Below are 72,089 nucleotides of genomic sequence, written 5' to 3'. Positions count from 1 at the left end.
TCATGGCCTCCCCAAGTAGGTGCTCTAATCTCTACCACTGACAGCTGGGGGAGGCTTGTGTTGCCAGGGGTGGCATTTTGCATGCAAAATGCCCCCCAACCCTCTGGGGCCCTTCTCCCACCCCTCCTCCCACCCCCCACCAAGGCTCAGCCTGCTCCCACTTGGGGGGGGCATTTCATGGCCTCCCCAAGTAGGTGCTCTGCTCTCATCTCTACCACTGACAGCTGGGGGAGGCTTGTGTTGCCAGGGGTGGCATTTTGCATGCAAAATGCCCCCCAGCCCTCTGGGGCCCTTCTCCCACCCTTCCTCCCACCCCCCACCAAGGCTCAGACTGCTCCCACTTGGGGGGGCCATTTCATGGCCTCCCCAAGTAGGTCCTCTCAGCCCCTAAAGTCCACCCCTTACAGCCCCACACAAACCCAATTCCCCCCCAGCTGCCACACACAGACCCAAATCCCCACATTAGCCCCTCACAGACCCAAATCCACCCCCACCTGCCCCACACCCATAACCCCAGGAACAGGCTGGCAAAGGCCAGCCCTATCCCTTTGTTCCCTATGCTGGGAACTTCTAAACTCTCTTTCCCTGGGCAATTCTGCACAGCCCAGGGGTGCCACAATGGTGGGCACACTTCTGAGTGCCAGCTGGTCCCTGTGAAAGAGCACCTGAACCACAGACACCCTCCCTCAAATTCCCCCACCACCTACAGAGATGGTTGGCCAGCCAGCCCCATTGTTCCCTATGATGGGAACCAACTGCACAACAAAGAATAAAACAAGAACAACACAAAATAAAGTTTAAAAAAAAATTATATTCTCCCTTCCAAAGTACAAGTAGGCAAAGCATTATGACACATTACACCAGCAGTCCCCCACACAGAAAAATTAAAACAAAACTCACTTAACATCAGAGAATCACAAAGCATGATTCCTGTCAAAAACACTTTATTTCTTGAACAGCTTTAGGTTACACAGCAGGGGGGAACACCAAAGGGCATGGCAGCACTATCTGACACAAAAATAACACAACTCACTTAACATCAGAGAATCACAAAGCACAATTCCTGTCAAAAACACTTTATTTCTTGAACAGCTTTAGGTTACACAGCAGGGGGGAACATAAAAGGGCATGGCAGCACTATCTTACACAAAAATAACACAACTCACTTAACATCAGAGAATCACAAAAACACAATTCCTGGCAAAAACACTTTATTTCTTGAACAGCTTTAGGTTACACAGTAGGAGGGCACAACAGGGCATGATAGCAATGTACTACAAAAAATAATACAACCCACTTCACCGTTTTTGACAGCAATTGTGTTTGTGTGATTCTCTGATGTGAAGTGAGTTGTGTTATTTTTGTGTAGTACACTGCTTTCCTTCTCTGTGGTGCCTTCCTACTGTGTAACCTAAAGCAGTTACAGAAATAAAGTGCTTTTGACAGCAATTTTTTGGGGTGATTCTTTAATGTGAAGTGAGTTGTGTTATTTTTGTGTAAGATAGTGCTGCCATGCCCTTTGGTGTTCCCCCCTGCTGTGTAACCTAAAGCTGTTCAAGAAATAAAGTGTTTTTGACAGGAATCATGCTTTGTGATTCTCTGATGTTAAGTGAGTTTTGTTTTAATTTTTCTGTGTGGGGGACTGCTGGTGTAATGTGTCATAATGCTTTGCCTACTTGTACTTTGGAAGGGAGAATATAATTTTTTTAAAACTTTATTTTGTGTTGTTCTTGTTTTATTCTTTGTTGTGCAGTTGGTTCCCATCATAGGGAACAATGGGGCTGGCTGGCCAGCCATCTCTGTAGGTGGTGGGGGAATTTGAGGGAGGGTGTCTGTGGTTCAGGTGCTCTTTCACAGGGACCAGCTGGCACTCAGAAGTGTGCCCACCATTGTGGCACCCCTGGGCTGTGCAGAATTGCCCAGGGAAAGAGAGTTTAGAAGTTCCCAGCATAGGGAACAAAGGGAGAGGGCTGGCCTTTGCCAGCCTGTTCCTGGGGTTATGGGTGTGGGGCAGGTGGGGGAGGATTTGGGTCTGTGAGGGGCTAATGTGGGGATTTGGGTCTGTGTGTGGCAGCTTGGGGGGAATTGGGTTTGTGTGGGGCTGTAAGGGGTGGACTTTAGGGGCTGAGAGGACCTACTTGGGGAGGCCATGAAATGGCCCCCCCAAGTGGGAGCAGTCTGAGCCTTGGTGGGGGGTGGGAGGAAGGGTGGGAGAAGGGCCCCAGAGGGCTGGGGGGCATTTTGCATGCAAAATGCCACCCCTGGCAACACAAGCCTCCCCCAGCTGTCAGTGGTAGAGATGAGAGCAGAGCACCTACTTGGGGAGGCCATGAAATGCCCCCCCCAAGAGGGAGCAGGCTGAGCCTTGGTGGGGGGTGGGAGGAGGGGTGGGAGAAGGGCCCCAGAGGGTTGGGGGGCATTTTGCATGCAAAATGCCACCCCTGGCAACACAAGCCTCCCCCAGCTGTCAGTGGTAGAGATTAGAGCACCTACTTGGGGAGGCCATGAAATGGCCCCCCCAAGTGGGAGCAGGCTGAGCCTTGGTGGGGGGTGGGAGGAGGGGTGGGAGAAGGGCCCCTGAGGGCTGGGGGGCATTTTGCATGCAAAATGCCACCCCTGGCAAAGGAAGCCTGCCTCTTCATTTTTTCCCCATAGGAAATAATGAAGAAAGATGAGCAGCAGCATGCTAACAATATGCTGCTCCTTCGCTTTCTTATGGGAGGATGGGGGGACCTGCTTTGGGGGGCCATAACATGGCCCCCCAAAGTCCAATCTGTCTGAAACTTGGGTGGTTGTTAGAGAAGGGTTAGAGGAAGGTCCCCACCAATTTTGGGCTTATTCGGTGGGAAAATGCCTCCTCCAGGCGTCCTGGAAGACGGAGGCATTTCCCATAGAAAAAAGCCGAAAGAATGCCGAAATAATGCCGAAAGAATCCCGAAAGCCGAAAGCCGAAAGAGATTCTTGTTTCGGCTTTCGGCTTTAACGATAGAGAATCTTCTTTCGGCTTTCTACTTTCGGCTATAGCCGAAAATTTTTGGCTTGCACACCCCTAGTTGCAAGTTTCAACTGACTACTCATTGGCTGTATATAATCTACAGATGACCGCAGATCCACCTCTCCTTTCCCCATTTCCCACTGCTCCCTCTTCTTTGAACCCTAAATACATAATGCTTTAAAAGGAAAGAATGATTTGATTTTGTGAGAAAGTCCAGAGAAAAGGCAAAAGGTATAGTCAGAAACACAATACCATGCATCTTTATTAACTTTGTGACAATGAGAAAATGCTCCACTTTATTGCATGAACAGATCCTCATAAAGAAAAAAAAACTAAAATATCTAAAGAATAATACTTGCAAATTTCTTCATGCAGGATAAAAACAAATATTTCTTCCCTTTGGTCATCTTTTAAAATTTGCTTTTAACTCTTTTGATGTAGCTTAATCCTTTTCTTAGAAGTATCGCATTTAACAACAGTGCTGGAGATTCCATTCGTTTTAATGAGAAAGGTGAACTAGAAACTGGATTTGACATTATCAACTGGGTAACTTTCCCAAACCAAAGCTTGCTAAGAGTAAAAGTAGGAAGGATGGATCCCCAGGCCTCATTGGCGCAAGAGTTTACCATTAATGAGGAATTCATCACATGGCACATGGCATTTAATCAGGTGGGACCTGGCTGTAGGAAGAATAATTTTGAGTTCATTTGAGTAAAAACCCTTGATAATTGTGCCCATGATACTGAGTAAAATTCCGTTTCAGAAAGCTTTGACCTGAGATCATTCAAGTGTTTCTCTACTTGCCCACAAATCCTAGTTCTCCTTTTTTCTGTGGAGTACTGCAAGACAAATGAGCTATCTGGACTTCTGCTATCTGTACAAAAATATTTATCTTTAAAATTTTATTTTCTGTGTATCTCCTTTTCTTATAGTGATTCAAGTACACTGAAGTAACATTAACGTGGTAGCATAGACCAGCTGCATTACAAAAAATGGAGGCAGGAGAGAAATGCCATCTTATTTTTCTATTATAATATTGTGATCAATTACATTTACATATATGATTTCTGCCTCATTCAATTACAGTCAATGAATTATTCATTTAATTTTTTCCTGTTACTTTCATTATTAACTTATGGCAACCCATTTCACAATATCATATTACATTCTTTTCCCAATTCTCACCCACCACAAGGTACTATTATAATATCACCTTGCTGTCTGCTTCAATCAGTTCCTTGAGCCATTTATGGTTGATAGCCTATAGTTCAAGATTCTAATCTCCTACCAACAGTCTAATGCACTGATCATTCCTGATAGTTATACTATTGAAGTAGTAGCAGTTGCAATAAAATGTGTTGCATATGGCCAAAGACCATTACCATCTTATGTTAAATTAAAAATACATAAAATGCAAGAGCTAATAAGAGAAAAACAGTAGAATAGTTTGGATGAAAATTAATAAGGAGCAAAAAGATAGATTTGCATGAAAATATAAATCAGACTGCAACAAATTAGACCTCAGGCAAGGTTTAGCCCAGATTGTCATAGTAGCCAATGAAGCAACAAAGTCATGCATGTGGCATGCAGGTCTTTCTATCAGCTAAAGATGTCTTCAAGGAATTTAGATCTAGGATCCCAGTAGAGAAGGCAGGACAAAACATAGTGAGGAATGTTCTCTACTTCTGTGACTCTACAGAGACTCAGGTATTAAACAAAAGGGTTGGGGGTGTAATGGGCCATTAACATAACTGATGGCATAGTTTGGAAGTGAATGGCTGTGAAAGCTATTCTAAGTTAATGAAAGATGGTATTAAAAAGGTAAGTCTCTGTAGTAGAGATGGGCACAAACCAAAATACAAACCCAAATTAAGCACGAACCAGGCCAGTTCGTGGTTCGCATACCAGTGGTTCGTCAGATCCCATTTCTGACGAACCGCCACAAACTTTAGGCTGGTTCATTTGGTTCATTTTTTGGTTCATCACTGCAGACAGCCTGGTGCCGATCAATCAGTTTCCTAGGCAACTTGGGATGGACTTCCCACAGACCTTCTGCTGTCCTGGAAGTGACCGTCTGCTGGCCCAGAAGTGACGGTTTTCTGATCTGGATGTGACATTTTCACGAACCAAACAAACCAGGGGTAGGCTCGTGAAAGTTCGTGGTTCATGAAATTTGATGAACCATGAACCACATGGTTCAGTGTTTTTTCCGGTTCATGCCCATCTCTACTCTGTAGGTATCTGTTTTGATCAAATTATGGAGAAATTTTTGAGCTGGAGATGGCATGCCTGTTGAATGTGACATCAAGACTGAAACCCCAGCCACAAAGTTTGGAATAATCTGAGGTAACACCCTGGGAATATTAGCAGGTAAAGAACAATGATGGAGAATGTGGTTGTAGCCAGGAACACAGAGTAAGGCATTGTCTTGAAAAATAGCCAGTTGGAATATTCCTCTGCTTAATTAATCAAGGTAACATGTACATAGGCCCCAACTGAGGGGAAACCAAGTTCAGCTGTAATACAGCAGCTGGTGTACCTTGAGGCAGATCAATAATCTTCCTTTAAAAAAAATTGGGACACAGTCACACTATAATTGCTAGCATCAAATCTCTGAGTCACTTCCCTTGAACAGAAATCAGATATGGACATTGGGTCAAATTGTGATTGTCAGGAATTTCTGTCAGTGGAAGGAGAATGCTTCCTGATGCACTGCAGCCCTAAATGTCCTTAAAACACTGCTCTTAGAGACAGCGGAGCACCAAAAAGCATGAAGGGCAAGTTGAAAGTGTGCAGTGAAAAGGAGAAAACGAAAACACACACACCCATCTAACAATGGAATGAATCCCATATTTGGATTCAAAATCATCAGCCATCAATGAGTTCCAGAACTTTTCTTCTTCCAGACTATCCTTTACATAGGTTTAAGTTGTATGAGGCTGCTGATACAGCAACTAAGGAAGCAATCCTAAGAACATCGAGTTGGGAGCAAGTCTCATTTTATTCAATGGGACTTACTCTCAAGAAAGAGTTACCAGGATTGGACCCTAAGTCCTCTTTCTCCATTATGATTCTATCATTTCCATTTAACAGGCTTTGGGTTATGCATGGAGAAGCCAATGCAAATAACAAAATCCCTTATTTTCTCTTCAAACAATAGGTGTGGCCTCTCTCTGTGTGTAATGGCCACTGCTATCCAGGTTACAACAGAAAGAAGATAGAAGGGAAGCCATTTTGTTGCTATGTTTGTGATCCATGCCCAGAAGGGAAGATTTCAGACAAAATGGGTAGGAGAAATAAAGGGTCATGCTATGGATCCTTTTAATAACGTATCATATCACTTTGGTTTTGCCTATTTCACCATTTTTGATACTTTCAAATATTCGTAAACAGATAATGAGAGAAAAAGGTTATTTGAGAAAACTGCAAACAAAGCCATTTCTTGGGGTGTGATCATTTTCCTGTTCATCTAGCAGTGACTTTTCAGAAGGTACAGGGAGGAAAGGGATTTTTTGTGCAGGGATGGTGGTGGTTGAATGCAAGTTTCAGCAAGATCAAAAGGTCCCTTCTTGAATCAACTTTAATGTCACACTGGGAAAACTGCAAGTAAAATTATTTTATTTGTGCCCTTGGAAGACCAAATTTGTTTATTACTATAGCTGGCTCACAGACACAGCGAAGGACGTCCACTGACGTTACACAACTGCGGTTCCGAACTCCCGATCTCAAGTGATCCGCTGGCCTCAGCCTCCCGTGTTCAGGCTGGGATTACAGGCGCGCGCCTGTAAAACTATAATAGTTTTTTGCCCTAAGTGGAGTAAGGAAAGACAGAGATTTATTATTCCTATTATGTTAAAAGAAAAGCTTCCCTTCCTTCCTTGGGCAATCTCAGTGTTATTGTCTGATAACTTTATTTTATTTTATTTATTTTATTTATTCAATTTATATACCGCCTATCCCAGGGGCTCTGGGCGGTGAACAGTTAAAATTGATAAAAACAAAAACTAAAATCAATATACAAATAATAAAACAAATTAACAAGGTGCAGTGGTGGGGAGAACCTTCCCCACCCCAAAGGTGGGAGGCCGACATGGCACCGCCCCCTTCAATCACCAAACGCCTGGCGGAACAGCTCTGTCTTACAGGCCCGGCGGAACGATAATATGTCCCGCTGGACCCGGGTTTCCATTGACAGAGCGTTCCACCAGGCTGGGGCCAGGACTGAAAAAGCCCTGGCCCTGGTTGAAGCGAGGCGGGCTTCCTTAGGGCCGGGGACCACTAGTAAATATTTATTCGCTGATCGGAGCGATCTCCGGGGAACGTACAGGGAGAGGCGGTCCCAAAGATATGCCGGTCCCAACCCACTCAGGGCTTTAAAGGTAAGAACCAACACTTTGAACCTGATTCGGAATTCAACTGGAAGCCAGTGCAGCTGGCGCAGGACAGGTGTGATGTGTGACTGGTAAGGTATACCAGTCAGGACCCGTGCCGCCACATTCTGGACCAGTTGTAGTTTCCGGATCAGGCCCAGGGGTAGCCCAGCGTAGAGTGAGTTACAGTAATCTAGCCTGGAGGTGACCGTTGCATGGATCACTGTAGCCAGGTCCTGGGGCGTCAGGTAGGGGGCAAGTTGCCTGATCTGACGAAGATGGAAAAATGCAGACTTGGCAACTGCCGTGACCTGGGCCTCCATCGATAGGGAGGCATCCAGGAACACACCCAGACTCTTTACCACTGGCAAAGTTGCCAGTGGTGTCCCATCCAGGGCAGGGAGCTAGATCCCAACATCTGGCAGCCCCCGTCCCAGCTGCAGGACCTCCGTCTTCACTGGGTTCAATTTCAGCCTGCTCTGTTTCAACTTTCCTGACAATCAAACCTCTGCTATAGTGGCTTCCTTTTTAGCCACGGTGATAAAGAAACAAAATCTTCATGAGTTTAGATAGTTTAAAGTGATAATGACGAGTTATGTCTGTGTGAATTGGGTATGTTCAAGTGTACAGTTCATATTTTGTTGGTGTTTGTATGTCTTATGGCTTCGGCCGGAAAAACAATAAACATATTATATTATATTATATTATATTATATTATATTATATTATATTATATTATATTATATTATATTATATTATATTATATTATATTATATATTACTATAGCTAAAATCAGTGCTCTAATCAGAGAGTTCTATGCCTCTGAAGAACATTCATGATGTGGTCAGATACATGAAGTCATGACATTCTAATAGCCCATTAGACATTTATTCTTCACTTTCATATATCATCATTCCTCCAAGGAGTTCCGGATGAGATGATACCAGTTTTCTCCAGGATAGCACAAAAAGAGTGGTTCAAGATATCCACAGTAATTTCCTAATCCTAAACATAGTTATACCATTTTAAGTCCATTGACTTCAATGGATAGAGAAGGCTGAAACTCTGCTTAGTATTCTACAACTTCTGACTTTCATGGCTCAAGATGAGGTCTCTTCAGGTCCAAGATACTCTAGCCAATTCAGCACACAGGTTCTTTAAGCAGTATGACAGAGCTATTAAGAAGAATCACCATTAATAATAAGGTATTGTATGGAAATGGAGTCACAAGCCCCATTCCCTCAGACTCAGGCACAATATCAATAAAGTGAGCAACCTAAGCAGGTTTACTCAGAAGTGGATCCCATTTGATTCAATGGGGTTAACCCCCAAGAAGTGTTCTTAGGATTGCAGCCATAGATTCTCAGCCATCAGAATTCTAATTTCTTAGGAATTAACATTTATTTCTCATTAACTCAGATAGAGGGCTGCTAAGATTATAACAGGAATATATTGGGAGCAGCCAACAGGGTTCTTTTGGTTTGCCTGCACTAAAAAGGGAAGGGGAAAAAAAGAATACTCCACAGATTTTTGGTCCCATATTTTATGCTTATGTTTATGTTCTATGCTTCTAAGTTCTATCTTTATAAATAGGCATTGGTGAAATGTTTGAGGTGTTGAAATTAAATATTTTTTTTCAGACATGGATGACTGTTTCAAATGTCCAGAGGATGGGTACCCAAACAAGTACCAAGATCAATGTCTTCTTAAGGTTCTAAACTTCCTGTCTTACGATGAGCCTTTGGGGATCTCTTTAGCTTTCCTTGCGGTCTCTTTCTCTGTCATCACAGCTTTGGTTCTTGGAATCTTCATTAAACACCGGAACACTCCAATTGTAAAAGCCAATAATCGGGATCTTACCTACTCTCTACTAATCTCCCTGGTCTTCTGCTTCCTCTGTCCATTGTTGTTCATTGGCCAGCCTCAATCTCTGACATGCCTTCTACGTCAAACATCTTTTGGCATTATCTTCTCAGTGGCTGTTTCTTCCTTATTGGCAAAAACCATTACTGTGATTCTGGCTTTCGTGGCCACCAAGCCAGGAACAAAGATAAGGAAATGGGTGGGGAAAAAAATAGCCAACTCACTCATTGTTCTCTGTTCCACTATTCAAGCAGTAATATGTAGTCTCTGGCTTTACATAGAACCACCATTTCCAAATCTGGATACTCTCTCTGTGCTTAAAGAAAGTGTGGTGGAATGTAATGAAGGATCAGTCGTTATGTTTTACTGTGTTCTAGGCTACATGGGATTCTTGGCTAGTGTCACCTTTATTGCAGCTTTTTTTGCTCGCAAGCTGCCCAATGCATTTAACGAAGCCAAGTTCATCACTTTCAGCATGTTGGTGTTTTGCAGTGTTTGGGTATCCTTTGTGCCAACTTACCTGAGTATGAAGGGGAAACATATGGTAGCTGTGGAGATCTTCTCCATCTTGTCCTCTGGTGCTGGTTTATTGGGTTTTATATTTCCCCCAAAATGTTATATTATTATTCTGAGGCCTGAGTTGAACAGCAAGGACCACCTTTTAATAAGAAATGAGTAGGTTTATATGAATTTGGAAAGACTATAAATTGCATACTTCTGTAGCAGATCTGGAACAAAACATAAAACAGCAAATAACATTCAAATTTGCAACCGAAATTTGCAATCTAAAATGGTTTTCACGTACTTTATAGTGTCATCTTGTTATGAAAGTAGGAAGAGATACAAGATATACTGATATGGAAGTTCTTAACTTTCCAATACATTACCAAAAACCAGAATCAAATATGATGATGGTTTTAACAGATGAATATAAGCAATATCATCTATTGTCCTAAAACAACTGAATTATATCATTATGCTATTAAAGCAACTCGAGCCTTGCACATTTGCACTGCTATTCCCCTCTTGGTGGGGTTGCTACTTCTGGTTATGGAATTAATGGAGGTTAGGGAATGATGTCAGGTGAGGGTGGTTGTGTAGGAGGGGAAAGAGCTCAGCACAGATGTGATGCCATAAAGTCTGCCCTTGGAACCTGATGTTTTCCTTCAGAGGGACTAATATCTATATTCAGGGGATCTGTTGTAATCCCAGTAAAACTCCAGACCACCCTACCTCTTATGTGACTCTGGCTGGGATTCTTGCAAGGCCTAACAAGAAGAAGGAATGAGGTCTATATATCATTCAGTAATTTATTTACGTCCTGCCTTTCTCTCTAGTGGGAACCGAAAGCAGTTCACATCATTCTCCTCTCTTTCATTTTTCTTCATAACAACCCTGCAAGGTATGTTAGGATGAGAGGGTATAACTGGTCCAAGGTCACCCAGCAAGTTTCCATGGCAGATTGAGGATTCAAACCTGGAGCTCCCAGATCCTAGCCCAACACTCCAAGCATGGGACCACACCAGCTCGCTCCTACTTGGGGCCAGAAGCAGCGCATGGAATCATGGAGCACTCTAGCATATGGCTGGATGCTCTTTATGAGAACAAGAAGAGATTTTATGTCAGTTCTATGATATAATTTAGACCTAATTTGAGGGCAGACTTTAACTACAACATTTTACTTGGTTATCTTTGGTTCAGTTCATTTGTTTTTTCTTCAGAACTTCAGAGAATGCGGCACTTACCCATACGGCAGCAAGGCTGCTCGGATGGGGGCCGGGTTTGCCGCTCCGGAAGGAGCAAAGACAGCCCGCGCTTAAACCCATCCGGGCATTGGCCTGGGGGCGGAGCAAACGGCTAGTTAGCCGGTTCCGCCCCACAGGCCTCCTCAGTCGCCGCGTGTCTGCTCGTGGGAGAGGTGCATGTAGCAACTCTCCGAGGGCAGGGCCGGCGGCTGCGAGGCTGTGCAGTGCGGAAGACGGTCGGCAGCCTCGGCGGCCTTGGTCGGATTGGGCAAGCGGCCGGGCAGAGAGCCTGCTGCCGCTCGCCGGCCGCGCGCGCCCGCGCCTGCCGGGTGCTGCCCGTCCGGCGTCGCTTCTTAGAGGCAGCCCAAGTCCCGGCGATCAGTCCGCGGCGCGGGAGCAAGCGCCTGGGCCTGCGGCTGCGGTCGGAGTCGGGTGACTCGGCGCCTGCCTTCCCGGCTCGGCCGGCTTCAGCCCGCGCGCCTCGCCGCCGTTGCGGCTCGCGCGGCCGCGCCTTAATTGTTGAGGGGTTGTGAGTCCCCTCTGGGCAGCAGTTCGGTTGAGGCCCTGTTAGGCCGCCGGGACGCGGGGGTCTTTATCGGAGGGGGGGTTATATTAGGGGCTGTCGAGCTTCCCCTGTTCCCCCCCCCGCCCCGGTGGGTGGCTGGCGCTGAGGGATATCTCCTCCATTTTCCACCCCCCCCCACCCTAGGGAGGCAGCGGGGAAGGTGTTGGTTTGTTTGCCCCCCCCTCCAGTAGGTGGTTGTATCTCACGCCCCCCCCCCCGGTTAGGGTGGGTTGTTATAGGGATTGACGAGCTGCAGGTTGCACTTGGTACCTGCTTTCCTGGGGGGTATTGTGCATTGTTCTGGGCAGGGCATTTGAGTTGCCTTCCTCCTTTCCTGAGGGGTTGTACTGGCCCAGTGTACATTATGCCGGGAAAGGGAAAAGGGCCGTCTAAGGGCAAACAGCCAGCGAAGCGTCCACTATCAAAGAGGCCAGCCCCGGTTTCTTCCTCATCGGAGGATGAGGGTGATTTGCAGGGCCGGCAAGACATCTTGGCTCGCTTGACTGCCTTAGAACAAGCCAGGGGAGCTGGTGGCTCAGCAACCGGCAGAGCAAAGAGGGCTCGCTCAACCCTTTTGGCTTCGTCAGCCACCTTCCAGCGCGATGTTCTTAATAGGCTTTCTGCTCTTGAAAGTACAGGTACGCCAGCAGCAGGGGAGCGAGCCTGCGAGGTGACGGTGACTGAAGCCACAGCCGTTGAACTGAGTGGCGTAGCTGAGCAAAGCGTGCAGGAGGAATCTGGGCAGGTGGCAGATTCCCTAAACGCGAGGAAGCGCACTTTTTGTTGGAAGGTTTTCGTTATGGCTTTAGGATTCCTTTCCAGGGTCCTAGGGCTCCCTTCATGTCCTCTAATTTACGTTCGGTTGTGGGCATGGAGGAGGTTGTTAGGTGTAAAATAGGTAAAGAATGTTTGGAGGGGCGTGTTCTGGGCCCCTTTCCAGCCCCCCCGGTTCCGTGTCTGAGAGTGTCGCCCCTGGGTGTGGTCCCAAAGAAAGCCGTGGGGGAATTCAGGCTCATTCATCACTTGTCCTACCCTAGAGGGGGGTCGGTGAATGATGCCATCCCTGAGCACATGTGCTCTGTTCGATACACTTCCTTTGATCAGGCTGTCAAGGTTGTTAGGCAATGCGGGGTGGGGGCCGAGATGGCAAAATGCGACATAAAGTCTGCATTTCGTCTTCTGCCGGTTCACCCGGACGACTTTGAGTTGCTTGGCTTCTCGTTTGATGGCCAGTTTTATATGGATAGGGCATTGCCAATGGGTTGCTCGATTTCGTGTGCAGCCTTTGAGCGTTTCAGCTCGTTTCTGGAATGGGCCCTCAGGTCACGGCTTCGGTGCCGCGCCACGGCCCATTATTTAGATGATTTCCTTTTCGTTGGGCCCCCCGGGGGGGCCAGTGTCACCGCCTTTTGACGGGCTTTATTGCCTTGGCGGCTGAGTTGGGCGTGCCTCTCGCCCATGAGAAAACGGAAGGTCCGGCTACTACCCTCACCTTTTTGGGGATTGAGCTGGACACAATTAGGCAGGCCTCCCGGTTGCCTGCCCAGAAGCTCTTCGACCTTAGAACTCGGCTGGCCCTTTTTAGAGGGAAGAAGAAAGCCACGTTGCGTGAGCTCCAGCAGCTGGTGGGGCATTTAAATTTCGCCTGCCGGGTCGTAGCCCCCGGCAGAGCCTTCCTCAGGCGCTTGTGCGATGCCATGGGGGGACTTCGTCTCCCCCATCATCGCCTTTCCATCAATAGGGGGATGAGGGAGGACCTGGAAGTTTGGGAGGCATTCCTCAGGGACTTTAACGGGGTCTCATTTTGGAGGGAGCCTCTTAGGTTAGCGGCGGATATGCAGGTTGCATCCGATGCTTCGGGGTCCCTGGGGTTCGGTGTCTATTTTCAAGGTCACTGGTGTGCCGAACGGTGGCCGGTACAATGGGTCAGAAGGGGATGGTGTAAGGACCTCACCTTTCTGGAACTGTTTCCGATCCTAGTAGCAGTGCATCTTTGGGGGGACACCTTGGCAAACCACTCTGTCCACTTTTGGTGCGACAATCAGGCAGTGGTTCATGTCCTCCGGTCCCTTACATCTAGGTCATCAAGGGTCATGAGGCTGGTTCGTGCCTTCACCCTCCGGTGTTTAAAGCTTAATATTTTGTTTCTAGCTCGGCATGTCCCTGGGTTGGACAATAGCGTGGCAGATGCTCTGTCTCGCTTTCAGGTTCCCCGGTTTCGGCAGCTTGCCCCCGAGGCGGACGCCGCACCGACCACGATGCCGTGGGAACTGTGGAACCTTGGAGGCTAGAGGCTGAAAGGGCTATTCATCTGGCACTGGCCCCCAGCTCGCGGCGGTCGTACGATCGAGCAGTGCGTCAATTTGCGGGTTTTAGGGGGAATGCGGGTTTGCAACAGGTATGGCCTATACCAGTGCAGCACCTCATGCAGTTCTGCGTGGCTCAGAGAGGTTCTGGGTTGTCGGTTAAGTCTATCAGGGGTCAGCTAGCGGCTTTAGCCTTCGCTAGTAAGGCCAAGGGTCTTGCAGATCTGACGGGCGATTTCCGTTTGCGGAAAATGCTTGAAGGGTGGTCCCGTGAAACTGGGACTCGCAGGGACGATAGGCAGCCAATTTCCCCTGCTATTCTTAGGGGTTTAGGCGAGCTTTGGGATAAGTTGTGTCGCTCTCCGTTTGAGGCGGCGTTGTTTCATGCGGCTTCCCTTACCGCGTTTTTTGGGGCGCTTAGGGTCAGCGAATTGGTGGCCCTGGCTCGGGCTGATCACTCGGGCCGTGCCTTGAGGGCGCAGGATCTCAAATTCGAGGGTGACGAGGTCACCCTTAGGGTACGGAGATCCAAGACTGACCAGGCGGGTAAGGGATTCGTGTTACGTTTAGGCAGCTGTGCTGAACCTGGCCTATGCCCGGTTAGCGCGTTGAGGTGCTACGTGGCTCTTCGGGGAGAGGGTGACGGGCTGCTTTTCCGGCACGAGGATGGCTCCCCATTGACCAAATATCAGTTTTGGTCGGTGACTGGGAAGGCTTTGTCGGAACTGGGTCTTGACGGCTTGAAATTTGGGACTCATTCCTTCAGGATTGGGGCGGCTTCGACGGCCGCGGCTATGGGGTACCCGGGCCCAGTTATACAGCGTCTGGGACGCTGGCGGTCGGCGGCCTTCCGGTCTTATGTCCGCCCTTTGGGCGGAGAGGTGAACGCTTCTTGACTTTGGTCTCTTTGCAGGTGCGGCGGCTTGCTACACGAGGAAGAGGGTTTTGATTTGCGGCCATAGTATGGTCTTTTGGGCTGCTCGTCAAGCAAAGAAGACCCAGTTCGGCTCGCAGTTGGGCCTCAGTTTGTGGGCTACGGTGGAATGGCAGGGTCGCAGAGGTTTGAGGTGGCCTGGTCTCCTGCCGCTCCTTTTTGAGGGAAGGTGTGGCCCCCTGCCGGACATTCTGGTAATCCACCTCGGTGGCAATGATCTTGGCCTGGTGAAGGGTAAGGCCCTATCTTTGCAGGCGGAGGCCGACCTGTGGTGGATTAAAGAGCGTTGGCCCGACACGCTCATTATATGGTCAGCAATACTTCCCCGTCGTGTATGGAGGGAAGCGTTGGACCCTGTCGGGATTGAAAGGGCACGTCATAGGGCTAACAGGGCCTTGGAGAAGGCCTTGGGCCGGGGTCTGGGGATATATCTGCCACATCCCGCTATAAAGGCTGAGGTGGCTGACCTTTATCGTAGCGATGGGGTCCACCTGTCGGTGAGTGGCAATGACATTTTCCTGGAGGATTTGCGGCAAGGGCTCAGGTTGGCCATAAGCCACCTGTGGGGTGCTAGGGCCTAAGCAGAGGCTTGACCCTTAGCAGTGGCAGGTAGGATAGCTTGAGCGGGCCGGTGACCCCTTGGCACATTCCCATTAGTTGGGAAATGGGGGTCTGTCAGGAGCGGCTGGTGAGGCTGTACGGCTGCCAGCTGCGAGGGCAGACTGCCTGGTGGGGAACCCTGACAAGGCCGCCCCTAGGCTCCACGGCTAGTGGGGGCTGGTGCTTTGAAGGGGAACCACTCGCCTGGCCGCCGGGTCCCAGCCATCCTCTGGATGGAACACCCCCGGGGCAGCAGGGGTCACCCAGACAGGTCAAGGCGGTGGTCCGGTAGGACCCCAGGGCTTGACCTGTACCGCAGTTAGATCCCTTGCCGCAATGACAGGTTTATGTTATGTTGGTTAATTAATAAAGTGGCCCTGTTTATATCCCAATACGGTCTCTGTCTTTTATTCCGACTGGAGTGGCAATGCGGCACTTACCCATACGGCAGCAAGGCTGCTCGGATGGGGGCCGGGTTTGCCGCTCCGGAAGGAGCAAAGACAGCCCGCGCTTAAACCCATCCGGGCATTGGCCTGGGGGCGGAGCAAACGGCTAGTTAGCCGGTTCCGCCCCACAGGCCTCCTCAGTCGCCGCGTGTCTGCTCGTCCCACCCACCTCTCCCTGTTACAGTGCGGGATTAGCCGGTCGCCGTTTTACGGGGCCAGGTAGGAATTTTTTCTTCTTCCCCAATTGGCCTACAGGGAAGTTGTTTTTCGCCTACCTCGCACTGCGGGACATATTTAAACTGGTGGTTGATGGAATGTATATAGTTTGGCCACTGGCAGGTAGGATAGCTTGAGCGGGCCGGTGACCCCTTGGCACATTCCCATTAGTTGGGAAATGGGGGTCTGTCAGGAGCGGCTGGTGAGGCTGTACGGCTGCCAGCTGCGAGGGCAGACTGCCTGGTGGGGAACCCTGACAAGGCCGCCCCTAGGCTCCACGGCTAGTGGGGGCTGGTGCTTTGAAGGGGAACCACTCGCCTGGCCGCCGGGTCCCAGCCATCCTCTGGATGGAACACCCCCGGGGCAGCAGGGGTCACCCAGACAGGTCAAGGCGGTGGTCCGGTAGGACCCCAGGGCTTGACCTGTACCGCAGTTAGATCCCTTGCCGCAATGACAGGTTTATGTTATGTTGGTTAATTAATAAAGTGGCCCTGTTTATATCCCAATACGGTCTCTGTCTTTTATTCCGACTGGAGTGGCAAAACATGTTTGTCTGTATTTCTGTCAGTGATTTTTTTCCATCTGGTGTACCATCCTTTGAAGAAGTAATTGTGAATCCTGCAATTATCTCAGATTAGATGTTCTCGATATGAACATTATGAATTTTCAGTAGCCATGAACACAACCAACAATTATATTTTAAAGAGTAAAGGCAACATTCAGTGTGCCTCCCACTATTCCTTTCAGGGAATATGTAACAACCACTACAGACTATGAATGACCCATTCGGTGAAACAAGGAAGCTGTGCCTTCTCCCTGAGAACAATTGTTCATCTGGCTCAGCATTCCACTTCACACAACAGTCAAACCATTGCCCCTCAGGGTCAACCAAACAGGGATAAAGGGCTTCTCCTGCCTTTGCCTATTGTCTTCTGAATTTCAGAGTTTAGTGTCTCTAGATCACCCTGGCTGGTGGCCATTGATGGATCTCCACAAACTGAACCCCTTCAAAAGCCGTCTGTGCTTGTGACTGTTGCTACGTCTGCTGGCAGTGAATTCCACCATTTGGTGTAGCAAAATATGTGATGAAATTTATTTGATAGAAACCCAGATTATATGGCATGACTTGACCCTCACAAGAAAAAGAATGCCCTTGCTGACTAAAATTCAGTGCTTGAAAATTATTTTCTGAAGAATGGGAAATGGCATCTTCAAATGATAGACTCTATTGTATATCATGTAGTCTAGGAGAAATAAAAGTTCTAGAGTGGCTACAGAAGGTAGATCCTCTAGGACTTTTGTTCTTCTTGTTCTTCCCATTTGTTCTATTTTGTTGTCTTCTGTGATCCGCCTATGCCTCTGTCCACCTAGCTTCACACTTTCTTGAGGAGTGTTTCATTTAACAACAGTGCCATCTACCCTGACTGTAATTCCTTTTCCCAGTGGGAGTTATGTCTGTTGCTGATGGATGGACAGATCCTTTTATTATTATAGATATGATTTATTGTTAACTTTTAAAAAAATTTCAGTTTGAAAAATGGAAAACAAATGTTCTACCAGTACTGTAACACGCTGTGTATTAGACTGCCCTTCAGGATAGTTGGAGAACTTCAGTTAGACCAGCACTTAAGTTTGCTGTTTGAGTTTAGTCTACAGATAGCATGTACCATTGGCACTTAAAATTGGTATAATCTGTCTCTTTGTCTCTATTCCCAATTATTTAACCTATAAAAACTTATATAACTGGATACTGAGGTGCTTGGAAGACTTCTTATCTTCCATACAGTCCTGTCCAGTCAGTTGGTTGAATTCAGCCAGCTTTTTCATTCAATCTTGCTCACTTCTCCTCATAACTAAGAGTCTCTCTGCACAATACTTCTTATACTAGGACACTCAAGTGAAGGGAGGCACAATATTAGCCAGGAAGCCGAGTTCTAAAAGACATTTTCTCCTCTTCAGGGCCAGCAAAGATCTCTCCTCAGGGGGTTTATTTTCTCTTCACCTCCTAGAAGGGGAGGTGAAATTGACAGAGCCTTCTGAGGGCCAAGCTACAAGTGACAAATGACACTTGAATGGCAAGTGTATTTCTCCCTGTTCACTTGCCCTCCACTCAATCCACTTGCCAGGCAAGTGTCTTTCGTCATGTGTAGCTTGGCCCTGAGAGAGAAAATAAACAGACCCCCTGAGGAGCAATCTATACAGGCTCTGTAGAGAGGGAAAGTCTTCAAATCTGTCTTTTAGAACTCGACTTCCCAGCTAACATTGCGCCTCCCTTCCCTCGAACATCCTTGTATAAGAAATATTGTGTAGAGAGACTCTAAAGCTCCTTAAAATATTATTTTTATTCACAGAAGTCCCATTATCTGCAGCATAAGCTTTGCGGTGGAAAAGCAGGCTCCTCTGACTTTTCTCACCTGTGGAGAAGTGAGCTGGATCCAACCATGTTTGGTTTCAGAGTTCATTTTTGTCCCCTGACTTTGGAAGTAAGGCAGGAAGCGATAATTTCCCCATCCCTCTCTGTTAACTAGTGCCTTCTATGAATATTTTTAAGATCCAACACAAGACCGTTGTGTTTCCAATATATTCAAACTGAGTGATTGATTTTATTTGATGCTTTAGTAGCTGCTATTCTTTTTAACTGCTTTAATGGTCCTGGTTCTATGTTTCATTTGCAGATTTATTTTACTGTAGCAAGGGTTATCTTCTATTAAGTTTGTTTTTTCTCATTGGTAATTTTACCTCACCTGGAGTGCTACAAGTGGAAGTCTATAATTATTTTCAATAAATAATATATATGAGAAAGAAGTTAATGTGAATTAATCAAAATTTACAATTCTACATGTGAGCTATTCACATTGGTTTCAGTGGGATGCTGTTCACTGGGAGTCTTTTTATTCACTTATAGCTTCAACTGGGTAGCCATGTTGGTCTGTTGTCTTTATGGTGTGACTGGGCCTGAATCGTGTTCTTATTAGTTTATATCAGCATGATTTATAAAATCATCTTGTAGAATCTAATCAGGTTCTTGGATGTGTTGTGCATGGCCACTTGGATCTCTTTGTTTCTCAGACTATAAATGATGGGATTCATGAATGGGGGTAAAACTGTGTACAGAACACCAGCCAGCAAGTCAACTAAGGGAGAGGATATGGATTTTGGCCTCAGGTAGGAAAACACAGACGTTGAAACAAACAAGCAAAGCACAGTCAGGTGTGAAAAGCAGGTGGACAAGGCTTTGGACCTGGCCCCTGCTGACTGAATCTTAAATACAGTAAAGAAGATGAACCCATAAGAAATTAATATCAAACAAAAGCAGAATGAGCCAACAATAAGTATTTCAATAAGAAGAACCCAATCATTGGCTGCTGTGTCAGTGCAAGAAATAATTAATAACTGGGGAATGTCACAGAAAAACTGCTTAATATTGGACTGACAAAACTGTAACCGAAATGTGTTAGCCGTGTGTAAAACACCAATGATTATGCTGAAGATCCAAGAAGCTGCTGCCATTTTGAAGCAGGCATTCCAATTCATGATCAACCTGTATTGTAGGGGATGGCAGATTGCCACGTAGCGATCATAAGCCATGGTGGTGAGAAAGAAAAACTCAACATATGCAAATGTGACAACTAACAAAACTTGGGTGACACATCCAGAGAAAGAAATCAGTTTGCTGTTTGTCATTGAAATGGCCATGGATTTGGGGACCGTCACTGAGATATAGCAAGCATCTGACAATGATAAGTTTGCCAAGAAGAAATACATAGGGCTATGAAGGGGGTGATTCTGGACTATGGTAAGGATGACTAGGAAGTTCCCCATCAGGGCAGCCAAGTAAATGAAGAGAAACACTACAAAGTGTACAATCTGAAGCTCCCGGCGATCAGAAAATCCCATAACTAAGAATTCTGTGACAGCTGTTTGATTTACCATTTCTTCAACACTGTAGAGAGAAAAAGAAAAGGAAATGTGTTTTGGAGTGAAAACTAGTCATTTATTATTCTGTCTTATTCAGGAGATAGAGCAAGGTAAAAAAAATCTGTCCATTTTCTCAGTTATGAGATTTAGAAACAAAAATATATACTTCTTTTAACTGAACAAAAAAAAATCTTCCTTATCAGTTTACACCCAGTTTCTATTCTTTCTCATGTTACTTATTCATTCCTCTTTAGAGTTGCCAGATTGCATTAAAAATATATATCGGACTGTGGAGTTCTTTGTGTACACACAAAGCAGCTGTATGCTCCTGGGCCTGGCATGGTGATGTCATTGGAATGATGTCATTGTCGGCCACTCCCCTAACACTCAGGAGGCTGGGTGGGCAAGTGAGCCTGCCCCTTCCCAGGTATGCAGGAGGAGGCTGGGCTGGCTGGTCGCTCTTCTGGTGATCAGGAAGGCAAGTGGGCTGGAAGCAGGGGGGAGGTGGCACAGGTGATGAAGAAAACCTGGCAGGTGCAGCAGAGTCCTGCTGCTCTTAACTACTACACCAAACTAGCTGAATGAAAGGAGTGTAGCCTTTGGTTCTTTCACAGTAATTCTTACAGCTAGGTGGGGCTAAGTGACAATATCTGAGCAAATATCACCCAATAAGTATTTTATCCAACAAGGGACCCAGCTCAGCCCTCATTCATTCTAATTCTAAAACATTTAGCATTTAGGGCTACCAGGTCTCCTACTATAGTAGAGGGAGTGGATAGGGGGCTACCTCCAAGATGCAGCCCCCATCCCCTTGCTGTCACTCAGTTTGGCAGCAGGGGGTGGGGTTGGTATTCAAAAAGCCACCACTGGGACAACAATGTGACATCACTTCAGGCTAGATACCAGAAGTAACATAATTGCATCCATACTAAAACCATAATGTTTCAGTGGATTCCTAGAATGTTTCACCAAGAGCAATTTCCTTGTTCCTGCCCCCCAAGCCTCTCATCATTTGCCAGCACTCAACTGGCAACCCTAACAAAACTAAGCTGCCTCTCAATGGTATACAATCTTGCACTGTTACCTATTTACATCCATTTCATATGATAAAAAATCATTAGTGCTACAAGAAATGTAGAATTAAAGGAGCGTCTTTCTACTCCTAGTGTAATGCAACTGACCAGTGTGATCCTGTGTATGTTTAGTAGGCATCAGATCCCACTGAAAAGTAGGCAGATTATTGTAATATTAGACTGCACCATGCAAGATGGATTCACAGGATCTTAGAGTACACGGTAGATTGTATTTTCTGTTCCCACTGATGATTTCCATTAGCCCAGACTGCGGTATGGTTGTGGCAAAGCAGTGTTCAGAGTCACTTGTCATTAGTGCAAACCTTGCAGCTCATTTCCACTATCACTTCCCTTTAGAACCATACAGAATGATGTGCTAAATTCCTTTCTTCATTTCAGATTCACCACTGAAATGCAACTAAATTTAAGGCTGTGCAATATGACAGAACAAATGGAAATGACAAAAAGAAACAAAGCAAGAAAGATTACATATCCAGATGATTTCCAATTAATTTAGACAATGTAAACAATATTATGATATACATCAGTCTCCTCTAGATGGCTTCAAAATAGGTATTACAGTCATAGAAAAAAGAATATTATACTCAATGTACAATATCCAGCTTTTGCTGTGGTTACTACTTGTTGTCACTATTGTTATGTAGATGTCATTGGTTTATTGAAGTTTTGATGTTTGGAATGAACATTCACTCACCAACGAGTACAAATATTTTGGAGATAAGAAGGGAGAGGAAAGCTATAACGAATGTAATTTTCAAGTGTTGTGAGCGGCTTTGAGGATTTTAGAACTGAAAAAGGAGTGATAAGTAGAGGCAAAATAAGGATTTTTTTTCATTTTCTAAGTTGAGGAGAAGAAACAGGTTAGAATTTTTAATAGTACTATTAGTACTTATCTTAATACTCTTAGAGGGTGAGACAACTAGCTATATTAAGCAATAAGCATTCTTGCTTTTTATAATTATCTTTTTTGTTTTTTCCTTTTTTATTATTACTAATATAACAATGAGTAGAAATAGGTATGCATTCTCCATGTGTTGTTTAATTGGAAAAATATAAACAGACTTAATTATTATTCTAATCACTACTTTGTATTCTGTATTTTAATAATCCTTGTAACACCCAGTTATATATTTGTCTTACTTGTCCCTTTTTTCTCCCCTTTTTCTGTACTCCCTTTTTGTTTTAATAAAATATTTTTTTTTAAAAAAGGTATAGTAGACAAAGGGATATAAAGGAGATAAATGAATACATAATGCCTAGTACTTAGTCTTTCCAAAGGCTTTGCTTCACCCTGAAAAATCTAACACTCAAAAGACAGCAAGTTAGATTCAGTGTGCAGAGAACATGGCAGATTCCTCACCTCTCCGCTTCTCTTCAGTTGTTCCTGGATGGAGGACATTGGTGGGATGCAGAGGAGATTGAGTAATTTGTATTCTTGAAGGAATTTAATTGCTCTCCAGAGATCTTGGGTGTCTCGGCAGCAGAAATCCCAAGAGAGAAATTAAGGCACATCTTTAGTGCACATCAGAGCTTAATTACATTCAGGAGAGAACTAGGAATCTAATCTTTTATGCTAAAAAAATGAATACCTTTGCATTTCTGTACCATCAAAGAATGAGATTTAGGGCCTCATTTTATGTGTATGTGTACACATATATACACATACACATACCAGGAGCTCTTTCCATGCTTGCTTGCTCAGCTCACCAACCCTGTAGGTCACTACACTTGTGATATTCAATGGTAGTTCAAATATTGAATGAGCAATTCTGCCTCCTTCCAAAAGAGCCCAAAATGGATTACATCGTTCTCTTGTCAAATTATAGTCACACACTATTCCATAGGTCAGGGAGGTTCTTAAAATCCCTCCATTATGTAAAATATGGGGAATGCCCTCTTCTCTCTGTCTGTGCTGTGTTTCTCCCTCTTTCTCCTCTCCTCCATTTTAGCCTCACAATAGCCGTGAAAGGAAAGTCAGGCTAAGACTGTGTGACTGGCCCAAAGTCATCCTGCATCCTTCCTGGACAGAGTGGGGATTTGAACGTGGAGCTCCTTGATCTTGTGCCAATATTCTAACTACTAGACACACAGACTCTGATAGGCTAGGGAAATTGTTATTCTCTCCCCATTTCTCTCAGAAAGAATATTTTTCACTCTTCTATATTGAGTAAAATTCTGCTTCTATTGCAAATAGGAGATGGATGTTGGTACTGTAATTCATACTATAATCCAGTTTGATGTATTGAGAGCCAGTTTGGTGTAGTGGTTGAGTGTGGCAGGAGAACTGGGTTTGATTCTCAGTCCCCACTTCTCCACTTGAAACCAGCTGGGTGACCTTGGGTCAGTCACAGCACTCTTAGAGTGCTCTCAGCTAGAGATGGGCATGAACAGAAAAAAAACCCGAACATGATGTTCGTTGTTTGTTGCCATCCACAAACAGGGACTCACGAACAACCACGAACATGGCCCTGTTTACGAACATGTTCGTGGTTGGACGTTCGTGGGGGCCAGCAGGCTCTCCTCCAGCCATCATCCAAGTCAAGATCCCTACTGCACCACTCCCAGAAACCTGACCTGAGCAGGCAGCAGGAAAGGTACCAATAATAAATAATAGCTTGGAACTTGAAGGGGTAGATCCCTATCCCATCACACACAAAGAAAATTCAAGCTCCAGTGCACTCTCTCTATCAAAATGCCAACAGCAACTCTCTCTCTCCCTCTCCACTGTCTGCAAAGTTAGAGCTGGGAGCCCCCCTCCCCCCGCTTTTTGCTTCCTTGTTGTAACAAATTTGGAGCTCCACACTTGAAAGGAAGACCTGTCTATCAAGCTAAATTGGTCTTAGATTGGGGTTTCCAGGGCAACAGCAGGAGTTCAGACAGAGTTCAGACAATCCCTGCCTAAGTTGCCAAGGGAATTGTTTGCAGGTGCCGGACTGTCTGGCTTGATGAGCAGCAACGAACAGCAATGGACGAGGCTTGCAATGACCACCTGTTCATTTAGAATGGGGCCTCATGAACAGCTTGTACATGAACAACAGATTGGGCTGTTCATGGCTTTTTTTTGTTCGTATTGCTGTTCATGCCCTTCTCTACTCTCAGCTCCACCCAGCTCACAGGGTGATTGTCATGAGGATAATAATAACACCCTTGGTAAACTGCTCTGAGTGGGCGTTAAGTTGTCCTGAAGGGCGGTATATATATCAAATGTTATTATTATTGTTATCCTGGAATTTGCAGCCAATTTTGACATGCTTAGCTGTTTTCTGATGAAGTTTACCTTTCATAAACAATCATAGAGAACAACACAGAAAGCAGAGGGGGGGGTTCTGAAAATTACATACACCAGTATATTCTCATTTCTTTCATCTTTGGTACGGCGGCATCCTTGAGCATCCTAAAGTTGGTGACCAAATGTCAGAATTCCAGCATTATTTTCTGCTTAATTTTGCCAGCCACAAAGAGATAACCTTACAGTATTGCCAGACTAAGCCTGGAAATCCTTAGAAAGGGAAGGTCATGGTAGGGGGCTGGCATCACAAGCCTAATGATGTCACTTCTTGAGAAAACCCAGAAGTAACAGCAAAAGTTTTCAAAATCATAGAGTTTGGGGTAATTCCTAGAGCTACTTCTGTCATTTCCAGGCTTTCTCTGGAAGTGATGTTATCACACCCACAACAGTTTTTACAAATTTTATGTGCCAAATTTGGAAAAGCAGTTGGCAATGGAAGCTCAGGCCAGGGTATTTTTCAGCCCAGCCAGCAGGCCAGCAACCTTAGCTTCCATCACATGTTGGGGGTGGGGGCCTTCTGCAGGTAACACAGGTCACAATGTTTTAATCCCTGTAATTTTTGGCACTACTACTCCAATGGTAATTTAGAAGCTTGTGGCCAATTTTGAGGCTTTTAGCTTCATTTTCAGATGAGTAATGCCTACCAAAGAGAAACTTAGCTTCCATTTCAAATAGGATCAGGAGGGTCTGGAGATAACCTTGACTAGGATATTCTGATTCCCTTTGTTTGGGGCACAGGATTCCTGAAGCTAGAGGCAAATTTTGAAACAGATGAGTTATCAAAGGAATAATAGATCTTTTTATTAAGAAACATGTTTACATGCCACATTTGTTGCTGAAATGGGGACTTGCAAAGACCTGACTAGCAAGCTTCAGCTAATTAAATAATCAATTACGAATAACAGTTACCAGTCTTACCCTCACTGCAATATAACCCAAATTAATTGTCTGGCATATTCCCATCTAGAAAGGACTGCTTTGCCTGTTTGCTGGAAGTAAGTTAATGTAGAAGACCCTCCAACATTGGCAGATATGGCATTCCATAAATCTCAAGACACTACCAAGAATGAGTGGGCTGACCAGTGACGAGAGATGGGCACGAACCTAAATACGACCCCCAAAAACCCACCAACCAGGCTGGTTCGGGATTCGCGAACCAGGGTTCGTGGATGCTCCTTTTCATGGAACTTCCACGAACTGTATACTGGTTCGTTGGGTCATATTTACAGGGGCAGTTTAAACTGCCTCTTTAAGGGACTTGCAAGGCCAAGTCCCTTTAAACTATCAGCTGGCAGGCGGCAGGGGGGATGCCATGGCAGGTCCCTTTAAACTATCAGCTGGCAGGCGGTGAGGGGGAATCCCCCCTGCTGCCTGCCAGCTGATAGTTTAAAGGGGCCTGCCACTTGCAAGGCAGGAAAGGGCCCTTTAAACTGTTAAATGCCCCTTTTCCTGCCACTGCTAAGGCCAGAAAGGGGCATTTATGCTCCACAAACCACAAACTGGTTTGCAACTGGTCCAGTTCCACGGTTCGTGGTTCGTGAAACCCACGAACCTTGAACCTCCTGGTTCATTTTTTTTTTGTTCCGTGTCCATCTCTACCAGTGACCTATTGTACATCCAGGGAGAGCTTTAAAGGTCAAAACCAGCATCTTAAATTGAACTTTGGAGTGCCAAATAAGTTATTCTCCCCTCTTGGTTCAGAAATACAAAATATTAACTTTTGGGATTAAAAATCATGTTGCTATCCTCCCAAATTGTTCTCTCCTGTCCTGAATGTGATGAAACTCCAGTGTGTGGCAGAGATACGTTTAATTTCTGTTTCTGAGTTTCTGTTGCTGAGACGTACAGACTCTAGAGAATAGGTCAATGATTACATGAGCACAAATAACCCAATCTCCACACATCCCCGACATCCTTTGAGGAACAGCTAAAGAGAGACTGAGAGGTGAGTGTTCTCTGAATTCTAACTGGTTGTCTGCTGAACACTACATCTTTCGTGAAGGATAAGTACAAAGTGTTTGTGTTACATGCCATCTTGTCTCTTCCAACTTATAGCAACCCTAGGAATTAATGACCTCCAAATTATCCTATCATTAACAGCCATGCTCATATCTTGCAAACTGGAGGCCGTGACTTCTTTTATTGAGTCAGTTCATCTCATGTTAGGTCTTCCATTTTTTCTACTGACTTAATCTTTTCTTGGCATTATTATCTTTTCCAGTGACTTGGCTTCTCATGGTGTGAACAAAGTATAATAATCTCAATTGAATCATTTTAGCTGTAGGGAGGCTTGATTTAATCTAAAACCCAGCTGTCTTTTTGGCTGTCCATTGTATATGCAAAACTCTCCTCCAGCACCACATTTCAAATGAATCAATTTTCTTCCTGTCAGCTTTCTTCAATGTTCAGCTTTCACATCCATACATAGTAATGGGGAATACTATGAATTATCTTAATCTTTGTCTATAATGACAGATACTTGCATTTTAGGATCATTTCTGGTTCCTTCATGGCTGCCCTTCCAAGTCTCACTCTCCTTCTAATTTTTTATCGCAGTCTGCCTTTTAGTTGATGATTGATCCCAGAAATAGAAAATCTTCAACATTTTTTTCATTGTCAACCTTTCTTCTTTAGCCTAGATATCTAGCATATTATTATATCTGAGTATTTAACTGTATAATCCTAAAAGCAGCTTACAACATTTCAAAATACATCAAATATTTCTTCCCTCACCTTTCCCATTCCCAGTTGTCACCACTAAGTGAATGTTTTAGCCCCTTCCTCCCCAGCAATCTGTATAAACATTGAACATCTGTATTCTTTATGTATCTATTAAACATGTCTTCTGGAGGAACCTGTAGGAGACCCATTTAACTCAATAGGGTTTTTTTTCTTTCATTGACAAGCAATTTATAGAGCCGTGCAAAGCAGAACTATATCTTCTGAAACTTTTGGAGATAGTGGGTTTAGGAAGATCTAACTCTTCTTAGAGTTTTTGCATTTTATTGTACACAGTTCTATATGGGAGTGAGTACTGATATGCTATATTTCCATACACGTTGAATAATGCACTTTCAATGCACTTTAGCAATCCTTTGAAAGTGGATTTTTTGTTCCACACATGGAAAAGCAGTTCCAAATGTTCACGAAAGAGTATTGAAAGTGGATTATCCAACATGTGTGGAAGCAGCCCTGGTTTGCCTTAATGGAAAGTATCTCCAAGGACTGCTTTGCTACAGAAACATCCTAATCTGGCCTGATGAAAATCACCAGTGTGGAGAGAAAACAAAGGTCTGCCATGCAATCAAGGCCCACATGGACCTATGCTGCATGCTGCAATCTGTGACTGTGCTGGTCTCTGCCCTCTTTCCAGACAATATTTTTGCGTTATTTATTGATACCTACTACCATATAAGTATGCGTAGGATTATACTGATGTTTCAACAGGAGCTGAAAGATTCTCCCCTACTTCTTGATTGCTTACTTTTTCCATCCTGTGAAATGAATAATTTAACAGGTTAATTTGGGTTGCATATGATGTTGTAAGTATGCATTTTTTTTAATTCTTCCTCTTTTAATTTCCTAAGGTTGAATTCATATTAGTGGTAAAAATAACGTTTAAATTATCAAGGACTCAACTTATCTTTTGCTGTAATTCATTGAAGATGTTACATTAAAATTTAAGTATACATATTTTTCAAGTATATACTTGAAAAATATAAAGTGTAAGGGGGAAAGTAGGAATGAATTTGTATTTACCCACTTTGCTCAATCTTGATAATTTTGCCAAACTGTGTTAATCCCAAATTTGAATATTTAAATTCTCCACAGGCTCCATTTTGTTGTTGCTGCTGCTGTTATTGAACTAGACTGAGAACTAGATTTGAGAGCTCTTTTTTTAACATTGTCATGAATGAGAACAGTACCCTTCAGAGATTTTGGAAGACTGACATGTGTTTGATCTCAGTGATAGCATCATCCAAAAACCTTTCTAACACTGGCAAGAGCAGCCACGTATGTAAACAATCAGGAGCTGCATTTCCAGCATTTGTGTGAAGTTGCACCCCCACCCCCCCCAGTCAGGAGTAAAGAGGCAGACAGAAGGCATTTGGGTATTTAAAGGGCCACTTTTATTAAACAATTAACAAACTGTAAATACGGCAAGGGATCTAACTGTGGTACAGGTCAGGCCCGGTGTCCATGCCAGGACTGCTGCCCTGACCTGTCTGGGTGAGCCTCGCTGCCCCGGGTGTGAGCCATCCGTGTGCATGGTTGCAACCCGGCCAGCCAGACAAATGGTTTCCCCCCTTGAAGTTCCAACCACTCCACATTACAGCCCGGGTGAAGGACTTTTACAGGGGGTCCCAGCAGCAGTCTGCCCTCTCAACTGGTCGCCATGAAGCCCACCAGCCAGTCATGACAGACCCCAATCCCCCTAGTGGGGATATGCCAAGGGTGCTCGCCGGCCCGCTCCCTTTTCCCCAACTCTAGCCTGCCAAATGACCATCTATTTACAGCTCCACCGTAACCAGTTACCACAACCCAGTACACAGTGCAAGGTAGGCAAAAAACTCCCCTCCCCAAAAGCCAATAAGAGGAAAGGAGAAAAAATTCCTACCTGGCCCTGGCAACCAGTGACCGGATCTCCTGCACCGGTAAAGGGAAGGCGGGTGGGCCGAGCGTGCGAAACCAACTGTGGGGCTGAGGAGGTGGCACCGCCTTGCAAAGGCTCAGCCCTGCCCCCCCAAAAGCCCATGCTTAGGAAGGAGTGGAAAAGCCGCTTTCTCCTTCCAGGGCTGCAAAAGCTGCCCCCATCCTCAACAGCCTTCGACTGCCGGCTGGGAAGGCCATATTGTCCTAAATCATTCATTCAGGGCAGTCTTAATGGTTCTGGGGCCCTAGGCAAAAGTCCAGGATAGGGCTCCAGAATCACTGCTGCTCCCTCTCCCCCTGCTGGAGCCAAGCTAGGGGCAGCTTTCATCCCATGTGAGGCCAGTGGGATCTGTCATCAGGACCCAGCTGCCTGAGCACCATTTGGAATGGGCAGAAGCAGTCACTGCTGAGCTCACTACCTGAGCTCCAAATATGGTGGTCACAACTAGTTGTCACTGGATTGCTTGGCCCAAGCTGAGGATAAGGTGGGTGCAAGTGGCAACACTGGAAGTCTCCTCTTCTTCTTTGTTCCCCCCTTCATGGGTGGAACATCCCCTGGATGGCAGCTTTCCCTGTTACTTAGAGCAAAACTACAAGTGATGCCTGACTCTAGTTGTACCCTTGTCAGCTTCCTTCAAGTTTTGATGGGAAATGTAGGCAGCTTGGCGGAAAGTTGGACAAGTGACAGTTGAAAAGTCCATTGGACAGCAGTCAGAGAGCCAAGCTGCAAGATCAGGACGCCTACATTTCTTATCAAAACTTGAGGGAAGCTGACAAGTGTCCAACTAGTGTCAGGCATCACTTGTAGTTTGGCCCTCATTGGCTAAGACTGCCCTTGCACATATTTAATCTGTGAGGGGTGAAATATCATAGATACATCAGTTTATAAACATATTCTTTTATATGTGTACAAATGTGCTCACTCACAGGTTTGGTCAAGAATATTAATTTCCAATTGCTCTTAGGAATTGAACAAATAAGTATCTTATCCTAATGGCTTCTAAGATTACATACGTTTTGTTTTTAAATTTGTCAGAGGATAATAATACAACTTAACAGAAATTTTGTCTCTCTTGATGAATAAAATTCCTTTGAATATAGAGTAGAATATAGTTGTCATTTTGCTGCTTCATAGATATATAATTGTGTAACTGAAGATATTGATATCAACACAGGTCTGTACTTCTTTCACATAAGTCTGATTGATCATTCATTAATTAGTTAATCAAGTAATTCTCGAAACTGCCCTCATCTGATATACATACATAATCTAAAACTGAGAGCTGTAGATAAGAGGACAAAAGAATTTTTGAAGGGATTATGAATATCTGTTTTTAAAACTAGTTGGCTAATTTTCAGAATAAGATATGAAAGCGCTGGTTTTAAGTGGACAAGTGTTTTTCTTTTCTTCCCACCCAGGTGCAGAAATGGTAAACAAAACAACGGTTACGGAATTCTTACTTATGGGATTTTCTGATGTTAGAGAGCTACAGATTTTAAGTGTTGTGGTATTTCTCTCCATTTACTTGGCAGCCCTGATGGGAAATTTTCTTCTCATCCTAACAGTAGCTCTGAATCCCCACATCCATAGCCCCATGTACTTCTTCCTGCTCAACTTATCATTATCAGATGCTTTTTATATCTCTGTCACTGTCCCCAAGTCCTTGGCTGTTTCAGTGACAAACAACAAACTGATTTCTTTCTCTGGATGTGTTGCACAAGTTTTTTTAGTTCTCACATTTGCAAGTACTGAGTTTTTCCTTCTCACGTCCATGGCTTATGACCGTTATGTGGCAATTTGTCATCCTCTACAATATGCTAAGCTCATGAACTGGAATGTCTGCTTCAAAATGGCAGCAGCTTCTTGGATCAGCAGCATAATCCTTGCTACCTTGCATACTGCAAATACTTTTAGATTATATTTTTGCAGGTCTAATATCAATCAATTTTGTGTAATGTTCCACAGTTACTAATGATTTCTTGTTCTTTTACAGCCTCCAGTATGGGGCTGCTTCTTGCCTTCACACTGAGTCTGGGCTCATTTGGCTTCTGTTTAATATTTGTTTATGGATTCATCTTCTCTACTGTGTTCAAGATTCAGTCAGCCCAGGGCAGGTCCAAAGCCTTTTCTACCTGCATTCCACACATGACTGTGTTTTTCTTGTTTCTTTCCACCAGTGTCTTTTCTTATTTCAGGCCCACGTCCTTATCTTCTTCCTTAATGGACCTTCTGGCTGCTGTTTTATACACCATTTTGCCACCCCTCATGAATCCCATCATTTATAGCCTGAGAAATAAAGAGATCCAAATGGCCATGAAGAAAATGTCAAAGAATCTCTTTAGATTTCAGTTGGTGATTTGATCAAAATATCAATGAAGAGCATGTAATTGAAACTACTATGAAGACATGAGGTCTATCATTATGAATATTGATGAATTTACATTGCCAGAATATTTCTAAGTAAGATGTATTTGTATGACGCAATTGCCACTTTTTAAAACTGATATCTATCTCTTCTTGAAGAGTGTGTCTGTTTCTAACAATCACCCTGGACAGGAAACAGTTGTTCATGTAATTCAGTAATGTTGGATTGCTCATTGGAGTATTGTTACAAAGAGGCAGGGCTCATTTGGAGGGGGAATGTGCCGGAACAGCATTCCTGTAGATCTGAAAAGAGGTCACGTGGGTTTGGCCCCGCCGATGTAATTCCTTTTCCTCCCCGCTGCCCATGTCTTTAGCAGCAGGCAGTGGCAGAGGCAGCAGCAGCTGCAGCACCACCACCCCATCACCGCCTCCTGGATTCCCTGGTAGGAACTGGGGGGGGGCTGCACTGCCCATCCTCCAGGCCTGCAAGTGGTGAGGGCTCTGCAGAGGAGAGTAAGCTGCTTTGTATTCATTCTGCTGATTTATTTTCATTCGTGACTCGTGAGTGAGTGAGTGAGTGAGTGCAAGCTGGGCTACAGGGGCTGGCTCTCCAAAGGAGGGTAAGCTGCTTTAAATTCATTCTGCTTTATTTGCATGCGTGTGTGCATGGGTGCGTGCAAGCACGGCTGCTGGGGCTGGCTCTCCAGAGTAGAGATGGGCACGATCAGAATTACGATAGAAAAATACCCACGATAATGGCAATTGCGCAATCGGGACCCAGCGAATCGGTTCCGTCCACAGCGACCAATCCAGCATTCGGGGGGGGGGGGGAGCTTGATCAGGGCTTGATCTGGGGGGCCATTGGGATCTGATAGGAGAGCCAGACACTCAGGCCCCAATAATCTATTCCCATAGCAATGGAGCCAGGGGGATGTCTGAGCTGTGTTTGCCCTCCTTCTGTCGCCCTGGAAAACGAAATGGAAGCCCAACTTTCCTTGATTAGCAGGGCTTCCTTCCAACCATGGAGCAGCAACCCAGGGGAGCGAGGGGGAAGGGGGTGTTCTGAAGCCATGGGCACTCCAAACGTGTTTTGCTTTTTAAAAAAACGGGGCTTTGTAGGAGGAATGGGTGTTTTTCTGTCTATCACTCTCTGTTTTTAACCTGCTTTTAAAACACTGTATTTTGTGGGAAAACCTCATTCACGGCTCTGTTTGTGTGTTTAAAATATGCTTTTGGAAGACTGACTGCTTGCTTTTAAAATCGAGTGGGGAGGAATGGAGGATTCTGTCCCTGCTTTTTTTAAAAAGCTGGCTGAAACATGTTTACGGGATGTCTCTCTCTATTTGGAGAGGCAGGGACGGGTTAAAAACTCCCCCCCCCCTGCTCTAAGTGTGTGTGTGTGAATCAGGGCCGGATCGATGGGGGGGCATGGGGGTAGTCGGCCCCTAGTGCCGCCAAAGAGGGGATGCCGGGCACAGTTGCCAGCCCCGGGAGCATGCCTGGGGAAAGCCACCCACGCTGCCTTTTGCCTTTCCTGCAGGACAAAGGGCAGCTGGCTTGCGGGAAAGGCAAAAGGCAGTGCGGGTGGCTGGGAGGCCGCCCACGCTGTTCGTCTTTCCCCAGGACAAGGGGCATGCGGGCATGCCCCTTGTCCTGGGGAAAGGCAAAAGGCAGCGCGGAAGGCTGGGAGGCCACCCGCGCCGTTCGCCTTTCCCCAGGACAAGGGGTGTGTGGGCAAGCCGGCTGCCCCTTGTCCTGGGGAAAGGCAAAAGGCAGCGTGGGTGGCTGAGAGGTCGCCTGCGCCGTTCACCTTTCCCCAGGACAAGGGGAATGCAGGCAAGCTGGCCGCCCCTTGTCTTGCGGGGCAGGTGAATGGCGTGGGCAGCCTCCAAGCCACTCGTGCTGCCACCAGCTCCGCAGCTCGCCGGGACAGCCAGCTTGCTGTGTGGGTTGGCGGGGGGTGACCCAGGAACGCGCATGCGCAAGAGCCTGACTACGGTTGCCACCCTGGTGTGAATGTCTCCTCCCTGAGGGGAGGCGGCTTGTCACCGTCTCCCCGTGCCAGCCGGGCCCGGCAGCCGCCACCACCACCCACCTTCCCATATAGCTGGGAATAGCAGCGCACCCCTCTTTGGCCTCCCCGATCCCCAAACCACGGATCGGAAATGGGAGATGACAGGTGTGCCTCGGTGATTTGGGGTCGTCGCCAGCACGGATCCACGAACAGCTTGATCAGCAATTTTTTTTTATCATGCCCGCCTCTAGTCCAGAGGAGGGTAAACTGCTTTGAATTCATTCTGCGTTATTTTTAGGAAATACTTGGAGATTTTTGGGGAAAGGGGCCTGAGGAGTGAGTGTTGCCTTTGACACACTTCCGGTGATGGCAGGGGGTGTTGCATATGCTAATGAGAAATGCTAATGAGTTCCTGCAGTTCTTTTTCTATGAAATGACCCCTGCAAAGAGGCATGCTGTTGAGGAAGAGATCTGAAACAAACATGGAGCTAGCATCTTGTTAAGTGCATGAAGCTGGGCAGCTGATTTCTCCACAGACCTAGGAATATAAAAGGAAAGAATTTATTATCACATAGACTCATTGCTGATGTTTTTTTTACCTGTTTTTTGGAACACCACATGTGTAATAGTTCCTGCAAATGAGAAAAAAACTTTGTTTCTGTGCTATGTGGCTGTGTGTATTTATGAATTGTTCATGGATGGCTGATTGATTACATATTTATTTGTACTTACTCATTCATGTACATAAAAATATGATGGGACAAGCTGCTATCTTTACCAACTATTTATTGCACTTTAGCACTTTATGTTTTTAATTGGTTTCACTTAGCACATCTTATGATATGGTAATAGATTTCATATTTGGAATAAGAGAGTAGTGTATTATTCTACTGATAGTATCTGTCACAGATGAGCCTGTGGCTTTTGCTTTTTTCTAATTCTGTACTTTGTGACTAGAGATGGGCATGAAAGAGGGAAAAAAATGAACCCTGAGTTTCATGGTTCGTCGTGTTCCACAAACCATGAACTTTCACAAAATGGTCCTGTTATGTGAAATGATTCATCAGGTTTGTGATTTGTCAGATCCTGGGGCCCTACAATGGCCCCCTTCATACCCAGAGATGCCAAAATCACAGGGAGACTTCAGCAGGCTATCCTCCAGCCACTCTTCATGTTTGGTGAAGATTGCAATACATTGACAGGGAGGCAGTCAATGGACCAGACCACCTCCCTTCTGTCCACTCGAGTGCCACAGGCTCGGGGATGGGGGATGACCCATAGCACCCCCCTTGTTTCCTAACAGGCGTCCACCAATTCCACTAGATGGGTTCTGTTGGTGGCCGCTTATGTAGAGCAGAACAGGAGCTCTCTGGTTGGCAGAAAGACCTGCCTAACAGAGTTTGGAGGGATGAGACTGGTGTTCCCTTGGCTACAGAAGGCCCATCTCCCCCCTTCTCATTGCTCTCATAGAACAGAATGGGAGCTCTCAGGTTGGCAGGTTGCCTAGCAAGGTTATGTGGGGTAAGATTGAGGTTTCTATGGCAACTAAAGGTCTGCAGACATTCCGGTTGCCTAGAGAATCAATGGATTGGTGCCAACTGTCTGGCATCATGAAGCATTCACAAATTGAACGAATTGGCCCAAAAAGTCATGGATTTTGTGAAAAATGCAGCTCCATGAAATACATGAATCAGACCAATTTGCCACAGAATTTGATTCATTTCAATTGGAGCCCATGTCTACTTGTGACACTTTCTGGATAAACATTGATATATCTGAATGATGACAATACTTGCATATCTACTTAACTGATGATATACTCTCTATACATGGAGAATTTGCATGTTAATAAATAAGAATCTATCATAGCTCAAATGTCTCAGTGTTTAATATACAGGAAGTATTTCTGTCCCTCCATGTGAATATGTATTACATCACTTGCAGTTTAAAAGATTATAGTTGACAAAGCAGTGTCACATTATTTTCCTATATAGATAAAATTACTTATACATAGCCCAAAGCACTAATATTGTGCTATATTATATAGTGCTTATTTCAATCATTTCTGTTTTAAAATTACTGCATTTAATCCTCCTAGAGTGCTTTGTGACCAGAAATTTAGCCAAGAAATTTACTGAGGGGCACTCCATATCCCATTTCTTTCATAAATACTTTGGACACTGATAAAGTTTGCAAGTTTTAACTCGATAGTGTGATGTTTGAATGTTTTCAGATTGCATCAGTTCATTCTTTTTTTGGGTGCAAAACCTAGCCCTGTATTTTTATTGATACTGCCAGATGTTATCTCTGAAGTATGCGGATCCAACTCATTACTACATATGGAACAGGTATAATTATGCACAATATTTCCCATCCAAAAACACAAATACCAAAGCACTGTGGCATAGATCTGGATAATTGGTATACATTCTTTTGCTGTTATATTTGTACTAGAAACAAAGCTCATTGTGGGGAAAAATTCATTGGGCTCTAGAAAGGGGAGGGTGGGCAGGCAGGCATTCACTCCTCCATCACTGATCCCAACCAGTGAATGAGGGGGATAGACGTTTCCACCTGCTCTACAACTGATCTCAGCAACATGAAGGGGTAGTGGCCTTTGATACCTGCTGCACGTCTGATATATACTGGGTAAAGGGGGGCACGCATTGCCACCTGCTCCACTCCTGATCCCAGCCGGGTGAAGGGAAAATGGGCATTGACTTCTGCTCTGCACCTGATTATGGCTGTGTGAAGGGGTGCAGGCATTGCTGCCTGCTTCAAGCCTGATCCCAGCTGGGTGAAGGGAGGTGGGCATTGCCACCTGTTCCCTGCTGGGTGAAGGGAGGAGTGAGAACTACCACCTGCTCATTGCCTGATCCCGACAGGTGAATGCAGGCAATAGGCTTTGCTACGAGCTCTGTTCCTGATCCCAACTGGGTGACGGGGGTGCAGGCATTACCACCTTCTCTGCTCCTGATTCCAGCAGGGTGAAGGGGAGTATTGCTGCCTACTTTGCACCTGATACTGACAGGGTGAAGACAGGGTGGGCATTGCTGCCTGCTCAGTGTCTTATTCCAGTAGGTTGAAGGGGGTGGGCATTACCACCTGCTCCATTTCTTGTCCCAGCTGGGTGAAGGGAAGAAGGGAATTGCCTTCTTGATCCCAACAGGTGAATGCAGCTGGGTGAAGGGAAGAAGGGAATTGCCTTCTGATCTGTGCCTGATCCCACCAAGGTGAAGGCACAATAACAACAACAACAACAACAACAACATTCAATTTATATACTGCCCTTCAGGACAACTTAATGCCCACTCAGAGTGGTTTACAAAGTATGTTATTATTACCCCACAACAATCACCCTGTGAGGTGGGTGGGGCAGAGAGAGCTCCAGAGAGCTGTGACTTGACCAAGGTCACCCAGCTGGCTTCAAGTGGAGGAGTGGGGAATCAAATCCAGCTCTCCAGATTAGAGTCTCATGCTCTTAACCACTACACCAAACTGGGCATTGCCACCTGCTCTACTCCTGATCACAGCTGGGTGAAGGGGGTGGGCATTGCCATCTGCTCTGCTCCTAATACCAGCTAGGTTAAGGCAGAGAGTGGGCATAGCCACCTCCTTTGCTCCTAATACCCACTGTGGTAAGGCAGGGGTGGGCATTGTAACCTGCTCAGCTCCTATTGCCAGTTGTGATAAGGAGGGTGTTTGTATTGCCACCTGCTCTTTTCCTAATACCAGCTAAGTTAAGGCAGGGGGTGTACATGGCCACTTGCTCCACTTCTAATACCAGCTGGGTTAAGACAGGGGTGGGCATAGCCACCTGCTCTGCTCCTAATAACACCTGGGTTAAGGTGGGGGTGGGCATTGCCACCTGCTTCTCTCCTAATGCAAGTTGTGATAAGGTGGGGTGGGAATTGCCACTTTCTTTGCTCCTAATACCAGCTGAGTTAAGGCAGGGGCAGGCATTACCACCTACTCCGCTTCTGATCCCAACTGGCAGAAGGGGGCTGGCATTGCCACCTACTCTGCTCCTAATAACACCTGGGTTAAAGTGAGGGTGGGCATTGCCCCTCCTCCACTTTTAACAGCTGGGTTAAGGTGGGAGTGGGCATTGCCTCCTGCTTCTTTCCTAATGCCAGTTGTGATAAGGTGGGGGTGGGCATTGGCACCTTCTTCACTCCTAATACCAGCTGAGTTAAGGCAGGGACAGGTATTACCACCTACTCTGCTCCTGATCCCAGCTGGTTGAAGGGGGGACAGCATTGCCACCTACTCTGCTCTTAATACCACCTGGGTTAAGGTGAGGTCGGCATTGCCACCTACTGCGCTCCTAACATCAGCTGGGTTATGGTCAGAGGATGGGCATTGCCACCTTCTCCACTCCTAATACCAGCTGGGTTAAGGCAGGGATGGGCATTGCCACCTGATTTGCTCCTAATACCAGCTGGGCTAAGGTGCCGGTGGGCATTGCCACCCACTCCGCTCTTAATACCAGCTGGTTGAAGGGGGGGCAGGTATTGCAAGCTGCTCCGCACCTAATACCAGCTGGATTAATGTGTGGGTGGGCATTGTCAAGTGCTCCTCTCCTATTACTGGTTGTGTTAAGGCTGGAGATGGGCATTGCCAGCTGCTCTGCTTATAATACCACCAATGCATGTTTTCTGGAGCGATATGATGAGTTACCTGGGCTTTCCTTTGTGGCAGCGCCCTCTGGTGGTGAACCAGGGTATAAAGTGAGTTGTCTGAAACACGCTTACTCAATTATATATGTAGACTATTGGAACTTTACTCATCACACTTTGGCCCCAAAATCCCACCGCAATCCATATACTATTTAGTAATATAATAAATATAAATACTGCATGGATTTGGGCTAAAATGGAATTGGAACCACATTAGTACTGATACACAACTAGATGAAAGGAGCTGGACTCTCAAAAGCTTGTACCCTAGAAATCTTTTTGGTGTTTAAGGGGCTACTGGACTTTAGGTGCTTCTTGAATCTGCCTCTTCTACTGCAGATCTACACAGCTACCCTTCTGAAACTATACATGTTTAAAGTATACTTTCTGACATACACATTGTAAGCAGGCCTAGGCTGGCTTCAGCAGTGATTTAGCAAACCTGTGTTGCATCTGGGATTCAGCTCTCAAGTGCCTGAATTTCGACTGGAGAACACAACATATCCTATGATTAGCTCAGATTATGAAAAAGAGGTTGTTGGGATCTTGGCAAGAGAACTTTGATGAGTACAATCATCCACTTTGACTGACTGCTCTGACTGAATGTCCTCCATCATCTCAACATTAAACCTGACAAGGAAAGATGTTAAGGACACTGTAGTGTGACTTCTTCTTTCAATGAGAAAATAATATGCAAATGTTTTAAAAAGTACAAAGGACTGACTTTTTCATATTTAGTGGGTTCACAGGCAACATGCTCACTTTCAAGGAATAAAGTTGCCCTTGTCCCATCTGAAGCAAAATTTGGTTATGGTCGAAATTCTGCTGGTAGAGTTTCTTGAGAAGCCCAAGGCAAGTGAGAGCAAAACAGCAGCAAAACATGTTTATCAGAAGAAAAAAAGAAGAAAACTTCCACACAATAGTCACTGAGAAGGATCGCTACAGCAATTTGAACAAGTAGTTTGAACATTATCACACTATATTTGCAAAGCCTCCTTTTTGAAACACTCTGACCTTAAAGCCCATCCAACTCAATAGTTTAAACATATATCTTTCCATCATAGGATGAGAATGAGAGTTTATCATTCATTCAGCGTAACAAGGTACATTGAACTGTTAACTTTTTGTACTGTTCCCTCCCTAAAGTGATGGAACTTCTGAGAGGAGATTGTGAGAGGCAGGTTTTTAATATTTCTCTGTGGATTTCTGCTGTGAAGACATGCAAGGTCTCTGGAAAGCAATTCTCTGATACATAATCAAAAGCACAAATAAGGTGTCTCTCCTAATGTTGAAGAGAGGGAAAGAGAAGTAATTTTACAGGTAAGTAATTTTAAAACGTTCTCCAAGATCTGATAGGTGTTCAGCTGAGGGTTGTTTTTAATTCATTTTTAATTAATGTTGTAATACATCCTTATTGAAAGATACTTAGAAGGTAATAGGTAGTAGGTACTAAGCGGAGTGATAGCTGAATCAAACAGTTTCAAGTCCAGTAGCACCTTATAGACTAAGAAGATTTTCAGAGTATAAACCTTTAAGAGCCAAAGCTCCCATTGTCAGATATGGTATCTTTGCATTTGAAAGAATATACCCTGAAAATCATCTTGTCCTTCAGGTGCTACTAGACTTGATTCTTGTTGTTCTACTGCAGAACAACACAGCTACACACCTAAAACGAATTAAAAACTATCCCAGTAATGTCTTAAATGTCCAAGAAATTCATATAATGGTTACTAAAAACTCAGGGACATCTCTGTGTTAAAGTATCCTCAACTCAAAAAGTGAGTAATACTAACAATGGATTGGTACACCTTGCTACCCCTTCCTCCATCACAGAACCTTAACTGGCTTATATTTAGAGACACATAGTGAAACTGGTGTTAGATTCTTTGCAATTAAAACAAAATATTTCTTTATACTATGCCTAACGTGGAATTCACTGCCACAAAATGGTGATGTCATCCATTGGCTTAGAGTTCTTCATAAACAAATTTGTGACAGTCTATACATGACATTATGCCATAACAGGTAAATGTTCGGAAGCTCTATGACTCTGAACACAAGGTGCTGATGTCAAATACTGATGGAGATGTTCCTGGTATATGCACTTCTCACAAGCATCTGTCCCACCACTGATGCAAATAGCACAAGATGGATCAAAGATTTTACTTCATTAAGGCGCCTCTAATGTCCATTTCTTCTCATTTTTAAGAGATGTGAACACTTCATGATAGAGATGAGAGAAATCTTTTAGTTAATCAAAAACAAGAAATGCATTTGTAATTTAATACATATTTTAAATAAATATATTAATGCATTGGAAATTGGACAGCATCTTGGATGGGATTGCATGTCCCCTGTTCTGTTGCTCTTGTCAAAATGGGAGGGAATGGGCAAATCTGGCTTTTTGCACTGGCTGTTCTTTGACAAAAAATAAATAGTTCTTGTTATGGACCAAACTCACTGGATCTTCAGCTGAACATTATAATAGTTTGCTACAAGGTATTCCCTTCTAAATCTGGATTGTTATTTAATAAGATGAGGGGCTGAATCCAACCTGTTTTACTGGTGGAGAAAAGGGGAGGAGGGGTCCCTTTTGACCACCCAGGAAGGCTATGTTGGGAATCATGGAACCTGCATGGAAGGCAGTAATGTGGGAGGGATATGTAGTAAGGAGGACAACTGGGCAAGATTGAGTGAAAAAACCTGGTTGGATTCCACCTCTGGAGTCAATAAATAATTTGAAACATTACAAGAATGTTAACAGTAAAGAATAAGCTATCATGTCTGATCAGGCACCCTTTTCATAGAGCTCTGGTTACAAGGAAGACGTCATTTGAAGAGTCCATTCTGTAGATGACAGGATTCCAATGAGCTACGTAGGCTCATGGATGCAACATATGCAAGCCGGGTGGAATAAAATAAAATTTATATTATTTTTTGGTGAGATATAGTCCTCAGTTGCACCACTGCACATGAAGTTGGATGCAGCCATCTTTCCCATTCAGGGCCAAGCTACAAGTGACAAACAACACTTGAACGGCAAGTGTATTTCTCCCTGTTCACTTGCCCTCCACTCAATCCACTTGCCGTTCAAGTGTCATTTGTCACTTGTAGCTTGGCCCTCAGTCTCGATCAATTCTTGTCTATATTACAGCCCCCATCCAGTATGACTTTTGTACTTAACAGTCTCTGGATCCCCACCATAATCTTTGGAGTGTTCCTTCTTTTGTCCCTAGGAGAAAAAATGACTGGATCCAACCATGTTGTCATAGAAAAATGAATGATGGTATCCTGTCAGGTCTGTAGTAGGAAGTGTTTCAAAGCATTTGCATGCTACATGTACACCTCAGTCCTGGCTACTGAAAGTGTTCATTGTGTATACAGGTAGAGGTCATCCATGCACAAAGGATTGTATTACTCCACCTTGTATGTGGCATGCTAAGACTGCCATCCTTTGCACACTTCTCTGGAAGTAATTTTTGAAAGACTGAAACTTCCAATTAGGCGATCTATGAACAAAAGACAACACGTGATTCTTCACTGCTTTGTCCCGTAAACATTTTTTCTCGGATATCTAAAGACCAATTGGCTGATTAATGTGGGGAGTTCTAAACTTGTAACTTTTCATGAAGAAACGTACTTTAAGCAATGTGTTGGAATGAATATGTAGTATTTGCAAACAGGGTAGGCTGTATGTTCAGACACATGTACTTTCAGGGACAAACTCTTATCTCTGCATCATATGTGAAAAAGCACGACTATATTTTCTCTTTCTTTTATATGTCAGGAAAACTGTTCAAGTGGAACAGAAATATAATATGCCACTAGTATTGTAGTCTTTGTTACCAAGACCCTTCTCAGTGCAGAGGTTACAGCAGTGATACTCAGTGATTTGTGTGCCATCATGGGTGGCTCTGTGACGTGGCTCAACTGAGCACCATGTAGAATCCAACCCATATTGCAAGAAAATGGCTTGTGGTTTGCAGGTGGTTCTTTTCTTGAAACAGCCACTGCTGGGGAGGAATGTACAAGCCTCACGACAAGGATGAAGTTAAATATATATTTTTTGCTTGACGGTGATTGTGAAAAGCGGCTCTCCACAAGCCATTATCAGAATACACCAAGTAAGAGTGTTAGTTTTGGAATGCAGAAAGCTACATTTCAACCCATCATAGGCAGATGGAGTATAATTTCGATGAACAAATAACATATACAGGAAAGATATCTGCGAACAGAAATGAGATAATTTTCCATTTTAATTAAAAGAGGGTTAATTCATGTGTTAAATTTTGTACAACTAATTTTTTTTAACAAATGATTTTCAGAATAAGTTGCAAGTGGCTAAAAATAAATTTCAACTACTCTTTTATACAAAATCATGTTTTCTTTTCTCTCTACAGATTATTTTTTCATAGAAGAAATGTTAAATGAAACAGCTGTCACAGAATTCTTACTTATGGGATTTTCTGATATCCGAGACCTAGAGATCTTAGGTTTTGTGATATTTCTCTCCATTTACTCCACCGCCGTAACGGGTAATCTTCTTCTTGTCCTGACTATAATCCAGAATCGCCACCTGCATAGCCCTATGTATTACTTCCTGGGGAATTTGTCAGTGTTAGATGCCTTCTACATCTCTGTCACTGTCCCAAAATTGATGGCCATGTCACTGACAAACAACAAACTGATTTCCTTCTCTGGATGCGTGGTCCAAGTATTTTTAGTTATTACATTTGCGGGTTCTGAGTTGTCCTTTCTCACTGTGATGGCTTATGACCGTTATGTCGCCATCTGTCATCCTCTGCAGTACATGCTGGTCATGAAATGGAATGCATGTTTCCAAATGGCAGCTTCTGCTTGGATCTGTAGTTTAATCTATGCAGTCGTACAAACAGCTAACACATTTAAGTTACATTTCTGTAGGTCAACTATAAAACAATTCTTCTGTGACATTCCCCAGTTATTAATCATTTCATGTACTGATACAACAGCCAACTTGTGGCTTACTGTTGCCGTCATGATTAGTCTGGGGTCGTTTTGTTTCTTTTTCATATTAGTTTCTTATGGGTTCATCTTCTCTACAGTGTTCAAGATACAGTCAGCCCAGGCCAGGTACAAAGCCTTCTCTACCTGCATTCCTCACTTGATTGTGTTCTGCTTGTTTCTTTCTACTGCTATGTTTTCTTACTTCAGGCCCAAATCCATGTCCTCCCCATCTGTAGACCTTTTAGCAGCTGTCTTATACATAGTCTTGCCACCACTCATGAATCCCATAATCTATAGCCTGAGAAACAAAGAGATCCAAGAGGCCATGCAGAAAATGTCAAAGAAGTTATTTGGATTTCAGCTGGTCATCTGATAAACCTCCCAGTGACAATAATCTAGTTCAAACTGCTTTTGTGAATTCTTATGATGGCTGATGAAGAATCCTTACGAGGACTGATGAATTTACATAGGCATGTTATTTCTAAGATATGTAATACAATCACTACATTTTTATTGACATCATCTTCTTATTTATATTGGAATGGTGATAATAAACTTGTGTATTTTCAGAATTATATTAGACTCCATGCATATAAAAAACTAGTGTATTACATATTTACTTACTGTTATCTATTTACTTCTGAATGACAACAATAAACTCATATATTTACAAAACTGATATTGGAGTGCATGTACATAGAAGAGTAGTGTGTTACAGAATATGAACATTTTAATGTTTTATGTCCAAAAGGTTGACTTCTCTTTGTGCATATAAATAATAATAGCAATAACAACAACAACAAAACATTCAAATTACATGCTGCCCTCTAAGGCAAGTTAATGCCCACTCAGAGAAGTTTACAAAGTGTGTTATTATTATACTCTCAACAATCACCATGTGAGATGGGTGTAGCTATGAGAGCCCCAAAAAGATATGTTTGACTGGGGGTGTGCAATTCGGTAGTTTGATTAGGTTAAAGTTACCGAATCAGGGCCATTTCAGATTTTTTCAGTATTAGTGAAACTTGTTCTGAATACCGAATAATTTCTGTAATACTGAATCAGAGATTGCCAAATCAATTCGGCCATTGTTTTCAAAGAGAAAACATTCTCCCGGCTTTCCGGGAGTCTGGGAGGGGGCATTTTCTGTCCAAATCACAACAAACTTGGTGGAGGCCTTCTCCTAACTCTCCTCTAACTACCCCCCAAGTTACAGAAATATTGGACTTTGGAGGGGCAATTTTATGCCCCCCAAACAAGGTGCCCCCATCCTCCTACACTCTCTATGGTACCCTATGGGGAAAAACAATTCATATTTCTATGTGGCTCTCCATGGTACCCTATGGGGAAAAACAAGTCATATTTCTAGGTAACTTTCAGGAAACCTGCTCCAACCTGTCCTCCCACCCTCCACCAAGTTTCAGGCAGATTCCACTTTGGGGGGGCCATTTAATGGCCTCCCAAATAAAGTGCCCCTATCCACCTCCACTCCACTATTCCCTATGGGGGAAATAAGAGAGGCTTGTCTGGCTAGGGGTAGCATTTTGCATGCAAAATGCCCCCTAAACTTCAGTGGACCTCCTCCTACCTGACCTCCCTCCCTCCACCAAGGCTTAACCAGATTCCACTTTGGGGGGGCATTTTATGGCCTCCTCAAGCTGCTGCTCTTAGCCCCCCTTTCTCCATTATTTCCTAAGGGGGAAATAAGACAGGCTTGTCTGGCTAGGGGTCTTCAGGGGCCCATCTCCCACCTGTCCTCCCACCCTCCACCAAGGCCCAAGCTGATTCCACTTTGGGGGGGCATTTTATGGCCTCCCAAAGATGATGCTCTTAGCCACCTCTTTCTCCATTATTTCCTATGGGGGAAATAAGAGCTTGTCTGGCTAGGGGTGGCATTTTGTATGCAAAATGCCCCCAACTTTCAGGGGCCCATCTCCTACTTGTCCTCCCACTCTCCACCAAGGCCCAAGCTGATCCCACTTTGGGGGCCATTTTATTTCCCCCCAATGGTGGTTCTCCTGCATTACCACTTTGTCTTTCTACTTTGGGGAAGACTTCCACACCGTAGAAACATATGGGATTGTGGCTGCCAATGGCCATAGCCACAGTCCACCTCCACCCAAACTGCCAAATACCACATGCACCCTCCCCAAAACCTAACCTCCCCTGTCCTGTGGCCAGCCACTTTCTATTGATTCCTCTTATGGGAAAATCTTCCATAGCAGGAACCCACGGAATGTGGCATCTATGGCCACAGGCACAGTCCCCTTTTTCAATCCACCCCCACACAGCCCCACACTGACCCAAAGACACCCTCTCCAACATTCCCACACCGGCCACCACCCCAGGAGCAGGCTGGCCAGCCATCCCCCATTGTTCCCTGTGATGGGAACTTTTAAACTCTCTTTCCCAGGGCAATTATGCACAGCCCAAGGGTGCCACAATGTTAGGCACACTCCTGAGTATGAGCTTGTCCCTGTGAAAGAGCACCTGAACCACATACACCCTCTCCAAAATTACCCCACCACCTACAGAGATGGCTGACCAGCCAGCCCCATTGTTCCCTATGATGGGAACCAACTGCCCAACAAAAATAAAACACACACTGAATAAAGATTTTTTTTAAATATTTTTTTAACTTTCAAAGTATAAGTAGGCAAAGCATTGTGACACCAGCAGTCCCCCACACAGAAAATAACACAACTCACTTAACATCAGAGAATCACAAAAAACACAATTCCTGTCAAAAACACTTTATTTCTCTAACAGCTATAGGTTACACAGAAGGGGGGGGTACACCAAAGGGCATTCCAGCATTCCCCTACACAAAAATAACAACTCACCTTACATTAAAGAACCACAGAAATTCAATTCCTGTCAAAAACCCTTTATTTCTTGTACAGCTTTAGATTACACAGCAGGGGGGCACACCAAAGGGCGTGCCAGCAGTATCTTACACCAAAATAACACAACTCACTTCACATTAAAGAATCACCCAAAACACAATTGCTGTCAAAAACACTTTATTTCTTTAACTGCTTTAGATTACACAGTAGGAGGGCACAACAGGGCATAAAAGCAGTCTACTACACAAAAATAACACAACTCACTTCACATCAGAGAATCACCCAAACACAATTGCTGTCAAAAACGGTGATCTGAGTTGTGTTATTTTGTGTAATGGTGTGGTGGGAGAACCACCTTTGAGGGCATAAAATGCCCCCCAACTGGGATCAGCTTGGGTCTTGGTGGAGGGCAAGAGGACAGGTAGGAATGGGCCACTGAAGTTTGAGGGCATTTGTATGCAAAATGCCACCCCTAGCCAGACAAGCCTGTCTTATTTCCCCCTTAGGAAATAATGGAGAAAGGGGGGTGCTAAGAGCAGCATCTTGGGGAGGCCATAAAATGGCCCCCCAAAGTGGCATCTGCTTGGGCCTTGGTGGAGGGTGGGAGGACAGGTGGGAGATGGGCCCCTGAAGTTTGGAGGAATTTTGCAGGCAAAATGCCACCTCTAGCTAGACAAGCCTTTCTTATTTCCCCCATAGGAAATAATGGAGAAAAGGGGGGGGGCTAAGAGCAGCATGTTTGGGAGGCCATAAAATGGCTTCCAAAGTAGGGTCAGCTTGGGCCTTGGTAGAAGGTGGGAGGACAGATGGGAGATCGGCCGCTGAAGTTTGGAGGCATTTTGCATGCAAAATGCCACCCCTAGCCAGACAAGCCTCTCTTATTTCCCCCACAGGAAATAATAGAGAAAGGGGGAGTCTAAGAGCAGCATCTTGGGGAGTTCATAAAATGCCCCCCCAAAGTGGGATTTGCTTGGGCCTTGGAGGAGGGTGGGAGGACAGGTGGGAGATGGGCCCCTGAAGTTTAGGGGGCATTTTGCATGCAAAATGCTACCCCTAGCCAGACAAGCCTCTTTTATTTCCCCCATAGGGAATACTGGAGTGGAGGTGGATAGGGGCACCTTCTTTGGGAGGCCATTAAATGGCCCCCCAAAGTGGAATCTGCCTGAATCTTGGTGGAGGGTGGGAGGACAGGTTGGAGCAGGTTCTCTGAAAGTTGGTTGCATTTTGCTTGCAAAATGCCACCCCAAGCCACCTAGAAATATGACTTGTTTTTTCCCATAGAGAACCAATGATAGTGTAGGAGGATAGTTTAGGACGGGCACCTTGTTTGGGGGGGCATAAAACGGCCCCCCAAAGTCCAATCTTTCTGAAACTTGGGAAAGAGTTAGATGAGAGTTAGGAGAAGATCTCCACCAAGTTTAGTGTGATTTGGACAGAAAACGCGCCCCCCCCCGACTCCCGGAAAGCCAGGAGAATGTTTTCTCTTTGAAAACAATGGCCGAATCAAGCCGAAATGCAAATACCAAATCGGCTTGCTCTTTTGGTTTTCCCTGAATACTGAAACAGTTTCCTGATTCAGTTAAAACTTAATCAGATTTACTGAAACAGGCAGGCCTTGCACACCCCTATGCTTGACCCAAGGTCACCCAGCTCTTTTCAAAAAGAGGAGTTGGGAATCAAACCCAACTCTCCAGATTAGAGTCTTGCTGCTCTTAATCCTTACACCAAACTGCCTATGTACATAATATGTAAATCACCACATATTATGTGAAGGGTTAATATCAAGAAAGAAATATTATATTGGATCCAGGCCAGTTTTATTCCCATGAAAACTAAGGAGCTTGTCCTCATTGGCCTGCCACTCTAAACAATAGTCTTCATGGGTCCTGCATAAAGAAAAGTTGTGCAAAGTTCAAAATATTAATATCCTCCATTAATTAATTAAAATTAGTAATTGTCCCATACCACACTCACAGCCTTACAATCTGCCTCACATGGCTGTTGTGAGGATACAGTGGAGGGGAGAAGGACAATATAAGCTACTTTGGGTCTCCATTGTAGAGAAAGGTGGAAATACAGTAAATTCATTCACACATTCAAATAAACCCTAACCCTAACCCTAACCCTAACCCTAACCCTAACCCTTATACTAGTTGCATTGGTGGCAACTTAGTTCATGAGTGTTCCTTAAACTAAATGTAAAACCTGAACCATCTGGCTTTAGGGGAGAGAGGTGCTGAAAGGAGGGACTTAGAGAGCCCATATTCACAAGGAGTGTTCAGCAAGCTCTTCTCCAGTTATTATCGAAATTTGGTCAAGATTGCAATATGGTTCTTGGAGTTATGCATTCCCAAATCCATTGCCCCCAGGAAACTCCCATTCGATGGAATTGGAGCCCCCAATTGACTTTGGCCCCGTGTAAAAATGGTGACTTGAAGGCAGGCTGCCTCCCCCCAAAAGGGCAGGGGGGTTGGCCACTGGCCGGTGGCACCCCATGTGCCTGCCTGCCAGGCCTCAGAGAGCCCACCTTCCCAAAGCCAGGGAGATGGAAGATGTCAGCGGCTGCTGGGCCTGGTGGGCTCAGGGAGGCAGTGGTGGGCCACCTCCCCTCTGGTGGGCAAGGGTTTGGCTGCTTGCTGGCAGCACCTCCCATGGAACTCAGTAAGATGGGTGATGTTGGTGGTCTTTGAACCAGGTGGGATCAGGGAGGTGGTGGCAAGCCACCTCCCATCTAGGGGGCAGGAGGTTTGGTCACTTGCCGGCAGCACCCCCCATGAGCCCATCTGCCAGGTCTCAGATGCCACCTTACTGTAGCCAGGGAGAAGGAAGTTGTCAATAGACACTGGGCTTTGTGGGCTTGCAGAGCTGGGGGAGGGTGGGTTGGCCTCTCACCAGCAGCACCCCCCATGTGCCCACCTGCCAGGCCTCAGAGAGGCTACTTTCCTGAACTCAGTAAGATGGGTGATGTCGGAGGCTGCCGCATTTACAAAATGACCCAGAAACAATCTGCTAAGAATATCCTCCAGCAAGACATGGTGGCAAATGTAGAGGCCTTGCACACACAAGCATACACTCTGATGGGTCAGAGACACCAACATATGATCACAAGATGCGGACTTTTAAAAAAAAATTATTGGATTAGAAACATTTAATATCAATTACAATCAATTTCCTTTAAATTCTTATATTCCAATTCTAACCCCCTCCCTTTCCCCCCTTTTATTGACTTCCAACAGTTTTCCAACCCTTTGTCTATTTTCCCCCTACTCATTTCAAACTTATTTTATCTATTAACCATATATTTTCACTCTCTTCTAAGCTTATCTATTATAACACAGTGCTCTCTCTATTTCCCTTCCCTTTTAACTTATCAACTAAATAATACATTCCTGGCATATATTCTTCAATAGTCATTTTAGTAGCCTGTACTCTATCTTACTCATTCTAGTCTCGTCTATATGGTACAAATAATTTGTCCCTCATTATACATAACTTTAAGTACATTATAAGCATTGCATACATTCAATATAAGTCAATCAATTTAACCCATACTCCATATGTTACTCTTTACTTCCTTCTACATATCTTATCTTCATACTATTTTAGTTATCTAATTTCTCCATTATACAACTATCTGCGAAAAATAGTCAATCATTTTAACCCATATACACATTCAGCATGAGTCAATCAATTTAACCATATTCTGTATGCTACTATATATTTCCCCCCCTTTCTTGCATTCATTCATTTTGATTATATAAATTCTCCATTATACAATTATCTGCCAGTGATGAGATTAATTAGTTTCTATCCTTATAGATCTTATAATAACACCTCTATTACTTAATACTATGTATAGTAGTCAAATAGAATAATTGCTTAGAAATTTTCAATTAACTCTCCACCCCCCGGTATAGTCACTTCCCTCTTCTTTTGTTATATTTCAGTAATTTTCAAACTGCCACAGTTCTCCTCCCACCTCCCATTTTTTCACCAAGTACTGTTTCAGCTTCTCCCAATCCGTGTTAAACTGTCCTGGATCAAGGTCTCTCAGTTTTCTTGTCATTTTATCCATCTCCGCCATGTACAGCAATTTGTAAATCCAGTCCTCAATAGTTGGCACTTCTTGTACTTTCCACTTTTGTGCGTACAAAAGTCTAGCCGCTGCTGTCATATAAAATAGTAATGTCCTGTATTGTGCTGGAATGTCCTCAATTCCCAAGTTCAGTAGCAGGGGTTCTGGGTTCTTATTAACTTGAAATTGTAGAATCTCACTTATTACTCTTATTACTTCCCCCCAGTACTGCCTAGCTACTTCGCAAGTCCACCACATGTGATACAAAGATCCTTCATGTTTTTTACACTTCCAGCATTTATTAGACGTATTCAAGTTCCCTAGCGCAATTTTCTTTGGTGTCAAATACCAACGATAAATCATTTTATAGACATTCTCTTTAATATTGGTGCATGTCGTGATCTTCAACGTATTTTTCCACAAGTATTCCCACGCCTCCATTGTTATTTCTTTGTTAAAATTTATAGCCCACTTCACCATTTGCACTTTAATTGTCTCATCTTCAGTGTACCATTTTAACAACACCTTGTAGACCTTAGAGATTTCCTTTTTGTCTTCTTGTAAAATTACTTCCTCTAATTCCGAGTTCTCCATTCTTATCCCTCCCTTTGCACAGTCGGAGTTGTAAAGATCTCAGATGGGGACTTCATAGCATCGGGGCTGATGCTGTAGCCCACACCTCACATGGTGCAGAGGCTGTTGCCGCAAAAAAACACCAGCTAGACATGGATCATTGGATGGTTAGGTACATGGGATAGATAAGTTTCTCAATAGACAGGTGCATAGCTGTATGGGATAAGTGTATAGGGTCGAGTGATGCATGAATAGATTGAATACCTTGTATTGGATTGAAAGGAGAGACAGATACCGTGTACGGGGATATTGGGGAGGCAAGTGTATTGCATTAATATCTGGGTTGTCCCAGCATTAGACAGTTGGAAAGAAAGAACCAAGGGTGGGAAGTTACCAGCTGTGGAGGCAGCCCCAAGAACTGTCTCCACTTAGAGACACGTTACCTGAGCAGACAGGACGGGCACTACTCATAACTGTGAGCCTTTCTTGTCTTCACAGAAAAGACAGGAGTAATGGGACCCATTCCCCCCCTGCTCAGAGGGGACAGAAGGTGCCCTGGATAGGGGGCACCATGCTGTACAACCACATGTGCCACAGCAGCTGAGGCGTCCCTTGTGTCCAAAAGTGGCAGCAGCTGGAGCACCCACCTTCTTGCCTTCGGGGAAAGGACAGGAGTCATGGGACCTATTTCCTCCCTGCTCAGAGGGGACAGCAGATGCCTTGAATCAGGTACACTGTGCTGTACAATCACATATTCCCAGCATCAGCCACCGGCCTAACCCTAACCCTCCTGTATCGACGTGGAGGCTGCCACCAACATCACTCACCATCCTGCCTTCGTAGAAAGGACAGGAGTCACGGGACCCATTCCCCCCTGCTCAGAGGGGACAGCCATTGCTGTCGATAGGGGGCACCATGTGGTACAACCACATGTGCAACAGCTCCTGAGCTGCCCCTTGTGTCCAAAAGTGGCAGCAGCAGATAGCACCTACCTTCCTGCCTTTATGGAAAGGACAGGAGTTGTGGGACCCATTCCCCCCTACTCAGAGGGGACAGTAGGTGCACTGTGCTGTACAATCACATGTGCCCAGCATCAGCCACCGGCCTAACACTAACCCTCCTGTGTCGAAGTGGAGGCTGCCACCAACATCACCCACCATCCTGCCTTCGCAGAAAGGATGGGAGTCACAGGACCCATTCCCCCCTGCTCAGAGGGGACAGCCATTGCTGTTGATAGGGGGCACCGTTAGGTACAACCACATGTGCAACAGCTCCTGAGCTGCCCCTTGTGTCCAAAAGTGGCAGCAGCTGATAGCACCCAGCTTCCTGCCTTCATGGAAAGGATGAGATGGGCAAGAGAAGTTGTTGGGAAGGGTCATAGTGGTTCTATTCAGGAACCATCATCTCAACATTAAAGCTGACAAGGAAAGATGTTAAGGACACTGTAGTGTGACTTCTTTCAATGAGAAAATAATATGCAAATGTTTTAAAAAGTACAAAGGACTGACTTTTTTCATATTTATTGGGTTCACAGGCAACATGCTCACTTTCAAGGAATAAAGTTGCCCTTGTCCCATCTGAAGCAAAATTTGGTTATGGTCGAAATTCCGCTGGTAGAGTTTCTTGAGAAGCCCAAGGCAAGTGAGAGCAAAACAGCAGCAAAACATGTTTATCAGAAGAAAAAAAGAAGAAAACTTCCACACAATAGTCACTGAGAAGGATCGCTACAGCAATTTGAACAAGTAGTTTGAACATTATCACACTATATTTGCAAAGCCTCCTTTTTGAAACACTCTGACCTTAAAGCCCATCCAACTCAATAGTTTAAACATATATCTTTCCATCATAGGATGAGAATGAGAGTTTATCACTCATTCAGCGTAACAAGATACATTGAACTGTAAACTTTTTTTTACTGTTCCCTCCCTAAAGTGATGAAACTTCTGAGAGGAGATTGTGAGAGGCAGGTTTTTAATATTTCTCTGTGGATTTCTGCTGTGAAGACGTGCAAGGTCTCTGGAAAGCAATTCTCTGATACATAATCAAAAGCACAAATAAGGTGTCTCTCCTAATGTTGAAGAGAGGGAAAGATGTAAGTAATTTTACAGGTAAGTAATTTTAAAATGTTCTCCAAGATCTGATAGGTGTTCAGCTGAGGGGTTTTTTTAAATTCGTTTTAAATTAATGTTGTAATACATCTTTATTGAAAGATACTTAGAAGGTAATAGGTAGTAGGTACTAAGCAGCAATACACACAGAGTGATAGCTGAATCAAACAGTTTCAAGTCCAGTAGCACCTTATAGACTAAGAAGATTTTCAGGGTATAAACCGTCAAGAGCCAAAGCTCCCATTGTCAGATATGGTATCCTTGCATTTGAAATAATATACCCTGAAAATCATCTTGTCCTTAACATGCTACTAGACTTGACTCTTGATGTTCTACTGCAGAACAACATGGCTACGCACCTAAAACTTGAATTAAAAACTATCCCAGTAATGTCTTAAATGTCCAAGAAATTCATATAATGGTTACTAAAAACTCAAGGACATCTCTGTGTTAAAGTATCCTCAACTCAAAAAGTGAGTAATTCTAACAATGGATTGGCACACCTTGCTACCCCTTCCTCCATCACAGAACCTTAACTGGCTTATATTTAGAGACACATAGTGAAATTGGTGTTAGATTTTTTGCAATTAAAACAAAATATTTCTTTATACTATGCATAACATGGAATTCACTGCCACAAAATGGTGATGTCATCCATTGGCTTAGAGTTCTTCATAAACAAATTTGTGATAGTCTATACATGACATTATGCCATAACAGGTAAATGTTCGGAAGCAATATGACTCTGAACACAAGGTGCTGATGTCAAATACTGATGGAGATGTTCCTGGTATATGCACTTCTCACAAGCATCTGTCCCACCACTGATGCAAATAGCACAAGATGGATCAAAGATTTTACTTCATTAAGGCGCCTCTAATGTCCATTTCTTCTCATTTTTAAGAGATGTGAACACTTCATGATAGAGATGAGAGAAATCTTTTAGTTAATCAAAAACAAGAAATGCATTTGTAAGTTAATACATATTTTAAATTAATATATTAATGCATTGGAAATTGGACAGCATCTTGGATGGGATCGCATGTCCCCTGTTCTGTTGCTCTTGTCAAAATGGGAGGGAATGGGCAAATCTGGCTTTTTGCACTGGCTGTTCTTTGACAAAAAATAAATAGTTCTTGTTATGGACCAAACTCTAAAACTACACAGTCTTGTCACTGGATCTTCAGCTGGACATTATAATAGTTTGCTTCAAGGTATTCCCTTATAAATCTGGATTGTTATTTAATAAGATAAGGGGCTGAATCCAACCTGTTTTACTGGTGGAGAAAAGGGGAGGAGGGGTCCCTTTTGACCACCCAGGGAGGCTATGTTGGGAATCATGGAACCTGCATGGAAGGCAGTAATGTGGGAGGGATATGTAGTAAGGAGGACAACTGGGCAAGATTGAGTGAAAAAACCTGGTTGGATTCCACCTCTGGAGTCAATAAATAATTTAAAACATTACAAGAATGTTAACAGTAAAGAATAAGCTATCATGTCTGATCAGGCACCCTTTTCATAGAGCTCTGGTTACAAGGAAGACGTCATTTGAAGAGTCCATTCTGTAGATGACAGGATTCCAATGAGCTATGTAGGCTCATGGATGCAACATATGCAAGCCTCGTGGAATAAAATAAATTTTACATTATTCTTTGGTGAGATATAGTCCTCAGTTGCACCACTGCACATGCAGTTGGATGCAGCCATCTTTCCCACTCAGTCTCGATCAATTCTTGTCTTTATTACAGCCCCCATCCAGCATGACTTTTGTACTTAACAGTCGCTGGATCCCCACCATAATCTTTGGAGTGTTCCTTCTTTTGTCCCTAGCAGAAAACATGACTGGATCCAACCATGGTGTCATAGAAAAGTGAATGATGATATCCTGTCAGGTCTGTAATAGAAAGTGTTTCAAAGCATTTACATGCTACAGGTACACCTCAGTCCTGGCTACTGCAAGTTTTCATTGTGGATACAGGTAGAGGTCATCCATGCACTCAAGGATTGTATTAATCCACCTTGTATGTTGCAGGCTAAGACTGCAATCCTTTGCACACTTCTCTGGAAGTAATTTTTGAAAGACTGAGGGCCAAGCTACACATGACGAATGACACTTGAACGGCAAGTGGATTGAGTGGAGGGCAAGTGAACAGGGAGAAATACACTTGCTGTTCAAGTGTCATCCGTCATGTGTAGCTTGGCCCTATAACTTCCAATTAAGCAATCTATGCACAAGAAGATAACCAAAAGACAACACATAATTCTTCACTGCTTTGTCCCATAAACTTTTTTTTCTCTGACATCTAAAGACCAATTGGCTGATTAATGTGAGGAGTTCAAAACTTGTAACTTTTCATGAAGAAACGTACTTTAAGCAATGTGTTGGAATGAATGTCTAGCGTTTGCAAACAGGGTAGGCTGTATGTTCAGACACATGTACTTTCAGGGACAAACTCTTATCACTGGATCATATGTGAAAAAGCACTACTATATTTTCTCTTTCTTTTATATGTCAGGAAAACTGTTCAAGTGGAACAGAAATATAATATGCCACTAGTATTGTAGTCTTTGTTACCAAGACCCTTCTCAGTGCAGAGGTTACAGCAATGATACTCAGTGATTTGTGTGCCATCATGGGTGGCTCTGTGACGTGGCTCAACTGAGCACCATGTGGAATCCAACCCATATTGCAAGAAAATGGCTTGTGGTTTGCAGGTAGTTCTTTTCTTGAAACAGCCACTGCTGGGGAGGAATGTACAAGCCTCACGACAAGGATGAAGTTAAATATATTATTTTTGCTTGACGGTGATTGTGAAAAGCGGCTCTCCACAAGCCATTATCAGAATACACCAAGTAAGAGTGTTAGTTTTGGAATGCAGAAAGCTACATTTCAACCCATCATAGGCGGATGGAGTATAATTTCGATGAACAAATAACATATACAGGAAAGATATCTGCGAACAGAAATGAGATAATTTTCCATTTTAATTAAAAGAGGGTTAATTCATGTGTTAAATTTTGTACAACTATTTTTTTTCATATGATTTTCAGAATAAATTTCAAGTGGCTAAAAATAAATGTCTTCATCTGCTCTTTTATTCAAAATCATGTTCTCTTTTCTCTCTACAGATTATTTTTTCATAGAAGAAATGTTAAATGAAACAGCTGTCACAGAATTCTTACTTACGGGATTTTCTGATATCCGAGACCTAGAGATCTTAGGTTTTGTGATATTTCTCTCCATTTACTCCACCGCCGTAACGGGTAATCTTCTTCTTGTCCTGACTATAATCCAGAATCGCCACCTGCATAGCCCTATGTATTACTTCCTGGGGAATTTGTCAGTGTTAGATGCCTTCTACATCTCTGTCACTGTCCCAAAATTGATGGCCATGTCACTGACAAACAACAAACTGATTTCCTTCTCTGGATGCGTGGTCCAAGTATTTTTAGTTATTACATTTGCGGGTTCTGAGTTGTCCTTTCTCACTGTGATGGCTTATGACCGTTATGTCGCCATCTGTCATCCTCTGCAGTACATGCTGGTCATGAAATGGAATGCATGTTTCCAAATGGCAGCTTCTGCTTGGATCTGTAGTTTAATCTATGCAGTCGTACAAACAGCTAACACATTTAAGTTACATTTCTGTAGGTCAACTATAAAACAATTCTTCTGTGACATTCCCCAGTTATTAATCATTTCATGTACTGATACAACAGCTAACTTGTGGCTTATTGTTGCCGTCATGATTAGTCTGGGGTCGTTTTGTTTCTTTTTCATATTAGTTTCTTATGGGTTCATCTTCTCTACAGTGTTCAAGATGCAGTCAGCCCAGGCCAGGTACAAAGCCTTTTCTACCTGCATTCCACACTTGATTGTGTTCTGCTTGTTTCTTTCTACTGGCATGTTTTCTTACTTCAGGCCCAAATCCATGTCCTCCCCATCTGTAGACCTTTTAGCAGCTGTCTTATACGTAGTCTTGCCACCACTCATGAATCCCATAATCTATAGCCTGAGAAACAAAGAGATCCAAGAGGCCATGCAGAAAATATCAAAGAAGGTATTTGGATTTCAGCTGGTCATCTGATAAACCTCCCAGTGACAATAATCTAGTTCAAACTGCTTTTGTGAATTCTTATGAGGACTGATGAAGAATCCTTATGAGGAATGATGAATTTAAATAGACGTGTTATTTCTGTGATATGCAATACAATCACTACGTTTTATTGACATCATCTTATTTACATCGGAATAGTGATAATAAACTTGTGTACTTTCAGAATTATATTAGACTCCATGTATATGAAAAACTAGTGTATTACATATTTACTTACTGTTATCTATTTACTTTTGAATGACAACAATAAACTCATGTATCTACAAAACTGATATTAGAGTACATGTACATGGAAGAGTAACGTGTTACAGAATATGAACATTTTTATGTTTTATGTCCAAAAGGTTGACTTCTCTTTGTTCATGTAAATAATAATAGCAACAACAACAACAACAACAACAAACATTCAAATTACATGCTGAACTCTAGGGCAAGTTAATGCCCACTCAGAGAAGTTAACAAAGTGTGTTATTATTATCCTCTCAACAATCACCATGTGAGATGGGTGTAGCTATGAGAGCCCCGGAAAGCTATGCTTGACTAGGGGTGTGTAATTCGGCATTTTGATTAGGTTAAAGTTACTGAATCAGGGCTGTTTCAGGTTTTTTCAGTATTACCGAAACTTTTTCTGAATACTGAAAAATTTCGGTAATACTGAATCAGAGATTTCCAAATTGATTTGGCCATTGTTTTCAAAGAGAAAACATTCTCCTGGCTTTCTGGGAGTCTGGGGGGAGGGGGTGTTTTCTTTCTAAATCACACCAAACTTGGTGGAGGACTTCTCCTAACTCTCCTCTAACTACCCCTCAAGTTACAGGTGCCCCCATCCTCCTATACTTTCCATGGTTCTCTATGGGGAAAAAAACAGTCATCTTTCTAGGTGGCTTGGGGTGGCATTTTGCAAGCAAAATGCAACCAACTTTCAGAGGACCTTCTTCCACCTGTCCTCCCACCCTCCAACAAGTTTCAGGCAGATTCCACTGGGGGGGCATATAATGGCCTCAAAAAGGTGCCCCTATGCACCTCCACTCCACTATTCCCTATGGGGGAAATAAGAGAGGCTTGTCTGGCTAGGGGTGGCATTTTGCATGCAAAATTCCCCCCAAAACTTCAATGGACCTCCTCCTACCTGACCTCCCTCCCTCCACCAAGGCTCAACCAGATCCCACTTTGGGGGGACATTTTATGGCCTCCCAAAGATGCTGCTCTTAGCCCCCCCTTTCTCCATTATTTCCTATGGGGGAAATAAGAGAGGCTTGTCTGGCTAGGGGTGGTATTTTGCATGCAAAATGCCCCCAACCTTCAGGGGCCCATCTCCCACCTGTCCTCCCACCCTCCACCAAGGCCCAGGCTGATCTCACTTTGGGGGCCATTTTATGCCCCCCCCGCCACACCACTTTGTCTTTCTACTGTGGGGAAGACTTCCACACCATAGAAACACATGGGATTGGGGCTGCCAATGGCCATAGCCACAGTCCACCTCCACCCAAACTGCCAAATACCACACACACCCTCCCCAAAACCTAACCTCCCCTGTCCTGTGGCCAGCCACTTTCTATTGATTCCTCTTATGGGAAAATCTCCCACAGCAGGAACCCACGGAATGTGGCATCTATGGCCACAGGAGCAGTCCCCCTTTTAAATTCACCCACCCACAGCCCCACACTGACTTAATGACACCCTCCTCAACATTCCCACACTGGCCACTACTCCAGGAGCAGGCTGGCCAGCCATCCCCCATTGTTCCCTGTGATGCAAACTTTTACACTCTCTTTCCCAAGGCAATTCTGCACAGCCCAGGGGTGCCACAATGGTGGGCACACTCCTGAGTGTGAGCTTGTCCCTGTGAAAGAGCACCTGAAGCACAGACACCCTCCCCCAAATTCCCCCACCACCAACAGAAATGGCTGGCCAGCCAGCCCCATTGTTCCCTATGATGGGAACCAACTGCACAACAAACAATAAAACACAAGCACACACTGAATAAAGTTTTTTTTCTAATTCACTTTCAAAGTACAAGTAGGCAAACCATTGTGACACATTACACCAGCAGTCCCCCACACAGAAAATAACACAACTCACTTAACATCAGAGAACCACAAAAACACAGTTCCTGGCAAAAACACTTTATTTCTTTAACAGCTATAGGTCACACAGAAGTGGGGTACACCAAAGGGCATTCCAGCATTCCCCTACACAAAAATAACTCGCTTTACATTAAAGAATCACAGAAATGCAATTCCTGTGAAAAACCCTTTATTTCTTGTACAGCTTTAGATTACACAGGAGGGGGGCACACCAAAGGGCATGGCAGCAGTATCTTACACAAAAATAACACAACTCACTTCACATTAAAGAATCACCCAAAACACAATTGATGTCAAAAACACTTTGTTTCTTTAACTGCTTTAGATTACACAGTAGGATGGTACAACAGGGCATAAAAGCAGTCTACTACACAAAAATAACACAACTCACTTCACATCAGAGAATCACCCAAACACAATTGCTGTCAAAAACGGTGATGTGAGTTGTGTTATTTTGTGTAGTGGTGTGGCAGGATAACAACCTTTGGGGGGCATAAAATGCCCCCCCAAAGTGGGATCAGCTTGGATCTTGGTGGAGGGTAAGAGGACAGGTAGGAGATGGGCCCCTGAAGTTTGAGGGCATTTTGCATGCAAAATGCCATCCCTAGCCAGACAAGCATCTCTTATTTCTCCCATAGGAAATAATAGAGAAAGGGGGGGCTAAGTGCAGCATCTTGGGGAGGCCATAAAATGGCCCCCCCAAAGTGGGATCTGCTTGGGCCTTGGTAGAGGGTGGGAGGACAGGTGGGAGATGGGCCCCTGAGGTTTGGAGGCATTTTGCATGCAAAATGCCACCCCAAGCCACCTAGAAAGATGACTTGTTTTTCCCCATAGAGAACCATGGAGAGTATAGGAAGATGGGGCACCATGTCTGGGGGGGCATAACATGGACCCCCAAAGTCCAATCTTTCTGAAACTTGGGGGATAGTTAGATGAGAGTTAGCAGAAGGTCTCCACCAAGTTTGATGTGATTTGGACAGACCCCCCCCCCAGACTCCCAGAAAGCCAGGAGAATGTTTTCTCATTGAAAACAATGGCCGAATCAAGCCGAAATGTGAATACCAAATCGGCTTGCTGTTTTGGTTTTTCCTGAATACCGAAACGGTTTCCTGATTCAGTTAAAACCTAATCAGATTTACTGAAACAGGCAGGCCTTGCACACCCCTATGCTTGACCCAAGGCCATCTAGCTGTTTTCAAAAAGAGGAGTTGGGAATCAAACCCAACTCTCCAGATTAGAGTCCTACTACTCTTAATCCTTACACCAAACTGCCTATGTACATAATATGTAATTCACCACATATTATGTGAAGGGTTAATATCAAGAAAGAAATATCATATTGGATCCAGGCCATTTTTATTCCAGTGAAAACTAAGGAGCTTGTCCTCATTGGCCTGCCACTCTAAACAATAGTCTAGGGGCCATGGGTCCTGCATAAAGAAAAGCTGTGCAAAGTTCAAAATATTAATATTCCCATTAATTAATTAAAATTAGTAATTGTCCCGTACCACACTCACAGCCTTACAATCTGCCTCACATGGCTGTTGTGAGGATACAGTGGAGGGGAGAAGGACAATATAAGCTACTTTGGGTCTCCATTGTAGAGAAAGGTGGAATATAAATGAAGTAAATACATTCACACTTTTCAATAAACTCAGTTCCTCATTTTAATCTATCAACATTCTCAGTGGTCCTTCCCAGCTAATAAAGGCATTTCACAGTGTATTTAACACACCCCTTATACTAGTTGCATTGGTGGCAACCTAGTTCATGAGTGTTCCTTAAACCAAATGTAAAACCTAAACCATCTGGCCTTAGGGGAGAGAGGTGCTGAAAGGAGGGACTTAGAGAGCCCATATTCACAAGGAGTGTTCAGCAAGCTCTTCTCCAGTTATTATCGAAGTTTGGTCAAGATTGCAATATGGTTCTTGGAGTTATACATTCGCAAATCCATTGCCCCCAGGAAACTCCCATTCGATGGAATTGGAGCCCCCAATTGACTTTGGCCCCGTGTAAAAATGGTGGACTTGAAGGCAGGCTGCCTCCCCCCAAAAGGGCAGGGGGGTTGGCCACTGGCCAGTGGCACCCCATGTGCCTGCCTGCCAGGCCTCAGAGAGCCCACCTTCCCAAAGCCAGGGAGATGGAAGATGTCGGCGGCTTCCAGGCCTGGTGGGCTCAGGGAGGCAGTGGTGGGCCACCTCCCCTCTGGTGGGCAAGGGTCTGGCTGCTCGCTGGCAGAACCTCCCATAGAACTCAGTAAGATGGGTGATGTTGGTGGTCTTTGAACCAGGTGGGATCGGGGAGGTCGTGGCAAGCCACCTCCCATCTAGGGGGCAGGGGGTTTGGTCACTTGCTGGCAGCACCCCCCATGAGCCCATCTGCCAGGTCTCAGATGCCACCTTACTGTAGCCAGGGAGAAGGAAGTTGTCGATAGCCACTGGGCTTTGTGGGCTTGCAGAGCTGGGGGGGTTGGCCTCTCACCAGCAGCACCCCCCATGTGCCCACCTGCCAGGCCTCAGAGAGGCTACTTTCCTGAACTCAGTAAGATGGGTGATGTCGGAGGCTTCCGCATTTACAAAATGACCCAGCAACAATCTGCTAAGAACACCCTCCAGCAAGACATGGTGGCAAATGTAGAGGCCTTGCACACACAAGCACACACCCTGGTGGGTCAGAGACACCAACGTACGTTCACCAGATGGGGACTTCCTAGCATCAGGGCTGATGCTGTTGCCCACACCTCACATGGTGCAGAGGCTGTTGCTGCAAAAAAACACCAGCTAGACATGGATCATTGGACGGTTAGGTACATGGGATAGATAGGTTTCTCAATAGACAGGTGCATAGCTGTATGGGATAAATGTATAGGGTCGAATGATGCATGGATACATTGAATACCTGTATTGGATTGAAAGGAGAGACAGATACCGTGTATCTGATATTGGGGAGACAAATGTATTGCATTAATATCTGAGTTGTCCCAGCATTAGACAGTTGGAAAGAAAGAACCAAGGGTGGGAAGTTACCAGCTGTGGAGGCAGCCCCAAGAACTGTCTCCACTTAGAGACACGTTACCTGAGCAGACAGGATGGGCACTACTCATAACTGTGAGCCTTTCTTGTCTTCACAGAAAAGACAGGAGTAACGGGACCCATTCCCCCCCTGCTCAGAGGGGACAGCAGGTGCCCTGGATAGGGGGCACCATGCTGTACAACCACATGTGCCACAGCAGCTGAGGTGTCCCTTGTTTCCAAAGGCGGTAGCAGCTGGAGCACCCACCTTCTTGCCTTCGTGGAAAGGACAGGTGTCTTGGGACCCATTTCCTCCCTGCTCAGAGGGGACAGCAGATGCCTTGAATCAGGTACACTGTGCTGTACAATCACATGTTCCCAGCATCAGCCACCGGCCTAACCCTAACCCTCCTGTGTCGATGTGGAGGCTGCCCCCAACATCACTCACCATCCTGCCTTCGTGGAAAGGACGGGAGTCACGGGACCCATTCCCCCCTGCTCAGAGGGGACAGCCATTGCTGTTGATAGGGGGCACCGTTAGGTACAACCACATGTGCAACAGCTCCTGAGCTGCCCCTTGTGTCCAAAAGTGGCAGCAGCTGATAGCACCCAGCTTCCTGCCTTCATGGAAAGGATGAGATGGGCAAGATAAGTTGTTGGGAAGGTTCATAGTGGTTCTATTCAGAGAGGGCGAGGCTAAAAGAGGGAACGGGAAGTTGTCAGGGAGAGGACACGATGGGCAGAATGTCATGGGGAAGGGTCATATTGGTTCCTTCCAGAGAAGGAGAGGTTGAAAGAGGGAACGGGAACTTGACTGGGAGGACAAAGGGTTACCAGCCACATTGCAGAGCAGGACTGGGAAGACCCAAACATTTGTGAGCCATCAGCTGAGAAAACCACTTGAGCTTGGCCTCAGACCTTGGAAGGCATCCCAGGAACTGAGAGGGGCTAGTCCACAACACTACCACTCCCAGATACCTGACCAAATCAGGCAAAGACAATATTCAATGTGAGCCCTCAGCAGAGGTGGCCACTGAGCTTGGCCCTCAGCCTTGGAAGCAGCCCCAGGGACTGAGGGGGACTAGAGCACAACACCAGCACTCACAGAAACCTGACCTGAGCAGCTGCAGGACAGGTAATAACATTAAATTGCTTTGCCCCAGAGCCAGTCAGTGGGCCAGAGATCTTGTGGCTGTTGCAGAGAAGCTTTGCCTAGAACCACAGTAGAATGGGTGGCTCGCATCCCAGGTAGGTCAAGGTCCATGGAGGGATATCTAAGCAGGTGGAGGTAGACCTTAACAAAGGTCAACATATCCACCAGGTCCGGGTGCATATGTGCATGGCGGGGACGGAGGAGGTCTCCCAGGTGGGAGAACACTTGCTTGCTCTGCACGCTGGTGGGAGGGCAGGACAGGATATTGGTTGCCACAATGGACAGGTCTGGCCATATGGCTGATTTTCTTGCCCATTACTCCAACGGGTTGGCCTGGGAGGGTTCGGTGGGCTCCACAAGGTACTCTTGCACCATGGACCCTGCCAAGTCCTCCACTGAGAGAGATGTGCCCACTGGGCTGTGGCCAACCACACAGCCCTCAGACAAGGAACAGAAATCATGTGGTCTCATTTCTGTGGGTTTCTCCTGGCTTGGCTCTTTTCCCACCTCCTCCCCCTCTTTGTCCTCCTCTGCTGCTTGCCCCTTGCCCCTGCCCGGTTTCCTTCATCTTGTCTTCACTGCCTGGAAACCAAACACTGCTCTACGAAGATACTTTTTCCAGTGCTGCATCTCACCCCCTCACCCCCCCCCCGGCATGATGATACTTCCCTTCATACGAGGTTTACAGAGGGAGGCCATTTGGTACAGCACCTCATGGTGCAGAGGATGCAAGCACTTGGCCCCGCATGCCTGCATCCTCCTCACAAAGTCCCTGACCCTGGGGAGCAGCAATTCCTCATGCTCAAGCTCCTTGGCCAGGAACTGGTCGAGCCCTTAGATCAGGGGGATGACCTGATTCAGGTTGGCCTTGTACAAGCACAAGAGCTTGGTGTCCTCCTTAAAGGGTTTCAGCAACCGAGACATTGGGCAAGGACTGTCCATTCCACGGAGCTGAGGCTGAGCTCCTCTCACTTCCTCAGAAGGACTGTTGATGACAGGATGTCCTGGAATGGACCCTTCTGCTCCACCAGACAACATATCATGTCACAAGTGGAGTTTCAGTGTGTGGGCAGGACCTGATAGAGGTAATGCTCTGTGTCCCTCCCTCCCCCTGCCTATGGAGCAGCTTGCAGAAAGAGTTGACACTGCGGGAATAGTGGGAAGCTATTCCCACTATTCCCACAGTGGGAACCACTGAAAACATGGGATGCGAACTAGGTACTTTTTTCATTCATTTATTTTGGTTTACGACCAGCTTTAAACTAGTAAAATAAGACATTCCCTTATTTGGTAAGAATTATACAAGTTAAAACTTCAGTTAAATTAGTACAAATATAAATATTATAAAATCTAATTAGCATACATCACATATCTTACAACAGTTATCATAAACATAAATATAGCCCCGCTTAAACACTTTAAAATTAGAAAGCAGAGATCTTAAACAGCCACCATATGGTAACCTCCTAAAGTTGTCTGAATTAAAGCCCAGATATGCCTAGTTGGTGTTTGTTGCATAATTTGATCACCATCGCACAAAATGTAGCTGTTGCCTTAGTAGTGGCTAAAGATTCACTGTGTGTCACTGTGTCAGCTCTATTTATAATTGAAAAAATGGTCTGAGCTCGAATTTCTTTATAGAGGGGACTGCAAAAAAAACATGTCCCATGGTTTCTACCACATACCACATCCAGGGGGCAGGGACAGATCCTCTCAGAATATGGAATCTTTTCATATCTCCCCTCCAAGATCATTGAAGACATGACACTACGTCTTGCCAATGTAAAAGCCCTCCTATGGGAGGGAAAATCTAGGAGTTTGAGATATTGGGCCATATTCATACTAAATTTGGTCGCATCAGGAGCCCTAAATCCAAGAGATCTCATTAGGTCTTGTTGGCGTTCTAAATCACAGATTCTTTGTTTAATTGTGAGCTTTGCCTGGTCAATAGTTTGTATTAGAAGGGTACTGATAGAGAGGCCCACTCTTTCCAGACTTCCCTCAACGATATGCAGTCATCTCGGCAGGTAGGTGTCTTGCATTGCGAGAGGAAGGAGGCCCTTTGGGTTCCTGCTAATTTTAATCCATTGAAAAGCAGAAGCCAACAAAATCCTTGCCTCAGTTCTCATTAATCCTGTTTCTAAATGAAGGAGGGAATTAGGGACACCTGGAGGGACTTGTAGAATGGCACGCAGGAATTTAGATTGTATCCTTTCTAGAGATTTCTGACTTGTTGCCGAGATATCAATAGGAGTGCCATACAGGAGATGAGCTATTACTTTAGCCTGAAAGAGTTTCAGTGCAGCAGGAACATAAAGAGCCCCTTTAGCATGAAAGAATCTCAGTATTGCATGCGTAGTTTTCTCAGCGTTCTTTGCTCTCAAATTGCAATGTGCTGCATTAGATCCGTTTTCCTGAAACACTACCCCGAGGTAGGTGAATCTGTTGACTTGCTCAATTCTGTTCCCTTTCATCGATCATGTTCTCTTTTTGAGGCACCTACCAAAAGTCATAACTTTAGTTTTATCATAATTGATAGTAAGATGTTCTTTTTCACAATAGGTGGCAAAACTACCAAGTGCCCTACCAAGGCCCAACAGGGTCCTTGATAGAAGGAGTGCGTCATCTGCATATAATAGGATCAATATATGACACTGACCTAATTTTGGAGGGTGAGAATCAGTATTTAACAGGCAGTTAACCACATCACTCAAATAAAGGTTACATAAACCGGGGTCTAAAAGACAGCCTTGTCTGACTCCCTTAAAGGTTTTAATGTGTTCTGTAAGGAGTCCTAGGGGACTGTATCTCACTCTCAAGGTAGAATCTTTATGTAGAGCATGAATAAGAAAGAGTAATCTCCTGTCTATATTGCTGCTCTCTAACTTTTTCCATAGTCTTGATCTTGATATAGAGTCGAAAGCTGCCTTTAGATCAATAAAGGCAGCATACAGTGAGGCAGGACCTCTAGCTGAATATTTTTCAATTAAATGTCGAAAGATCAGACAGTGCTCCATGGTCGATCTTTCTGCTCTGAAGCCAGCTTGTTCCTTTGGTATAATCTCTTCTTGCTCCAACCATATTTCTAATTTACCTAGTAAGTGCCTTGCATATGGTTTGCTAATAATACTTAGGAGGCTGATAGGTCTATAATTGGCAGGATCAGTTTTCCTCCCCTTTTTTATATATAGGCACTACAATTGCAGTTCTCCATTGATCTGGGATAAGACCAGAATTGTCAATATACGTGAATAGTACTGCTAGAAACTGGGCCCACCAAGTATACAATGTGTTTGTATACTTACCTGGCAGGGGAGACACCTTGAACCAGGTACTGAGACGATGGAAAGACCAAGTGTGATCTTGTCCAGCATCTCCATAGGTCAGAAATTATTTGACAGTACATAACACACACAGTTCTTTCCTCCACTATTTCATGAAACTTCAGAGAAGTGTGTGCCATATAACATTTCTAATTTGTTTACTTAATTTATTCTGATGAGACATAACAGACTCTAGGGAACAAGTTTTTAAATTTAGTAATAAGAATAGTAATGGGTGAAATCTGCTCCACATCACCATTTCTTTCTCCTGAAAGGAATAGCTCAGTACATAGAGGGAAAGTGAAGAGTAATCTTATAATATTGTTCTATGAAGTATGTGGTCACTGGAGTGTTTTGTTTGTAAATGTGCAGCAAACCTTTCAAGAAGTAGAAGAGATGGTCAAAGAAACTAAATATCAATGAACACAGAGCCCTGGTTGAATCAGAAAGTGTCTGCGTGATACAACAGATATTCAAGGTGCTTAAATAATGGTTATTAAAACTGGGACATTGTGTGTATAAATAATGTTTACACCCTCTGATAATATATGGAATTCATAACCATGAAATGTTGTGACAGTAGATTTTTTAAAAATAGATTAGATAGAGTCATAGAGAATACTTCTATCAATGTCTGTTAAGTATGATAGTTAACTATGCAGAGTACGTTTGGACACCAAAGGCTAAGTCCAAATAACAGGGAAAGAAAATTTTCCATACTCTATGTCTGGGCAAACCGTTTCTGAACTTTCCTGGGAACAGGCAAGACGAAACTAGAATAGGTGAGTCATTGATGTGACCCAATAAGGCATTTTTCATGTGCTTTTAGAATGATTTTTGAATTACTCTGTACCTATACAATAGTGGCGAAAATAATTTCAAAAGGCAAGAAATGTACCCGGATTGCATGTGAGTATTCATGTAGTGGAGCCACTGTGCGTTAAAAATTGCAGAGGGAACCATAGCTGGATTTAAATCAACCTTGTAGAACTGGTATATCTTTTGTTGTTGCTGCTGCTGTTGTTTTTAAACTTCATATAATTGAACAGGCACTTATATTTTGCCATGCTTACTTTTGACGAACATATTAAAAAGCAACCTTTTGGGGGAAATTCCTAACAGAACCATTAGTACTATTAAGTAATGGTTTACTTTAGCCCAGATGAGAATGGTTGCTTCAGATGAGAAGGTAAAGCCTGTTTTTCTGTAGAGTCTTTGGGCCAAGCTACACATGACGAATGACACTTGAACGGCAAGTGGATTGAGTGGAGGGCAAGTGAACAGGGAGAAATACACTTGCCGTTCAAGTGTCATTCGTCATGTGTAGCTTGGCCCAATGTTCTCTATGTGATCTGGGACCCCGGATTACTGCCCCAAATTCCAATCATGATGGTACAAATGGCAAAAAATTGCTTCTTCATTATCTCTATTTCTCAATGACGCATTTCCTTTTCTTTACTACAAGGGTTCATTTCAGCGAGGAAATGAGGAATCAAACAACTGTCACAGAATTCTTCCTTTTGGGATTTTCTGAAGTCCGAGAGCAACAGATTCTACATTTTGTGGTGTTTCTTTCTATTTACTTGGCAGCCCTGATGGGGAACTTCCTTCTCATCCTGACTGTGGCCCAGAATCAGTCCCTTCATAGCCCCATGTATTTCTTCCTTGCTAACCTCTCCTTATCAGATGTTTGTTATATCTCTATTGCTGTCCCCAAATCCATGGTGATTTCGATGACAAACAACAAACGGATTTCTTTCTCTGGGTGTGTTATGCAAATTTTTTCTGTTGTAACATGTGCAAGTGCTGAGTTGACTTTTCTCTCCGTCATGGCTTATGACCGCTATGTAGCCATTTGTCATCCTCTTCAATACATGATCATCATGAACTGGAATGCTTGCGTCCAAATGGCAGCAGCTTCTTGGATCTTTAGCCTAATGAATGCTGTTCTGCACACTGCAAACACATTCAGATTACAATTTTGCACCTCCAATATCAAACAATTTTTCTGTGATATCCCTCAATTATTAATGATATCTTGCACTGATACAACAGCCAATATGGTAGTTATTCTAATTGAAACAATTATTGTTGACTCATTTTGCTTTGTTTACATCTTAGCTTCTTATGGGTTCATCTTCTCTGCAGTGTTTAAAATTCCTTCAGCCCAGGCCAGGTACAAAGCCTTTTCTACCTGTGTTCCACACTTGACTGTGTTTTGCTTGTTTCTTTCTACAGCTGTGTTTTCTTACTTCAGACCAAAATCTTTATCTTCACCACAGGTGGACCTTCTGGCAGCTGTATTGTACACTGTTTTGCCCCCACTCCTGAATCCTATTATTTATAGCTTGAGAAACAAAGAGATGCAAATGGCCATGCAGAAAATGTCAAAGAAGATGTTTTCATTCCACTTGATCTAATACACATCCCAAAGAATTCCCATTTGATACTAATGCGAATAGCTCAGGCGTACTAGTATGGCTACTGATGAATTCACATAGGTTTTCTACCGTTTACAATGAATCCTCTCCAATACACAATAACTAGGAACTGAAGTGCCTGTTGCCAAATGGCAGCTTTATCTAGGTTCAGCAGCACAATCTATGCTGTCATGTTTACAGGAAATGCATTTAGGCTGCTTTTTGGAGGTCTAATATTGCTTTGATTCAACACTGAGGTGCTCCTTCTTGCTGATGCATTCATTATGGGGTTATTTTGTTTATGTATATATATTAGCTTCTTATAAGTCTGTTTTCGCCACTGTTTTAAAGAGTCTGTCATCTCAGGTGAGAAACAAATCTGATTGTGATGGTCTTCAGCTTGTTATTTATTCTACTTTTTTCTTACTTGAAGCTGCAGTGCACCTGCTGGCTGTATTTCTGTACACAGAATTACCACTGCTTCTGAATCTCATCATTTATACTCTGAGAAATGGGCCATTTCCACTCACGTTGAATAATGCACTTTCAATACACTTTCGCAATCCTTTAGAAGTGGATTTTTTATTCCACACATGGAAAATCAGTTTCAAATGTTCACTAAAGAGTATTGAAAGTGGATTATCTAACATGTGTGGAAACAGCCACAGACTGATCCTAATGGCCTTGCAGAAACTGTCAAAAAGCTGTTTTGATTTCACTTGGTGTTCTGATAAATGTTCCAGTGAGGAGATACTGACATATACTAATGCAAATAGTTTATTTGTACCATTTTGCTATTGATGAAGTCAAATTGTTAGGAAGTATCTATACACAATGTAATTACTACTTTTTAAACTATCTAAATGATGACAATTAATTAATACATCTATAAAATTAATGACAGATTCCCTGTGTATGGAAATCTTAGCCTGTGGGGTATTTTTTTTTAAAGAAGAGCTAATGTTTTAGTGTTTATACAGGACTATACTCTTGCTTTCCAAATGAACTCACAGTCTGTTAAGAACTGTGATGACATTTTGTTGCATGTGTTGATTGGCTCATAGATGTTACAATAGTAACATTACCCAATCAATATGAATGGTTTAGATTTTATTAACGGATTTTTTAAAAAAAACTATTCTATGTTTATATATAGTATATTATTATTATAAAAGTAATTGTAAAGCAAAGGAAAATAAGGAATACTAAAAGCCAAGATTTTTTAAAAAATAAATTACAGTTGTTCATAAAAAGTGATTGGAAAGACTCTCACACCTTATTGTTCCAAAACATAACAAATGTTATGAATGTTTCTGTGGAGAAAAAAAATTGTTATAACTTTGCATCCTGTTACTGGAACTGCTCTTTTTGAATGGGGAATTAGCTACAGCAGTCCGGAACTAAATTTAGTGCGGATCTAACCAATCTATACCAGGGTCCCTTAATCAGACACTCACGTGATAAAGAGGCAGACTACAAATATTCAATCCATAACGTGTATTTACTAATAATGTGGCATAAGCCTGAACTTGCACACACATACAAGATTACATACAAGAACTAGGAAAGTACAGAGTAGGAAAATAGAGATGGTTGCATGAGCAGGTACCCCAGATGAGGCAGGCTTCCATGGAGGCAGGGAAACAGCATATAAAACACAGTCCAGAGTAGGGAACAAGCACAGTCCATGGTAGATGGCAAGGCAGGCAGGGAGCACACGTGTAGTGGAGTCCAAACACACAGGAAGGTCCAGATATAGGCTTGGGCAAGGCTGCCCAGAAAGAGAGTCCTTAGTGTAGTTGTCCAGACAGGGATTCAGGAAACTGACACAGTTTATTGCAGCAGCAGGATAACTAGCAAGCAGGCAGGAAACTGACACGTGTATTAAAGTGCACACGTGCAGGGCAGTCTCTGATGTAGTTGTGTAACAGCAGTACAGAAAACTCAAACACAGTTCATGGCAGGCCTTAGAGCAGGAGAGGGGGCCTACTTGGCAACAATCCAAAGGGGGGTATTTTACCATGATTGCGTATTTCCAGAAAGGATGATATCAGTTTGTAGTAAAATCTATATATTGGGGGGGGGGCGGGTTCTGGAGTTCAAAATGATTATTTTCAAAAAGTATTATGTATGAGGGCCCTGACCAGGATAGCCCTGGTGAGCCTGATCTTGTCAGTTCTCAGAAGCTAAGTACGGACAACCTTGGTTAGTAATTGGATGGGAGACCTCCAACAAAGAACTGGTTGCAGAGACAAGCAATGGCAAACCACTTCTGTTAGTCTCTTGCTATGAAAACCCCACCAGGGGTCTCCATAAATCCACAATGACCAGGCACATGTGCCCTTGGAAGGGCCCAGCAATGTCTATGTGAAGCTATTACCATGGTGTATGGTTCCAGTGGCCAGAGTCAGCTAAGTTGTGGTCAGTTATAAAGAGTTTCATGGGCTCCTCTGCATGGTCATAATCAAGGGATGCCTCACTAGTTTGCTGGGACTCGATTGGTTTGAGGCTTTGGGCATCCAAGTCACCGGAGTCCAACAAGTCAACCAATCCAACATTGATGCAGTTCATGAAAGTTCATGAAGGACAATGGCAAAATCAAACACAAAGTCCCTCAGTCCTGGAAAGTCCAAAAGGATGGTACCCAGAAGACATAAATTCAATGAACAGAGTCACTGTTTTTAATGGTCTTCCTCAGAGGTGGATGAGCATCAGACACTAATGAAAATATGTTATATAAATATGCAGTTACAGACACTATGTTAACAATGAAGTAAAATTGGAAGCATACACTCACCAGTAAAGGTAATTATGATCGCACCAAAGAGTCAAAGGTCCATAATGGCGATCAAGTGCCCCTGAGGTTCAAACCCATGAAATTTAGACAACGCTCACTCACTGCAGCCTAATAGACTGCTTAAAGGGACATACCAGCAATAAGAAATGGCAAAACCCCACGTGAATATATTTCACAAAAAATAAGATGAATCCATTTCGTTATTCAGACTCCTAGGTTTTAAAGATGAAAGGGTATGGATCTAATGGACCTCTTGCTGTAGCAATAACTTCTGTAATTTGTTGGCAGGAACGCCTTGTCCAGAGAATAAAACTGTATATACAAAGTCATCATCCCTGTGTTTGCAATCAATGAAATGCTCCACTAAGGGGGCCTCTTGATTGCCAGTACGTATATGGCACATATGCTCCAAAATCCGAATTCTGAGCTGTCTGGTGGTGCTCCCAACATAAAAAGATTACATTTACAAATAATCAAATAGACCACCCCCACAGATTGACAGGCGGTCATTAGTGTCTGATGCTTGTCCTGAGGAAGACCG

The 72,089-nt window shown here is 44.2% G+C and overlaps 3 protein-coding genes across 3 annotated transcripts; all 3 read left to right on the top strand.

The window, feature by feature from the left end:
• Positions 1-15,257: 15,257 nt before the first annotated feature.
• Positions 15,258-43,410, top strand: LOC129339345 (olfactory receptor 14I1-like). The gene is made up of 3 exons (XM_054993930.1): positions 15,258-15,274; positions 41,997-42,022; positions 42,470-43,410. The coding sequence occupies exons 1-3, from the start codon at positions 15,258-15,260 to the stop codon at positions 43,408-43,410; spliced, it is 984 nt and encodes a 327-aa protein (XP_054849905.1).
• Positions 43,411-48,840: 5,430 nt separating this feature from the next.
• On the top strand, positions 48,841-56,727 carry LOC129339344 (olfactory receptor 14I1-like). The gene is made up of 3 exons (XM_054993929.1): positions 48,841-48,964; positions 55,304-55,339; positions 55,787-56,727. The coding sequence occupies exons 1-3, from the start codon at positions 48,841-48,843 to the stop codon at positions 56,725-56,727; spliced, it is 1,101 nt and encodes a 366-aa protein (XP_054849904.1).
• Positions 56,728-67,815: 11,088 nt separating this feature from the next.
• LOC129339343 (olfactory receptor 14A16-like) lies at positions 67,816-68,751 on the top strand. The gene has a single exon (XM_054993928.1). It carries the CDS (start codon positions 67,816-67,818, stop codon positions 68,749-68,751), a length of 936 nt encoding a protein of 311 aa, XP_054849903.1.
• The last annotated feature ends 3,338 nt before the right edge of the window (positions 68,752-72,089 follow it).

This window comes from Eublepharis macularius, chromosome 12 (genome assembly GCF_028583425.1).
Source record: "Eublepharis macularius isolate TG4126 chromosome 12, MPM_Emac_v1.0, whole genome shotgun sequence".
Taxonomy (NCBI): Eukaryota; Metazoa; Chordata; class Lepidosauria; order Squamata; family Eublepharidae; genus Eublepharis; species Eublepharis macularius.
Note: the sequence above shows the minus strand (reverse complement) of the source record. Positions and strands in the feature narration are given on the sequence as shown.

Bases quoted from the DNA above. Each gene is read 5' to 3' on its own strand.
- LOC129339343 (XM_054993928.1), top strand. From the start codon at position 67,816: ATGAGGAATCAAACAACTGTCACAGAATTCTTCCTTTTGGGATTTTCT.
- LOC129339344 (XM_054993929.1), top strand. From the start codon at position 48,841: ATGGGTGATGTCGGAGGCTGCCGCATTTACAAAATGACCCAGAAACAA. The intron at 48,965-55,303 runs GTCAGAGACACC...GGCTCAACTGAG, and splicing joins ACAAGCATACACTCTGATGG to CACCATGTGGAATCCAACCC. The intron at 55,340-55,786 runs GCTTGTGGTTTG...TTTTCATAGAAG, and splicing joins ACCCATATTGCAAGAAAATG to AAATGTTAAATGAAACAGCT.
- LOC129339345 (XM_054993930.1), top strand. The intron at 42,023-42,469 runs GCTTGTGGTTTG...TTTTCATAGAAG, and splicing joins ACCCATATTGCAAGAAAATG to AAATGTTAAATGAAACAGCT.